Source organism: Bos indicus x Bos taurus, chromosome 10 (genome assembly GCF_003369695.1).
Source record: "Bos indicus x Bos taurus breed Angus x Brahman F1 hybrid chromosome 10, Bos_hybrid_MaternalHap_v2.0, whole genome shotgun sequence".
In the NCBI taxonomy this organism is placed as follows: domain Eukaryota; kingdom Metazoa; phylum Chordata; class Mammalia; order Artiodactyla; family Bovidae; genus Bos; species Bos indicus x Bos taurus.
The window spans coordinates 17976030-18048118 of record NC_040085.1 but is presented as its reverse complement, the minus strand read 5'-3'; the positions used below and the strand labels follow the sequence as shown (position 1 = coordinate 18048118).

Genomic DNA, 72089 nt, shown 5'->3' with positions numbered 1-72089 from the left:
ATCTCCTCCCTCCTCATGCTACCGCCTTACCCTTGTCTCTCCCTTTCTCTCTTTTTGTCCACATCTCTCCTCTCTTGTACAGTGGTCCACACATTTCTAGGTTCCATCTCAATCCCATAATGGGACAGTTTTGGTAAGTCCCTCATGCACTGGTGCCTGGAAGCTGCCTCCATGAAGTAAGCTGGGCAAAGTCAGTGCTCATCTCATCTGTCTTCCTTATCTCTGTGCTACCTGATGTACAAGGTCCAAAATTTGTTTCATATATTTTGTCCAGTTTTCTAGTTGTAAGGTGAACTCTACCTTTAGCTGTGAAAAGAAGTAATTGTAATTTATTTTTTTCGGTATTTTTACAAATGTGTTATTTTATGATGGTAGGGTATTTAGTAATAACCTTATCATTCAACCACACATTATTTGAGATTTGCCGTAGATAAGGTTTCCTCCATGGCATGTTGACTGAGTCTTGGGGATGAACAGAGCTAGTTCAGGTAAAGAACTTTAGGAGAGGAGGGAGCACTTTCCATTCAGGGGGATCCTTCTCTGACTCATGGGAATCGTGGAACACATGGAAGGAAGAAATCTGACTATTCAATCTAGAAATTGTAACTGGGGTTTCTTGCGAAGCTAGAGATACTTGTACCATGCAAAAAATTATGGAAGTAATAATAGAATATTTCCCTAAGCACGCTTATGTTTAGGACTCTCTTCTTAGGGTCCTGTCCCATTCTCCTGTATGTATCCCACAAGCTGTTATCATGAGGAATAGGTCAGACTGCACTGTGGTGCAATTTTCACGATCACCACCAGAGGGCGGGGCTTCCTTCAATGCGGTTCCTCATTGTATCCAGGAGCTGGTTTCACTTGCCTGCTTTGTAGCCACGAGACAGAATATTGCTGCAGTACAGAAAGGGGCTCTCAGTTTCTGAGTGAGCAGCTTCTGTAACATTCAGATGGAGACTAGATTTATTAGATTTGTGTATTCCAGGGAACAAGCATCGTTCTCTTTTGCGAACATGCATTCTGTCACTCACTCAGTTCTTCTGATCATCTTAATATTCAGTAAGTAATATTTTATCCTAAATGTTAATGATTTTTCATTTCCTATGATTATAAGTAAGTTGTATTTTTCTTCTCTGACTGAAAACTCTCCTCCTGTACATTTCCATCATAACAAAGTGATTCTCTTCCAGGAGGGACCAATGGTGACTCAGTGAACCAGACAGAAGGCCCAGTGACTGTCTCAGAGGGGGCTCTCCTGACCCTGAACTGCACTTACCAGACTGCTGATTTTGATCCCTATATTTTCTGGTATATCCAGCATCTCAACAAAGCTCCTCAACTCCTCCTGAAGGGCTCGATGTCAGACCAGAACCCAAAGAGTAAAGGTTTTCAGGCCACTCTTGTTAAGAGTGACAGCTCCTTCCACCTGCAGAAACAAGCAGTGCAAGCATCAGACTCGGCTGTGTACTACTGTGCTCTGAGTGACACAGTGAGAGAGGGCTGCGGGGGAGCTGAGCACAAACCCTGAGTGCAGATGGGGTTCTGGCTGTGGGCAGCCCTGCAGGGGGGTTGCTGTTTCTGTCTTAGGTGTTTTATGCTAGCTGTGTTGTTGTTTATGTACTAAGTCATGTCCGATTCTTTTGTGACCCTATGACTGTAGTGGGCTTTTCTGTCCATGGGATTTCCCAGGCAAGAAGACTGGAGTGGGTTGCCATTTCTTTCTCCTGGGAATTATCCCGACCCAGGAATGGTACCCATGTCTCCTGTTTGGCAGGCAGATTCTTTACCACTGAGCCACCTGGGAAACCCCTGTATTATGCCAGAGGCATCGTCAAAGCCAGCTCTGGAGCTCAGTGCCAAGAGCCCTGAAATTCTTGGATTGGTCTACAGAGAGGAATCTGGGAGGGACAGTGAAGAGAGGAATCTAAAAGGCCTTCTCCAGAAATGCCTGTTTTGAGCCCAGTCACATTTCTCCAGACGGCATAGAATTCCTGGAAGTGACATTAACTCTGTTCAATGACAGTTCAGTTGATAGATGCTGAAATATGTCACAACCTGTTGATGAAAACTCCCAGGGCACCTAGTTCATGGATGAATGTATGATCTTGAAGCTACTGTCTGATTTTTATAATTCAGACCAAAATTTTGTGTCTTGCTGAGTTTCACCTGCAGACACTCCATCTTTAGTGACTGGGACCTTTACACTCTCTTCCCTTGACTTTTCCAATTCTTATGGTTGCTCAAGAAATGCTGCTGTGGTGAGTCCCCTGAAGATGGTTTCCTGAGAAGATATTCCTTCTGTCAAGGGCCCTGTGGATGAGAGCAGTCTAGTCAGTGAACATTTTGTGCATGAGGTGTCTTGCTTCTATGTTGGTAACACAGCTCCACCCTCAGCTTGTCATCATGGCAGCTCTTTACAGAACACTAGGTCATGATCGTGATTCTGGTTTTGAGGATCTGTGCTGTGAGAAATTCTGGACATAAAAATGACCACGTAACCTGACATATTATCTTCATCGCTGTATTGAGGCCTCTGATCCTTTTGAAATGTGTCAAATTCAGTGACCAAGCAAGCACTCAGTCCGTTAGTGAAAAGAGGGCACATGGACTTTTGTTGACTGGGATTCTAAATTCTTAACATATTCACAATGTTCCCACATCAGAGAGGCAGAAAACAGAGAAATGTGTGGCTCTCACTGTAACTTGCAAAAATGAAACTCACTGAGAGAAATTCGTCCTGGCATTCTGGAGGGCTCTGAACCTTACAGTCCTTTATCCCTCTTGGATAATTCTGTGGGACTGCCAGGTACAGATGAAGGTTTTGCAGAGCCTGAGCCTTCTGTGATTTCAGAGGCTCTTCTTAAGAAAAAGAAAATGCAATTGCAGAATCAAGTTTCTTGGGCCTAGGACACTAAGGGATCCTGAAATACAAGCTGAATTTGCTTCATAAATTTTACCCTCTTCTTTAAGATCAAAGCATTATAACCATCTTATTTTGTCCTGATATTGGCAGGTTAGAACCCCCCAGGACTCTTTCTGTCCCAGCACTTGGTCCGTAATTAATATGAGTATTTTCAGCTCTATCATTTGTAAATAACAGCTTTATAAAGATAATTCACTTATCATCAATTTCATGCTTTTAACTGTACAATTGAGTGGTTTTTAGCATGTTCACAGAGCTGTGCAGTCATCAGTACTATCTGATTCCAGAACACCACCCCAGGAAGAAACTTTGTACCTATTAGTAGTCATTCTGGTTCCCCGTTTCCCCCAGACACTGGCTTCCACTCCTCCGTTCTCTGTCTGTATGGATTTGACGGTTCTGGGCATTTCCTAGAGATAGAATCAGATCGCATATGACTGTTAGTACCATCTTCTTTCACCTAGGGGAATCTCTCCATCGCGTGTCTCCATATCAGTTCTTCACTACTCCTTAGGGTCATTTAATAGGCTGCTCTGTGATACCACCTGTTCTCCTTATCCATTCTTCACTTGAAGAATGATTGTTCTGGAAACATTTTGGCTATTTCCACTTTTTAGCTCTTATAAATAATGCTGGTATGAGCACTCATGTGCAGGAGCTCTATTGCTGTAAATGAATGTACTTTCAGCTAGAGGTTTGACTTTTTCTGTTTTCATATTTGTTTCATTTCATTTTGCTTTATTTGGTACCAACATTTCCTTAGGATGTAAACTGAGTAAGTACAAAAGAAAATGCTCTTTAAAATTATGATTTAATGCTTACATGAGATATAATCATTCCAAGCTATCCCTGCATTCATTCGGGACAACTTTTTGAGCACCTGCTCATGTATGTCAGTCACATGAATAAGTATTGAGAATATAGTATACATGATCGAGTCTCCTGCTTTAGGATTGTATTGCTTTAAGACACCACACATGTCTTAAAATAATGTTTCTTTCACAAATCATTTTATTCACTCACTGAGCTCTGTTTGTCCCCAATATGTGACATTGACAGGTTTATGGGCAATGGGCTAAGCTTTTAAATCCCTCTCCACCTCTCAGGTAGATACTAGGAAACTTCCAATTTACATATGACAAAATTGAGGTATAGAGATGTTTAGTAACTTACTCAAGGTTACATAACCAGTGAGGAGCAGAGCTTGGGTAGGACATCAATCATTCTGATGCATGACAAATATTCATAAAAGCTAATGGATAGAACCACCATGAAATCTGTTTCTTTTTTGTTAAATACCATTGCCTTCTTAGAATTTTATACTTTTTGAAATTTTCATTTAATGAAAAATAAGTTAATGCAGTAAAGAAAACTGTGCCTTACTCAATGGGCAATCACAGGAGTCTGTATATATTCCTAAACACTGAAGCCAAAAAATTGCAGTCATCATCTTTTATGTCTTTGAACATAAAGGTGCTCAGATTCTCTGTGATTGAATAACCTGCTTATTCCAGGGCTTATAGCTGAGGCTCAGTAGCCATATTGCAGAGGATATACATTACAGATCTTGGCCATGGCAATGAGGACTATATTTTTCAAAAAAAAAAAAACCCTTCATGTGGCAAATATGTCTCCTCATTGGGACTGTAAGACACAGCATTTTCTGTTCTGCTACAGTGTATATCTTATTAAAGCAAATCCCTTTTTTAGACAGTTAGTAAGTATGGGTCTGGGCTTCCCCGGGGGCACAGTGGTAAAGAATCTGCCTGCCAATGCAGAAGATCTTCTTCAGGATGAGTTCATTCCCTGGGTCAAGCAGATCCCTTGGAGAAGGATATAGCAACCCACCTCTGTATTCTTGTCTTGGAAATCCCATGGACAGAGGAGCCTGGTGGGTTACAGTTCATGGGGTTGCAAAGAGTCGGGCTCAACTTAGTGACAGCAACAAATACGGGTATGATGAGGAAGTTTCATTGATTTTTCTAAGCACATTAGTAATTGGTGCCAAAGTAGAAACTTTCAAAGGCAATTTTCTCTCAATAAAGAAGCCTAAAATCTAGTGTTTGCTTTAGTGGCTTCAAGAATTTCTAGGGTTTTCAAGTGAAAGCTACCTGGTAAAGCTGAGAGGGAGGGTAAAAAGAATGCTGGTCCATCTTCCTCTCTAGCATTAAGCAAACTGATTTATCAAGAATTCTCCAGGTCAGAATACCGGAGTGGGTAGTCATTCCCTTCTCCGGGGGACTTTCTCAACCCAGGGATCAAACCCAGGTCTTCCACATTGCAGGTGGATTCTTTACCAGCTGAGCCACCAGGCAAAGCCCTTATGAAGAACGATAACATTTAAAATGTTGATGACCTTGATCTTACATGTTTTCATGGACCTATGTCTAGAGCAGTGAGACACAACTCCCAGTATTTAAGATGGCAAAGAATTTAAGACTATGATGCAGGGAACAGACATCAGTGGAGATTGAACTGCGCTGGCATTTCTAATAGGATTTCTATTGCTTTTGATAATGTTTTGGCTCTGGATTTGTGTATTTTTAGGGTTTTCCCTATCCCAATTTCCACCACAATTAATGGGATGTGGTTTGGAAGAGTTGGGGGTGATTCAGAAATACATGTATTGAGTTTTAACAGAGGTTCTTATATTTAGGCACTGACTAAAATTTTCTGAATTTACTTTTGTTTACACACATACACACATGTAAATTGTGATCACATATACATGCATTTCTCCCCCTGCTGCTGTTTAACATGGCACACACTTGACAGATTTTGTGACGCAGAGGCAAGATATGAAATCGTTCATAGACAACAAAATATTTCGCAGGTAACTTTTACCAGATTCCATAGGAGGCGGGAACAAAGACTGAAGTGAAAAATTCTGCCTTTCTGTTAGAGTCAAAACCCCAGTGTTACTTTGGATTCTCTGATCCAAAGGAGAATGAACTGAACATGATTCCATTTTACCACTTTTTATTTCTAGTCTGATAGTGTTCTGATTTGACAAACTGATGTGCAGAAGTCTAGCATTTCCCTCCTATGAAGGAAGCGTGTGACACAACACAGATAAACGGCCCTCCAGCTGGTGACTCAGTTTCCTGCCTGGGGCAGAAGCATCACACAGCCCAGGAGCTCTGCCTGGACCTCTTGAGCACAGGGTGCAGAATTCAGATCTGGATCTGAAATGAAGCAGAGGCTGCGTCACTGTAGGGAGAAGCTGCCCATATGCTGGTTGCCAGTGCACTGAGGGCAGGCAGAGCCTCTGTCTGTCTTGGTGAGGGTGGCCACACACAGGACTCATGCCCCTCTCTCAGTGCCAAGGTTGTGGGGAGTGCAGACCACTGTTACCTGATGCATCTTGAAAGGGAGGGGTAATGGGCAATGGAATCGGGGCATTAGGTCCTAAGCCGCTTCATCCCCTATACCATCATGGTTGTAAATAAAGGCTCTTTTCTACAGGATCCAGCATGACCCACAAAGTAACTCAAGCCCAGTCTGCACTTTCTGTGGTGGAGAAGGAGGCTGCAACCTTGGACTGTGTATATGAAGCTAGTAGTTATGGTTATTATTTAAAAATCAGACATCACATTGAAAACTGGATTTCTAGCTTCTCTATAAAAATATCTAAGAGCACAACATCCTCTGGGACAGAGGTCAAAAGTCATGTTTGATTACATAATGCCTTTGATATAGACTCATTTTATCTTTAAAAATCTATGCAGATTTACCATTCACAACATGAATAGCCCAAAAGTAAAATTTTAAATTATTAGTCCTAATATAGAAGCTGATCCACAAAGCTAACAAATCTGAATTAACATCTCATGGAAATATACCTGTTTTTTCCCTGTGATTTTTATCATCACAGCATGGATCCCAGTGTGAGAAATTTCAGTAGAGTTTATTCATTAATTCTTAGTTTTCTGGTAAACATTGGGGAAACATTAGTTGGCAAGACACATGTGATGTCTGCTTTGAGGGAGCTCATGTTCCAGGGGGCTGTAGTGGTATCCAGTACAGGAATGTAGGCATAAAGGACATTTGATATCATCCTTAATAAAATGATGAATTGAAATTAGCTGGATTTAAACCCTGTCATCTGCATCACAGCATGACTTTTGAGGTACTCCTTAGCCTCTCTGTGCATCAGTTTCTTCATATGTAAAATGGCAGTAATAGAACCTACTTCATGGACTTAAGAATCAAAATCATCTATATATCTCTATCTGTTTAAAATCATTATAAAATTAAATTATATAGAAACACACCTGCCTGTGTGTTTTATGGAAATAAAATTTTAAGCACAGGTACATATTATGGCATCTTGATACAGCAGGGATCACTTACTGATGACCATTATTAATATAAAAGGCAGAGTTTGTTCCAGTACCTACATCAGATTTTCATTCATGTCATTTTTTTATAACATAAAGTTTCTCCTTATTTTTCTTTTTATTTTATTTTTTAACTTTACAATATTGTATTGGTTTTGCCATATATCAACATGAATCCGCCACAGGTATACATGTGTTCCCCATCCTGAAACCTTCTCCCTCCTCCCTCCCTGTACTGTCCCTCTGGGTCGTCCGAGTGCAAGAGCTCCCCCAAGCATCCAGTATCAGTGCATCGAACCTGGACTGGTGACTCATTTCATATATGATATTATATATGTTTCAAAGTCATTCTCCCAAATCATCCCACCCTCTCCCTCTCGCACAAAGTCCAAAAGACTGTTCTATACATCAATGTCTCTTTTGCTGTCTCGTATACAGGGTTATTGTTACCATCTTTCTAAATTCCATACATAGGCGTTAGTATACTGTATTGATGTTTTTCTTTCTGGCTTACTTCACTCTGTAATAGGCTCCAGTTTCATCCACCTCATTAGAACTGATTCAGATGTATTCCTTTTAATGGTTGAGTAATATTCCATTGTGTACATGTACCACAGCTTTCTTATCCATTCATCTGCTGATGGACATAAAGGTTCCTTCCATGTCCTGGCTATTATAAATAGTGCTGCGATGAACATTGGGGTACACGTGTCTCTTTCAATTCTGGTTTCCTCAGTGTTTATGCCCAGCAGTGGGACTTCTGGGTCATAAGGCAGTTATATTTCCAGCTTTTTAAGGAATCTCCACACTGTTCTCCATAGTGGCTGTATTAGTTTGCATTCCCACCAACAGTGTTAAGAGGGTTCCCCTTTCTCCACATCCTCTCCAGCATTTATTGCTTGTAGACTTTTGGATTGCAGCCATTCTGATTGGTGTGAAATGGTACCTCATAGTGGTTTTGATTTGCATTTCTCTGATAATGAGTGATGTTGCGCATCTTTTCATGTGTTTGTTAGCCATCTTTGGAGAAATGTCTATTTAGTTCTTTGGCCCATTTTTTGATTGGATCATTTATTTTTCTGTAATTGAGCTGTAGGAGTTGCTTGTATATTTTTGAGATTAGTTACTTGTCAGTTGCTTCATTTGCTATTATTTTCTCCCATTCTGAAGGCTGTCTTATCACCTTGCTTATAGTTTCCTTTGTTGTGCAGAAGCTTTTAAGTTTAATTAGGTCCCATTTGTTTATTTTTGCTTTTATTTCCAATATTCTGGGAGGTGGGTCATAGAGGATCCTGCTGTGATGTATGTCAGAGAATGTTTTGCCTATGTTCTCCTCTAGGAATTTTATAGTTTCTGGTCTTATGTTTAGGTCTTTAATCCATTTTGAGTTTATTTTTGTGTATGGTGTGAGAAAGTGTTCTAGTTTCATTCTTTTACAAGTGGTTGTCCAGTTTTCCCAGCACCAGTTGTTAAAGAGATTGTCTTTAATCCATTGTATATTCTTGCCTCGTTTGTCAAAGATAAGGTGTCCATAGGTGTGAGGGTTTATCTCTGGGCTTTCTATTTTGTTCCATTGGTCTATATTTCTGTCTTTGTGCCAGTACCATACTGTCTTGATAACTGTGGCTTTGTAGTAGAGCCTGAAGTCAGGCAGGTTGATTCCTTCAGTTCCATTCTTCTTTCTCAAGATTGCTTTGGCTATTCGAGGTTTTTTGTATTTCAATACAAATTGTGAAATTATTTGTTCTAGCTCTGAAAAGAATACCGTTGGTAGCTTGATACGGATTGCATTGAATCTATAGATTGCTTTGGGTAGTATACTCATTTTCACTATATTGATTCTTCTGATCCATGAACACAGTGTATTTCTCCATCTATTAGTGTCCTCTTTGATTTCTTTCACCAGTGTTTTATAGTTTTCTATATATAGGTCTTTAGTTTCTTTAGGTAGATATATTCCTAAGTATTTCATTCTTTTCGTTGCAATGGTGAATGGAATTGTTTCATCAATTTCTCTTTCTATTTTCTCATTATTTGTATATAGGAATGCAAGGGATTTCTGTGTGTTTCTGTGTGCAACTTTACTATATTCTTTGATTAGCTCTTGTAATTTTCTGGTGGAATCTTTAGGGTTTTCTATGTAGAGGATCATGTCATTTGCAAACAGTGAGAGTTTTACTTCTTCTTTTCCAATTTGGATTCCTTTTATTTCTTTTTCTGCTCTGATTGCTGTGGCCAAAACTTCCAAAACTATGTTGAATAGTAATGGTGAAAGTGGGCACCCTTGTCGTGTTCCTGCCTTTAGGGGAAATTCTTTCAATTTTTCACCACTGAGGATAATGTTTTCTGTGGGTTTGTCATATATAACTTTTATTATGTTGAAGTATGTTCCTTCTATTCCTGCTTTCTGGAGAGTTTTTTTTTTTATCATAAATGGATGTTGAATTTTGTCAAAGGCTTTCTCTGCATCTATCTAGATAATCATATGGTTTTTATTTTTCAATTTGTTAATGTGGTGTATTACATTGATTGATTCGTGGATATTGAAGAATCCTTGCATCCCTGGGATAAAGCCCACTTGGTCATGGTGTATGATCTTATTAATGTGTTTTTGGATTCTGATTGCTAGAATTTTATTAAGGATTTTTGCATCTATCTTCATCAGTGATATTGGCCTGTAGTTTTGGTTTTTTGTGGCATCTTTGTCAGGTTTTGGTATTAGGGTGATGGTGGCCTCATAGAATGAGTTTGGAAGTTTACCTTCCTCTGCAATTTTCTGGAGGAGTTTGAGTAAGATAGGTATTAGCTCTTCCCTAAATTTTTGGTAGAATTCAGCTGTGAAGCCGTCTGGACCGGGGCTTTTGTTTGCTGGAAGATTTTTGATTACAGTTTCAATTTCCGTGCTTGTGATGGGTCTGTTAAGATTTTCCTGATCCAGTTTTGGAAAGTTGTACTTTTCTAAGAATTTGTCCATTTCTTCCATGTTGTCCATTTTATTGGCATATAAGTGCTGATAGTAGTCTCTTATGATCCTTTGTATTTCTGTGTTGTCTGTTGTGATCTCTCCATTTTCATTTCTAATTTTATTGATTTGATTTTTCTCCCTTTGTTTCTTGATGAGTCTGGCTAATGGTTTGTCAATTTTATTTATCCTTTCAAAGAACCAGCTTTTGGCTTTGTTGATTTTTGCTATGGTCTCTTTTGTTTCCTTTGCATTTATTTCTGCCCCAATTTTTAAGATTTCTTTCCTTCTACTAACCCTGGGGTTCTTCATTTCTTCCTTTTCTAGTTGCTTTAGGTGTAGGGTTAGGTTATTTATTTGACTTTTTTCTTGTTTCTTGAGGTATGCCTGTATTGCTATGAACTTTCCCTTTAAGACTGCTTTTACAGTGTCCCACAGGTTTTGGGTTGTTGTGTTTTCATTTTCATTCATATCTATGCAAATTTTGATTTCTTTTTTGATTTCTTCTGTGATTTGTTGGTTATTCAGCAACATGTTGTTCAGTCTCCATATGTTGGAATTTTTAATAGTTTTTCTCTTGTAATTGAGATCTACTCTTAGTGCATTGTGGTCAGAAAAGATGCTTGGAATGATTTCAACTTTTTTTAAAATTTACCAAGGCTAGATTTATGGCCCAGGATGTGATCTATCCTGGAGAAGTTGCTATGTGCGCTTGAGAAAAAGGTCAAATTCATTATTTTTGAGTGAAATGTCCTACAGATATCAATTAGGTCTAACCAGTCTATTGTATCATTTAAAGTTTGTGTTTCCTTGTTAATTTTCTGTTTAGTTGATCTATCCATAGGTGTGAGTGGGGTATTAAAGTCTCCCACTATTATTGTGTTATTGTTAATTTCTCCTTTCATATTTGTTACCATTTGTCTTACATATTGTGGTGCTCCTATATTGGGTGTGTATATATTTACAATTGTTATATCTTCTTCTTGGATTGATCCTTTGATCATTATGTAGTGACCGTCTTTGTCTCTTTTCACAGCCTTTGTTTTAAAGTCTATTTTACCTGATATGAGTATTGCTACTCCTGCTTTCTTTTGGTCTCTATTTGCATGGAAAATCTTTTTCCAGCCCTTCACTTTCAGTCTGTATGTGTCCCTTGTTTGAAGGTGGGTCTCTTGTAGACAATATATGTAAGGGTCTTGTTTTTTTATCCATTCAGCCAGTCTTTGTCTTTTGGTTGGGGCATTCAACCCATTTACGTTTAAGGTAATTATTGATAAGTATGATCCCGTTGCCATTTACTTTATTGTTTTGGGTTCGAGTTTATACACCCTTTTGGTGTTTCCTGTCTAGAGAATATCCTTTAGTATTTGTTGGGGAGCTGGTTTGGTGGTGCTGAATTCTCTCAGCTTTTGCTTGTCTGTAAAGCATTTGATTTCTCCTTCATATTGGAATGAGATCCTTGCTGGGTACAGTAATCTGGGCTGTAGGTTATTTTCTTTCATCACTTTAAGTATGTCTTGCCATTCCCTCCTGGCTTGAAGAGTTTCTATTGAAAGATCAGCTGTTATCCTTAAGGGTATTCTCTTGTGTGATATTTGTTGCTTTTCCCTTGCTGCTTTTAATATTTGTTCTTTGTGTTTGATCTTTGTTAATTTGATTAAACATGTATCTTGGGGTGTTTCACCTTGGGTTTATCCTGTTTGGGACTCTCTAGGTTTCTTGGACTTGGGTGATTATTTCCTTCCCCATTTTAGGGAAGTTTCCAACTATTATCTCCTCAAGTATTTTCTCATGGTCTTTCTGTCTTCTTCTTCTGGAACTCCTATGATTCGAATGTTGTAGTGTTTAATATTGTCCTGGAGGTTTCTGAGATTGTCCTCATTTCTTTTAATTTGTTTTTCTTTTTTCCTCTCTGATTCATTTATTTCTACCATTCTAGCTTCTAATTCACTAATCCCCTCTTCTGCCTCTGTTATTCTACTATTTGTTGCCTCCAGAGTGTTTTTGATCTCATTTATTGCATTATTCATTATATATTGACTCTTTTTTATTTCTTCTAGGTACTTATTAAACTTTTTTTGCATCTTCTCAATCCTTGTCTCCAGGCTATTTATCTGTGATTCCATTTTGATTTCAAGATTTTGGATCATTTTCACTATCATTATTCGGAATTCTTTATCAGGTAGATTCCCTATCTCTTCCTCTTTTGTTTGGTTTGGTGGGCATTTATCCTGTTCCTTTACCTGCTGGGTATTCCTCTGTCTCTTCATCTTGTTTATGTTGCTGAGTTTGGGGTGTCCTTTCTGTATTCTGGCAGTTTGTGGAGTTCTCTTTATTGTGGATTTTCCTCACTGTGTGTAGGTTTGTACAGGTGACTTGTCAAGGTTTCTTGGTTAGGGAAGCTTATGTCGGTGTTCTGGTGGATGGAGCTGGATTTCTTCTCTCTGGAGTGCAATAAAGTGTCCAGTAATGAGTTATGAGATGTCTATGGTTTTGTAGTAACTTTGGGCAGCCTGTATATTGGAGCTCAGGGCTGTGTTCCTGTGTTGCTGGAGAATTTGTATGGTATGTCTTGCTCTGGAGCTTGTTGGCCCTTATGTGGTGCTTGGTTTCAGTGTAGGTATGGAGGCGTTTGATGAGCTCCTGTCAGCTAACGTTGCCTGGAGTCAGAAGTTCCCTGGAATCAGGGTTTGGACTCAAGCCTCCTCCTTCCGGTTTTCAGTCTTATCTTTACAGTGGTCTCAAAACTTCTCCTTCTATACAGTGCCATTGATAAAACATCTAGGTTAAAGATGAAAAGTTTCTCCACAGTGAGGGACACCCAGAGAGGTTCACAGAGTTACATGGAGAAGAGAAGAGGGAGGAGGGAGATAGAGGTGACCCGAATGAGGTGGGGTGGGATCAATAGAGGAGAGATCAGGCTAGCCAGTAATCATTTCCTTATGTTCACTCCACAACTGGACCACTCAGAGATGTTCACGGAGTTATACAGAGAAGAGTGGAGGGAGGAAGGAGACAGAGGTGGCCAGGAGGATAAAAGGGGGGAATGAAAAGGAGAGAGACAGATCCAGCCAGTAATCAGTTCCCTAAGTGTTCTCCACCGTCTGGAACACATAGAAATTCACAGAGTTGGGTAGAGCAGAGAGGGGTTAGGGAGGAGATACAGGCGACCTGGTCGAGAAAAAGGAGAGTCCTAAGGGGGAGAGAGTAGTCAAGCCAGTAATCTCGCTCCCAAGTAGAAATGGGTACCAAAGATTGGGTTCTTAAAGGTACAAAATTGATAACAAATACCAAAAAGCAAAACTTAAAAATCTAGAGTAGAGTGTAGAGTTTGGAATTTCAAAAATACAATGTTAAAGAAAAGAAGAAGAAAAAAAAAGAGAAGAAAAAAAAGTCACAAAAATCATTAAAAAAATATAGGTACAAAATTGATAACAAATACCAAAAAGCAAAAATTAAAAACCTAGAGTAGAGTTTCAAATTTCAGAAATACAATGTTAAAGAAAAGAAGAAGAAAATGAAAGAGAAAAAAAAGTCACAAAAATTATTTTAAAAAATATAGGTACAAAATTAATAACAAATACCAAAAAGCAAAAATTAAAAAACCTAGCCTAGAGTTTGGAATTTCAAAAATACAATGTTAAAGAAAAGAAGAAAAAAAAAAAACTGAAAAAGAAAAAAAAAAGTCAGAAAAATTATAAAATATATATATATGAATTTGCTTTTAAAAAAAATATAGGGTTTTTTTTTTTTGCAAAGTAATAGTAGGTTATAAAAGTGAAAATTAAAGGAGTAATAGAGGACTTAAAATTAAAAAAAAAAAAAAAAGAAAGAATGATCGTAAAAATAGTAAAAATATATCTAGGACTTTCTCTGGTGTTGTTGTGGGTAATGTGGGATCAGTTCATTTTCGGCTAGTTCCTTGGTCTGGCTTATACTTCTCAAGATCTATAGGTCCCTTCCTTCGTAGTTGCTACTAACAACAGGGTTTTAATCTATTGCACCTGTTGCTTCCAAGGCGGTTCCCTCTGTTTTAGCTTCCTCTGTTTGCTGGTCTCTTCTGTCTCTGATTTCCACCCTGACACAAAGGGGGCGGTGGTGGACACTTTTTTTTTTCTTTAGGCTCACTTGTTCAGTCGCCCTGTGGGGAGGGAGAGACACTGCAAACAAATAACACTGGCGTGTGCTCGCAGTGCCTCAGCCACACTGGCCCTGCCCCCGCTCATGGCGCGTATACCCTCCCTGCCAACACTACTCAGGCTCTAGGTTGCTCCACTGGGAACCATACGAGGCCGGCCCTGGGCTGCATGTGCCTCCCAGGTCTAAGCCGCTCAGGTTCAGGCACTCAGGTAGTCCTCAGAGGCGCAGACTCCATTGAGCCTGCGTTTTGTGCCCTTCCCAGGTCCGAGCAGCTCAGGTGATGAGGTGTTTGGCGAGCGCGGTCACTGCGACTTATCGCCTCCCCGCCGCTCGGTTTTCTGGGTGTACAACTGGCACACCTTCTCAGGCGGATGTTGCCCGTCCAGAACCCCAAGAAGTCTTAGTCAGCAAAGAAGCCTGCTTACAGTTTTATAGATAATGTCTCTCTGGGGCTGCGATTGCCCCCTTCTGGCTCTGGCTGCCTGTCACCGGAGGGGGATGGTCTGCACTCCGCTATCTGTTCAGTCCTTTGTTCTGTGCGGGGGCCTGGCGGTGTCTCAGGTTAGGGCTGGCTTTTCGCGTGGTAGTATCCCACAGTCTGGTTTGCTAGCCCAAGTTAGTTTGCTCAGATAGCGCTTGGGGCATTCAGGCCAGATCCTTACTCTAAGCGATGCTGCCGGTGCCTCCCTGCCCAGCTCCCGCTTGCTAGTGATGTGTGCAGGCTTCTGCGCTGCTTCTCCGCTGGGGGAGTTACTGCTGGGCTCATAATCTGTGGGTCTTAATTATTTATTTTTCCTCCCTGTTATTTTTCCCTCTGTGCTTCCCAGGCTCGGCACAGACTCGGCAGTGAGAGTGTTTCCTGGTGTTTGGAAACTTCTCTCTTTTTAAGACTCCCTTCCTGGGATGGAGCTCTGTTCCTCCTTCTTTTGTCTCTTTTTTTGTCTTTTATATTTTTTGCTACCTCCTTTCAAACAATGGGATGCTTTTCTGGTCCTGATGTCCTCTGCCAGCATTCAGAAGTTGTTTTGTAGAATTTACTCGGCGTTTAAATGTTCTTTTGATGAATTTGTGGGGGAGAAAGTGGTCTCCCCGTCCTATTCCTCCACCATCTTAGCTCCTCCTTCTCCTTATTTTTCAAGAAAGGAACCAAAGCTCAGTGAAAAGCCAGGGCCATGTTGGAATTGCTAGAAATGCCACCTACAAGGTTTGGTAGCCCTGTGGTCAGTGTTCCCATTCTCAGCATCCCGTCCAGACAAGCCCCCGGTCCTGACAGAGAAGAGCAGGTGACTTATGCTCAACATAAAGTGCGCTTCTCAGTGCCAGGCAGGGCCACTTTAATTCCCCTGACTATATAACTGAAAGTGTATTTTCCCATATTTGTTGACAGATCAATGGGAAAGTGCTCTAAGACATGATCAATATTCACTGCCACCTTCAAACAGATTTGGTTTCAGCCTTGCACACAGTTAATGAACATTCAGCAAAGTTCCACATATCAAGATAAAAGATAATGAAGAAATGGCATTTTTCACCTAAAAAAAAAATATAATGCTATTGGATAACTTTTGAGATACAAAATCTCTGTGTAAGTTAAGGAGATATTTTTTTCCTGTTATTGTTTTAAGAGTATATAAACACTTTTTCAATATATCTGAAACATGATTTGCTGGATGAATTAATTTCCCCTGAGATGATGTGATCACTGGCAAAGCGGATATTCTCATCCTGTACCCAGTTTGAAGGCAGACTGCCATTGGAGTGGAGTGAGTTTTTCACATGCTCCAAGAAACTAGGAGAAAGTATCACCCCCTCCCAAAGCAGAAACATCTCCCCACTCCTCTGCTCCTGAGCAGGAATGTGGAGCCACTTGGGTCAGTGCTCTGCATCTCTGCTACAACTGGGCCCATTGCACAAAGTTTACCCTCTGCACCTCTGCAGGCTGAACTCTTGTCTACAAATTCGGGACCAGACTTTCTGTAAGGACAGTGGGCCGCAAAGAAGGAGAAAAGAGATATATGCTTTGTTTCTGGGCAGTCTAGCAGATGTGACATAAACACTGAATCATTGTCATTTTAAAATTTATATGCATAACTATAAAAATGCAGAATTTAATAGTTATAATGGTTTTAATATTCCTGGAGGATGTAGTCCCCATTCTTATTTAACAGGGGGGATGTCTGAAGACTCCCCTGAAGGTAAACACACATTTCCTCCAAACAACCTAGAGTCCTGCACACTGGGTGTTGGACACCTGAGCACTGGGGCTTCGACAAACAGGGCATAGGAAGGGAGAGGGAGATGAAAAAACAAAACTAAATCTGAACAGTGAAAGGGTGAAAGGAAAGTATCCAAGCAGGTTTTGTTCCCCTGGATATAACTGTTTCAGCCCTCTACTTCCTGTCTGATCCCTCATTCCACATCTCTGGGTCCAGGCTAGTGGGACAACAGACAGGGCAGAGGATTTTTTTTTTTTATCCTGCTCCTCAGTCAACTGAAAGCAGTTTGAGATAGGAATCATGTCTGGTTTTGGTTTCCATGTTGTAGGCAACTCTGTAAGTTTCCAGAATGAATGTTGGAGCCTAGGGATTCCTGAACATGCACAACAGTTTAAGAGAACCTCGGTGATGCACTGAGCCAGAGAGTCCTATCAGCATGATAACTTGATTCAAGACCTTAATTTTAGGGGTAACTTTGGTCCAGGGGATAGGACTCTGCGCTCCCAATGCCAGGGGCCTGAGTTTGATCCTTGATCAGGGAACTAGATCTCACAAGCCAAAATTAAGACCCAGCACAGCCAAAAACAACAACAAAACATAACAACTCAGCAAACAGTAGTGCATGAAAAAAATACCCTAATTTTAGCAAAACAGGTCATTTTGACTGTTGAGAAATTCTATGTCCATTAACAGGTATCATTTGAAGAAGATTTCTCTTGTGTTCAACTGACTTGGTCATTGCCATTTAGAAACATTTGTTTTTAATTGGAAGATAATTGGAAAGCTACAGGTAAAAGGATGACACTAGAACTCTTCCCAACACCGAACACAAAATAAACTCAAAATGGATTAATGACTTAAATGAAGGCCAGAATCCATAAAATTCTTAGAGGAAAACATAGGCAGTACACTCTTTGACATACATCACAGCAGGATCCTCTTTGACCCACCTCCTAGACTATTGGAAATAAAAACAAAAATAAACAAATCCGACTTAATTCCACTAAATTCACAGTATCATTCCTGGGTTGACAGCACTGCCCAGAGAGCCCGTTTCAGTCAACCTCCCAGCTGGCTGCAGCCGCAGCGTTGCCAAGCCTTAGAATGTTTTATGTCAGCAAAGAACAATGTTTTGACTTCTCACCATAATACAGTCTTACTTTGCATAAGGTAAACCCAACCCTAGAGAAAACAAGCTACGAAATGACCGCTTAAATCTTCTTCTGGGTTCACTTCACTGGCCCAGATAATTGCACAGGAAACCAGACCAATGGGCTGACAGACACTGAGCAAACAGTTCTTTCCACAGAGATTCCTGAATCTTTAATAAAACAAACAAACAGAAGACAGAGGAACACCACACACATGAGCCTCTGGAATGAAGAGTGCCTGGCTAACATAGTAAGCATCTAAACTTGACATTCTAAAAAAAATGCTTAGTTGAGTTAAAACCACTATGAGACAAGAAGTGAAAGGATAGTGATTGTGTTTCAAGAACCAAGGTCCCTAAATAAACTCACCTGTCCCTCATGAGGCTAAAGGAGTAAGGTTGCCGTCATCCAACGATGGTCCAACTCCCCCCCCCCACTCTCCCTCCCCTCAACCCCTGCCTTGCGCTTATCTCTCTCTCTCTCTCTTTTTTCAACATTCCTCCTCTCTGGTACAGCGGTCCACAATTTTTAGGTATTTCAGGATCTCCATTCTCCTATTCTGTCTCAATCCCACAATGAGACAGCTGCACTATTTTTGGTAAATCCCTCATGCACTGGTGCCTAGAAGCTGCCTCCATGAATTAAGCTGGGCAATGTCAGTGCTCATCTCATCTGTTTTCCTTATCTCTGTGCTACCTGATGTTCAAGGTCCAAAAATAGTTTTCCAATTGGAAGATCAACTCTACCATAATCAGTGAAACAGAAGTCACATATTTTACTTTTATTGTATTTTACAAAGCTGTCATTCCATGATAAATCAGGATAATAACCTTATCACTTAACTACATATTATTTGACATCTGCCTTAGATAAAATTTTCTCCACGGCATGTTGACAGAGTCAACATGAATATAACTACTTCAGAGAAATGACTTGGGTTGAGTAAGCACTTTCCATTCAGGGGGATCCTTCTCTGACCCATGGGAATCTTGGAGACACATGCAAGGAAGAAACCTCTGACTATTCCATCTAGAAATTGTAACTGGGTTTTCTTGCGAAGCTAGAAATACCTGTACCATGCAAAAAATTATGGAAGTAAGAACAGAATATTTCCCTCAGCACGCTTATGTTTAGGACTCTCTTCTTAGGGTCCTGTCCCCTTCTCCTGTATGTACCCCACAAGCTATTATCATGAGGAATAGGTCAGACCGCACTGTGGTGCAATTTTCACGATCACCACCAGAGGGCGGGGCTTCCTTCAGATGTGGTTGCTCATTGTATTCAGGAGCTGGTTTCACTTGCCTGCTTTGTAGCCACAAGAGAGAATATTGCTGCAGTACAGAAAGGGGCTCTCAGTTTCTGAGCGAGGAGCTTCTGTAACATCCAGATGAAGACTAGATTTGTTAGACTGCTGTATTCTAGGGAACAAGGATCGTTTTCCTTTGCGAACATGCATTCTGTCACTCACTCAGTTCTTCTGATCATCTTAATATTCAGTAAGTAACATTTTATTCCAAATGTTAATGATTTTTCACTTTCTTATAATTGTGGGTAAGTTTTATTTTTCTTCTCTGTCTGAAAACTCTCCTCCTGTACATTTCTATGATAACAAAGTGATTCTCTTCCAGGAAGGACCAATGGTGACTCAGTGAACCAGACAGAAGGCCCAGTGACTGTCTCAGAGGGGGCTCTCCTGACCCTGAACTGCACTTACCAGACTGCTAGTTTGGCTCCCTATCTTTTCTGGTACGTCCAGCATCTCAACAAAGCTTCTCAACTCCTCCTGAAGGGCTTAACAGCAGACAGGAAGGTAGAGCATGAAGGTTTTCAGGCCACTCATGTTAAGCATGACAGCTCCTTCCACCTGCAGAAACAGGCAGTGCAAGCATCAGACTCAGCTGTGTACTACTGTGCTCTGAGTGGCACAGTGAGAGAGGGTTGCAGGGAGCTGAGCACAAACCCAGAGTGCAGATTGGGCTCTGGCTGTGGGCAGCCCTGGAAGGGGTGTTGTTTCTCTCTCCAGAGGTACTGTCAAAGCACTTCCAGATCTGATTCTCAGAGCCAAGGACCTTGGAATTCTTGGATTGTCCTACAGAGGAATCTGGGGCAGGACAGTGTAAAGAGGAACCTAAGCGCTTTTCTCAAAAAATGCCTGTTTCAACCCATCCACATCCCCCCAGATGGCATAGAATCCCTTAAAGTGACATTAACTCTTCAGTGACAATTCAGATTATATATGCTGAAATATTCCACAATGTGTTAAGGAAAATTCCAGGGCACATTGTTGATGGATGACTGTGTGACCTGGAAGCTAGTCTCTGGTTTTTAAAATTCAGGCCAAGATTGTGTATCCTGCTGAGTTTCACCTGCAGACACTCCATCTTCAGTGACTGGAGCTTTATTCTCTCTTTCCTTGACTTTTCCATCCCTTCAGGTTGCTCCAGAAATCCTGCTGCCTAAGTAAGTTCCAGGAGGAGAGTTTCTGAGAAGATATTCCTTCTGTCAAGGGCCCTGTGGATGAGAGCAGCCCACTCTGTAAATATCGCAGGTGTTGTGTGTATTGTTTGTATTCAAACTGGGTACAGGGTATTCCCTTTGCTAGTAACCTCATCCCCGGAGAAGGCAATGGCAAGCCACTCCAGTACTCTTGCCTAAAAATCCCATGGATGGAGGAGCCTGGTAGGCTGCGGTCCATGGGGTCGCTATGAGTCAGACGAGACTGAGCGACTTCACTTTCACTTTTCACTTTCACACAATGGAGAAGGCAATGGCAACACTCCAGTGTTCTTGCCTGGAGATTCCCAGGGACCGCAGAGCCTGGTGGGCTGCCGTCTATGGGGTCGCACAGAGTCAGACACGACTGAAGCGACTTAGCAGCAGCAGCAGTAACCTCATCTCAGAGAAATGAATGCCAAAGAATGTTCAAATTACCATACAATTGCACTCATTTCACATGTTAGCAAGATTATGCTCAAAATCCTTCAAGCTATGCTTCAGCAGTACATGAACCAAGAATTTCAGATGTAGAAGCTGGGTTTAGAAAAGGCAGAGGAACCACAGCAGATCCAATATCCGCTGGAAACAGAAAAAGCAAGGCAATTTAAAAAATAATCTATTTCTGCTTCACTGACTACACAGCCTTTGACTGTGTGGATCACAACCAACTGTGGAAAATTCTTAAAGAGATGGGGATACCCAAGAAACCTCTATGCAGGACAAGAAGCAATAGTTAGTACTGGGCATGGAACAATGACTGGTTCAAAATTGGGAAAGGAGTACGTCAAGGCTATATATTGTTTCCCTGCTTATTTAACTTATACATGGAGTACATCATGTGAAATGCAGGGCTGGATGACTCATAAGCTGGAATGAAGATTGCCAGGAGAAATATCAACAACCTCAGATATGCGGATGATACCACTCTGATGGCAGAAAGTGAAAAGAAGCTAAAGAACCTCTTGATACTGGTGAAAGAGGAGAGTGAAAAAGCTAGATTAAAGCTCAACATTAAAAAATCTAAGATTATGGCATCTGGTCCCATCACTTTATGGCAAATAGATGGGGAAAATGTGGAAACAGTAACAGATTTAATTTTCTTGGGCTTCAAAATCATGCAAATGGTGACTGCAGCCATGAAATTAAAAGATTCTTACTCCTTGGAAGAAAAGCTATGACCAACCTAGACAGCATATTAAAAAGCAGGGACATTACTTTACTCACAAAGGTCCATATAGTCAGAGCTATGGTTTTCCCAGTAATCATGTATGGATGTGAGAGTTGGACCATAAAGAAGGCTGAGTGCCAAATAATTGATGCTTTCTAGCTGTGGTGTTGGGGAAGACTCTTGAGAGTCCCTTACTGCAAGGAGATCAAATCAGTCAATCCTAAAGGAGATCAATCCTGAATATTCATTGGAAGGACTGATGCTGAAGTTGAAGTTCCAATATTTTGGCCACCTGATGTGAAGAACCGATTCACTGGAGAAGACCCTGATGCTGGGAAAGATTGAGGGCAAGAGGATAAGGAGGTGACAGAGGATGATGGTTTGATGGCATCGCTGACTCAATGAACATGAGTTTAGCAAACTCTGGGAGATAGTAAAGGACAGGGAAGGACATACAACTCCTGCAATATTTACAAAGTGAGCTGCTCTGATCCACAGGGCCCTTCAGAAGGAATATCTTGTCAGAAAACTCTCCTCTTTGAACTTACTTAGGCAGAGCATTTCTGGAGCAACCAGAAGGGATGGAAAAGTCAAGGAAAGAGAATAAAGCTCCTGGCGTGCAGCAGTTCATGGGGTCATAAGGAGTCAGACATGACCTAGGGACCGAACAGCAACAAAAACAGGGGAAACTAATTCATCAGTCATATTTCAGACACATGGAAAAAGTGTTTATGTACTCTTACAATAAGCTATCTTGGCAGCAGAGTGAGCTTTTTCACCTGCTCAAGAAACTAGGAGAAAGTATCACCCCCTCCCAAAGCAGGAACATCTCCCCACTCCTCTGCTCATGAGCAGGATGTGGAGCCATTTGGGTCAGTGCTCTGCATCCCTGATACAATCATGCCCATTGCACAGAGAGTCCCCTCTGCATCTCTGCAGGCTGAATTACTGTCTGCAGCTTTGAGGACCAGACTTTCTGGAAGGACAGTGGTGGGCACAGCAGGTGGGAAGAGATGTCTGTTTTACTGCTGGGCAGTCTGTGAGATGTGGCCAGGATACTGAATCATTGTCATTTCATAATTTATAGGCATGCGTGAGTTGCTCAGTGGTGTCTGACTCTTTGCGACCCCGTGGACTGTAGCCCACCAGGCTCCTCTGTTCGTGGAATTTTCCAGGCAAGAATACTGGAGTGGGTTGCTATTCCCTTCTCTAGGGGATCTTTCTGACCCAGGGTTTGAACCTTCATCTCCTCAATTGGAAGGCAGATTCTCTATCACTTAGCACCTGGGAAGCCCAATTTATTGGCACAACTACTTACATGCAGAATTTAATAGTTATAGTAGTTTTATGGTCTTGGCAGATGTAGTCACCATCATCACTTAGGGTGAATCTGGACACCCACCTGAAGGTAAGCACTGCCTTCCTCCCTGACATCCTAGAGTCCTGCACACTGGGTGCTGGCCATCTGAGCACTGGGGGCTCAACAGCTTAATAAAGAGGCCACAGAAATGGAGAGGGAGATGAAGGAACAAAAATAAATCTTAATGGTTGGGAAATAAAGTATTCTAGCAGGTTTTATTCCCCTGGTGGTAACTGCATCATCTCTCTACTTCCAGTCTGATCCCTCATTTCACATATTGGGGTCCAGGCTAGTTGGAGTACATACAGGACATAGGTTATATATATATATATATATATATTTTTTTTTCTCACCTGTTCCTCAGTCAACTGAAAGCAATTTAAGGTAGGAATTGTGTCTGATTTTTGTTTCCACATTGTAGACAACCCTGTAAATTTCCAGAATGAATGCTGGAGACTAAGGATTCCTGAAAATGCACAAGAGTTTAAGAGAATCTAGGTGATCTGCTGAGCCAGAGAGTCCTGCCAGCATGATAACTTGAACTCAAGATTCTAATTTTAGGGGGAGCATTGGTTCAGTGACTGGGGCTCTGCACTCACATTACAGGAGGCCCAGGTTCGATCCCTGGTCAGGGAACTAGATCCCACAAGCCTAAACTAAGACATGGCGCAGACAAAAAACAAACAAATAGAACAGCTCAACAACCAGATGTACATTTAAATGATCCCAGTTTTGGTAAGAAATAACAAAGGTCATTTTAACTGGTGAGAACATCTCAGTAGGTGAAAAGGGCACATTTGAAGAAAACTGTTCTTTTCAACTGACTTAGTCACAGCCACTGTTACTGGATTGACAACACTGAGTGCCTGTGTAAGGCAACCTCACAGCTGTCTGCAGCCACAAAGTCACCAAGCCTTAAAATGGCTTATGTCACCAAAGAACAATGTTTTGACTTCTTACCATATTATAGTTAGACTTTGCATAAAGTAAACCCAATTCTAGAGAAAAGAACTGGAGAAGGAAATGGTAACCCACTCCAGTGTTCTTGCCTGGAGAATCCCATAGACGGAGAGGCCTGGTAGGCTGCAGTCCATGGGGTCACACAGAGTCAGACAGGACTGAAGCAACTTAGCAGCAGCAGTAGCAGAGAAAAGAACAAGCTATGAGATGACCCCATTAAATCTTCTGCTGGGTTCACTTCACTAGCGCAAATAATTGCACAAGAAACTAGACAAACAGGCTGACAGACACTGAGCAAACAGTTCTTTCCAATGAGATCCCTGAATCCCTAAGAAAACAAACAAACAAACAGAAGACAGACCGATGCCACACACACCTCAGGAATGAAGAGTGCCGGGCTAACATACTAACCATCTAAACCTGACATTCTAAAAAAGATACTTAGTTGAATTAAAGCAAGAATGTGACAAGAGGTAAAAAGACGTTTCAAGAACCAGGTTACCTAAGTAAGGTCTCGTGAGGCTAGAGGTGTAAGGTGGCTTGTCATCCAAGTAGGGTCCAGGCCCCAAAGGAGGCCCATTCAGGGAGGTTTACCAAACTCATGGAGTCTTCTCTCTTTAGTTACAGATCAGTACTCAGTCCAAGATTCACAGTGATGCCTCCCCCCACCTCTTTGCCCTCATCGCTCTCCCTCTCTCTCTTTTGCCCACATCCCTCCTCTCTGGTCCACTGGTCCACAAATTTCTGGGTTCCTCAGGATCCCCCAAATATTATTCCATCTCACAGTGAGACAGTTTGGCCATTTTTGTTAAATCCCTCATGTACTGGTGCCTAGAAGTTGCCTCCATGAAGAGAGCTGGGCAATGTTAGTGCTCATCTCATCTGTTTTCCTTATCTCTGTGCTATGTGATATTCAAGGTCCAAAAATAGTTTTCCAATTGGAAGATCAACTCTACCGTTATCAGTGAAAAAGAAGTCACATATTTTACTTTTACTGTGTTTTACAAATATGTCATCCATGATAAATCAGGATAATAACCTTATCACTTAACTACAAATTGTTTTTTCACCTGCCTTAGATAAAATTTTCTCCACGGCATGTTGACAGAGTCAACATGAATATAACTACTTCACAGAAGTAACGAAATAACTTGAGGAGAGGAGGAAATACTTTCCGTACAGAGGGATCCTTCTCTGTCCCATGGGAATCTTGGAGGCATATGCAAGGAAGAAACCTCTGACTATTCCATCTAGAAATTGTAACTGGGTTTTCTTGTGAAGACAGAGATACCTGTACCATGCAAAGAATTATGGAAGTAAGAATAGGACATTTCCCTAAGCACACTTATGTTTAGGACTCTCTTCTTAGGGTCCTGTCCCATTCTCCTGTATGTACCCCACAAGCTATTATCATGAGGAATAGGTCAGACTGCACTGTGGTGCAATTTTCACGATCACCACCAGAGGGCGGGGCTTCCTTCAGATGTGGTTGCTCATTGTATTCAGGAGCTGGTTTCACTTGCCTGCTTTGTAGCCACAAGAGAGAATATTGCTGCAGTACAGAAAGGGGCTCTCAGTTTCTAAGCGAGGAGCTTCTGTAACATCCAGATGGAGACTAGATTTGTTAGACTGGTGTGTTCCAGGGAACAAGCATCGTTTTCCTTTGCGAACATGCATTCTGTCACTCACTCAGTTCTTCTGATCATCTTAATATTCAGTAAGTAACATTTTATTCCAAATGTTAATGATTTTTCACTTTCTTATAACTATAGGTAAGTTGTATTTTTATTCTCTGACTGAAAACTCCTCCTGTACATTTCTATGATAACAAAGTGATTCTCTTCCAGGAAGGACCAATGGTGACTCAGTGAACCAGACAGAAGGCCCAGTGACTGTCTCAGAGGGGGCTCCCATGACCCTGAACTGCACTTACCAGGCCACATATTCAACTTACTATCTTTTCTGGTACGTCCAGCGTCTCAACAAAGCTCCTCAACGCCTCCTGATGGGCTTAACAGCAGACAAGAAGGTAGAACATGAAGGTTTTCAGGCCACTCTTGTTAAGAGTGACAGCTCCTTCCACCTGCAGAAACAGGCAGTGCAAGCATCAGACTCGGCTGTGTACTACTGTGCTCTGAGTGACACAGTGAAAGAGGGCTGCGGGGGAGCTGAACACAAACCCAGAGTGCAGATGGGGCTCTGGCTGTGGGCAGCTCTACAAGGGGTTGTTGTTTCTCTCTCCAGTGGGCTATGCTAGAGGGATTGTCAAAGCACTTCCAGGTCTGCTCCTCAGAGCCAAGGACCTAGGAATTCTTCTGTTGCCCTGCAGAGAGGAATCTGGAGTGGGACAGTGCAAAAAGGAACCTAAGAAATTTTCTCCAGAAATGCCTGTTTTCAGCCCATCCACATCCCCCCAGATAGAATCCCTTAAAGTGACGTTAACTCTTCAATGACAATTCAGATTATATATGCTGAAATATTCCACAATGTGTTAAGGAAAATTCCAGGGCACATTGTTGATGGATGACTGTGTGACCTGGAAGCTAGTCTCTGGTTTTTAAAATTCAGGCCAAGATTGTGTATCCTGCTGAGTTTCACCTGCAGACACTCCATCTTCAGTGACTGGAGCTTTATTCTCTCTTTCCTTGACTTTTCCATCCCTTCAGGTTGCTCCAGAAATCCTGCTGCCTAAGTAAGTTCCAGGAGGAGAGTTTCTGAGAAGATATTTCTTCTGTCAAGGGCCCTGTGGATCAGAGCAGCCCACTGTGTAAATATCGCAGGTGTTGTGTGTATTGTTTGTATTCAAACTGGGTACAGGATATTCTCTTTGCTAATAACCTCATCTCATGGAAATGAATGCCAAAGAATGTTCAAATTACCATACAATTGCACTCATTTCACATGTTAGCAAGATTATGCTCAAAATCCTTCAAGCTAGGCTTCAGCAGTACGTGAACCGAGAACTTCAGATGTACAAGCTGAGTTTAGAAAAGGCAGAGGAACCAGAGATCAAATTACCAACACTGGCTGGATCACATAAAAAAGCAAGGGAATTAAAAAAAAATCTACTTCTGCTTCATGGACTATCCTAAGGCTTTGATTGTGTGGATCACAACAAACTGTGGAAAATTCTTAAAGAGATGGGAATACCCAAAAAACCTGTATGCAGGACAAGAAGCAAGAGTTAGTACTGCACATGGAACAATGGACTGGTTCAAATTTGGAAAAAGAGTACTTCAAGGCTATATATTGTCACCCTGCTTATTTAACTTATATGCAGAGTACACCATGCGAAATGCTGGGCTGGATGATTCACAATCTGGAATCAAGTTTCCCAGGAGAAATATTAACAATCTCAGATATGCAGATGGTACCACTCTAATGGCAGAAAGCGAAGAGAAACTAAAGAGCCTCTTGATGAGGGTGAAAGAGGAGAATGAAAAAGCTGGATTAAACTCAACATTCAGAAAACTGAGATTATGGCATCTGGTCCCATCACTTTATGGCAAATAGATGAGGAAAAATTGGAAACAATGACAGATTTTATTTTCTTTGGTTCCAAAGTCACTGCAGATGGTGAGTGCAGCCATGAACTTAAAAGACGCTTGATCCTTGGAAGAAAAGACGTGACTAACCTAGGCAGTGTATTAAAAAGCAGAGACATTACTTTACTGACAAAGGTCCCTATGGTCAGAGCTATGGTTTACCCAGTAATCATGTATGGATGTGAGAGTTGGACCATAAAGAAGGCTAAGCAGCAATCTTGAATCTGGAATTCTGATGCAGTTACCACCAGTGGAATAAAACCTGCTAGAATACTGAAACTGAAGCTCCAATTCTTTGGCCACTTGATTGTGAAGAACCGATTCACTGGAGAAGACCCTGATGATGGGAAAGATTGAGGGCGAGAGGAGAAGAAGGTGACAGAGGATAAGATGGTTGGATGGCATCACTGACTCAATGGACATGAGTTTGAGCAAACTCTGGGAGATAGTGAAGGACAGGGAAGCCAGACGTGCTGCAGTTCCTGGGGTCGTAAAGAATCAGACATGATCTAGGGACTGAATAACAGCAAAAGCAGGGAAAATTAATTCATCAGTCAGTCATGTTTCAGACACGTGAGAGAAGTATTTATGTACCCTTACAATAAGCTATCTTGGCAGTGGAGCGGGCTTTTCACCTGCTCAAGAGACTAGGAGAAATTACCACCCACTCACCAAGCAGGAACATCTCCACAGTCCTCTGCTCATGAGCAGGAATGCAGAGCCACTTTGGTCACTCTCTGTGTCTCAGCTACAATTGTGCCCATTGCACAGAGTGTCCCCTCATCTTTTCAGTCTGAACTCCCGTCTTCAACTTCCGGGAGCAGACTTTCTGGAAGGACAGTGGTGGGCACGGCAGGTGGGAAGAGATGTCTGTTTTACTGCTGGGCAGTCTGTGAGATGTGGCCAGGATATGGAATCATTGTCATTTCATAATTTATAGGCATGTGTGTATTGTGTCTGGTGCTCAGTTGCTAAGTGGCATCCAACTCTTTGCAATCCTGTGGACTGTAGCCTGCCAGGCTCCTCTGTCCATGGGATTTTCCAGGCAGAATACTGAAGTGGGTTGCTATTTTCTCCTCCAGGGGATCTTCCTGACCCAGGGATTGAACCCTCATCTCCTCAATTGGCAAGCAGATTCTGAACTACTGCTGAGCTACTGGGAAAACCCAATTTATAGATACAACTACTTAAATGCAGAGTTTAATAGTTATAGTAATTTTATGGTCTTGGCCGATGTACTCACCATCATCACTTAGGGTGAATCTGGACCCCCACCTGAAGGTAAGCACTGCCTTCCTCCCTGACATCCTAGAGTCCTGCACACTAGGTGCTGGCCACCTGAGCACTGGGGGTTCACATCTTAATAAAGAGGTCACAGAAATGGAGAGGGAGATGAAAGAACAAAAATAAATCTTAACGGTGGGGGAAAAATGTTCTAGCAGGTTTTAGGAGAAGGCAATGGCACCCCACTCCAGTACTCTTGCCTGGAAAATCCCATGGATGGAGTAGCCTGGTAGGCTGAAGTCCATGGGGTCACTAGGAGTTGGACACAACTGAGTGACTTCACTTTCACTTTTCCCTTTCATTCATTGGAGAAGGAAATGGAAACCCACTCCAGTGTTCTTGCCTGGACAATCCCAGGGACAGGGGAGCCTGGTGGGTTGCCATCTTGAGTCGGACCCAACTGAAGCGACTTAGCAGCAGCAGCAGGTTTTATTCCCCTGGTGGTAACTGTATCAGCTCTCTGCTCTCAGTCTGATTCCTCATTTCATGTATTGGGGTTCAGGCTAGTGGGAGTGCAGAGGAGGGCATAGGATTTTTATTTATTTATTTATTTATTTATTTATTTTGCTTACCTGCTTCTCAATCAACTGAAAGCAATTTGAGGTAGGAATTGTATCTGATTTTGGTTTCCACATTGCAGACAACCCTGTAAATTTCCATAATGAATGCTGGAAGCTAGGGATTACTGAAAATGCACAAGAGTTTAAGAGAATCTAGGTGATCTGCTGAGCCAGAGAGTCCTGCCAACATGATAACTTCGACTCAAGATTCTGATTTTAGGTGGAGGGTTGGTTCAGTGAGTAGAACTCTGTACTCACATTGCAGGAGGCCCAGGTTCGATCCCTGGTCAGGGAACTAGATCCCACAAGCCTAAACTAAGACCTGGCACAGACAAAAAAAACAAACAAATAGAACAGCTCAGCAAACAGATGTGCATTAAAAATGATCCCAGTTTTGGTAAGAAATAACAAAATTCATTTTAACTGGTGAGATAATCTCTGTTGGTGAAAAAGGCACATTTGAAGAAGACTATTCTTGAGTTCAACTGACTTAGTCACAGCCATTGTTACTGGATTGACAACGCTGCCCTGAGAGCCCGTGTAAGGCAACCTCACAGCTGTCCGCAGCCACACGTTCCCATGCCTTAAAATGGTTTATGTCAGCAAAGAACAATGGCAGCAATTCTTACCATAATATAGTCAGACTTTGCGTAAAATAAACCCTATCCTGGAGAAAAGAACAAGCTATGAAATGACCCCATTAAATCTTCTGCTGGGTTCGCTTCACTAGCGCAAATAATTGCACAAGAAACTAGACAAACAGGCTGACAGACACTGAGCAAACAGTTCTTTCCATTGAAATTCCTGAATCCCTAAGAAAACAAACAAACAAACAGAAGACAGATTGATGCCACACATGCGCCTCAGGAATGAAGAGTGCCTGGCTAATATACTAACCATCTAAACCTGACATTCTAAAAAAGATACTTAGTTGAATTAAAGCAAGAATGTGACAAGAGGTAAAAAGACGTTTCAAGAACCAGGTTACCTAAGTAAGGTCTCATGAGGCTAGAGGTGTAAGATGGCTTGTCATCCAAGTAGGGTCCAGGGCCCCAGAGGAGGCCCCTTCAGGGAGGTTTACCAAACTCATGGAGTCTTCTCTCTTTAGTTACAGATCAGTGCCCAGTCCAAGATTCACAGTGACGCCTCCCCCCGCCTCTTTGCCCTCATCTCTCTCCCTCTCTCTCTTTTGCCCACATCCCTCCTCTCTGGTACACTGGTCCACAAATTTCTGGGTTCCTCAGGATCCCCCAAATATTATTCCATTTCACAGTGAGACGGTTGGGCCATTTTTGTTAAATCCCTCATGCACTGGTGCCTAGAAGCTGCCTCCGTGAAGAGAGCTGGGTGATGTCCTGGCTCATCTCACCTGTTTTTCTTATCTCTGTGCCACCTGATGTCCAAGATCCACAACTTGTTTCATATATTTTGCCCAGTTTTCTAGTTGGAAGGTCAACTCTACCTTTATCAGTAAAAAGAAGTAACAGCAATTTATTTTTTCATTTTACAAATATGTCATTTTATGATGGATAGGGGTAATAATCTGCTCATTCAACCACACATTAGATGAGATCTGCCTTAAATGATCTGGTGGCTCAGATGTGTAAAGAGTTCACCTGCAATGAGGGACATGCAGGAGACTCTGGCTCAATCCCTGTGTTGGGAAGATCCCCTGGAGGAGGGCATGGCAAGCCACTCTAGTATTCTTGCCTGGAAATCCCATGGACAGAAGAGCCTGGCAGGCTATAGTCTCTAGGGCCACAAGAGTCAGACACGACTGAGCAGCTGAGTAGAGCACACGACACAAGGGTAGTTATTGTTCACTCAGCCGCACATTATTTGAGACCTGACTGAGATAATGTTTCCAACATTATGCAACATTCCAACATTTCAGCAGCATGTGGGCTATGTCTTGGGGATGAATAGAGGGAATTCAGGTGAAGGTGTAGGGAGAGAAGGGAGCACTTTCCATGCAGAGGGGGTCTTTCCTGACCTATGGGAATCATGGAGACATATGGAAAGAAGAAACCCTCCGACTATTTCTCCTAAAAATTGTTAACTGGCATTATTTGCAAAGCTAGAGACACCATACCACACAGAAAATGATGGATGTAATAATGGGACGTTTCCCAAAGCATGTTTGTGTTTAGGGCTCTCCTCTTAGAGTCCTGCCCCAGTCTCCTGTGTGTACCCCACAGACTATCATTAGAAGGACTAGGTCAGGAGCAGGTCAGGATGAGGACAGTGAAAAAGCTGGCTTTAAACTAAGCATTCAAAAACTAAGATCATAGCATCCTGTCCCATCACTCCATATCAAATAGGTGGGGAAACAATGGAAACAGTGACAGACTTTATTTTCTAGAGCTCCAAAATGACTGCGAATGGTGACTGCAGATAAGAATGAACTGTGGTCTTCAAAAGAGAGCCCCTTGGCTCTTGAGAGCCCCTTGGACTGCAAGGAGATCAAACCAGTCAGTCCTAAAATAAATCAGTTCTGAATATTCACTGGAAGGACTGATGCTGAGGTTGAAGCTCCAATATTTTGGACACCTGATGCGAAGAGCCAACTCATTGGAAAAGACCCTGATGCTGGGAAAGATTGAAAGCAGGAGGAGAAGGGGACGACAGAAGATGAGATGGTTGGATGGCATCACCGACTCAATGGACATGGCTCTGAGCAAGCTCTGGGAGCTGGTGTTGGACAAGGAAGCCTGGCCTGCTGCTGTCCATGGGGTCGCAAAGAGTTGGACACGACTGAGCAACTGAACTGAACTGAGGTCAGATATGACAGTGGTGTAATCTTTAAGATCACCACCAGAGGGCGAGGCTTCCTTCAGATGCGATTCCTTTTTGTATTCAGGAGCTGGTTTTACTTGCCTACTCTGTAGCCACAAGACAGATGACTGCTGCTGTGCAGAAAGGGGTTCCCAGTTTCTGAGTGAGGAGCTTCTGTAACATCCAGCTGGAGACTAACTTTGTTAGATTTGATGTTTCTAGGGAACAAGGACTGTTGCCAGAATGTTTTCTGCCACTCACTCAGTTCTTGTCATCTTCTTAATACTTGGTAAGTAGCACTTTGTCCTAAAATGATTTTTCATTTTCCTATGATAACAGGTAAGTTGTATTTTTCTTCTCTGGCTGAAAACTCCTCCTGTACATTTCTACTATAACAAAGTGATTCTCTTCCAGGAGGGATCAATGGTGACTCAGTGAACCAGACAGAAGGCCCAGTGACTCTCTCAGAGGGGTCTCTCCTGACCCTGAACTGCACTTACCAGACCACGTATTCAGGTTCCTATCATTTTTGGTATGTCCAGCATCTCAACAAAGCTCCTCAACTCCTCCTGAAGGGCTCAATGACAAATCAGAGGCCAGAGCATGAAGGTTTTCAGGCCACTCTTGTTAACAGTGACAGCTCCTTCCATCTGCAGAAACGGGCAGTGCAAGCATCAGACTCGGCTATGTACTACTGTGCTCTGAGTGACACAGTGAGAAAGGGCTGCAGGGGGAGCTGAGCACAAACCCAAGCGGAGCAGGAGGCTGAAGTCAGGAAGAGGTGTATTCTCTCCTTGATCAGTTTGTTTGTAAACTAAACATTTAGAGTTTTTCAGGAAAACCAATCAAGCTCAGGTCTAATCCTAGAAAGTCAGGAGGTTGGTAATTGCTCTACAGGGATAATAGGGTGGATGTCAGTCTTAAAGAAGACCCAAGCTCCAATCCCCAGAAGCACCCCTGTTCAGCCAGAAAGATTCCTCTCTTCTCTAGACTGACTTAAAAAAAAAAAATCAATTTTTCTCATAATGTAAGATGGATATTAGATGCCACAGAATTAATAATTCATTTACAGAAAAGAAATAGATGATTAAAACCTGCATCACCTGAATCATAATCATGAACCAACACAGAGGTACCAAGCAAATCACATACCAGCCTGCATGTGGCTGAGACGTAACGCTGTTGAGGGGCTGTTTTCAGTGAAAGCCTTTGAACTGGAGCTGGTGCAGCCGTGGGATGAAAAAGCATTTGTGACTTTTGAGTGGCTGTGTTTCTTTTATTATTTATTTGTTTATTTTATTTTTGCTTCCGCTGGGTCTCTGTTCCTGAACTTGGGCTCTCCCCAGTTGCAGTGAGTGGAGGTCACTCTTCACTGCAGTGCATGGGTTTCTCAGTGCGGTGGCTTCTCATTGCAGAGCACAGGTTCCAGGCGCACGGGCTTCAGTAGTGGCAGCGCACGGGCTCAGGAGTTGTGGCACGCAGCCTCTAGAGCTACGTTTCTGATATAAGGAAATAAGAATGTATGGTCTGGTGAGCTTGTCCTCATTTTGACTGTAGGGTGGATATTTAAAAGCAAGATTATTTTAGCACACATTATTGATTACTGTTAGACACATAAAGCTGGACAAATTTTGTCCACCCAGAAACTTGCTATGATTGCATTAAACAGACAAGGAACTTTATTTAGCATAAATTTCCCCATAAACCCATGCCTTGGAGTGTAGGAAGAAAAGTTATGACAATTGAAAGTAAACAGTTGTATCTTCCTGTATGAAAGAAAAGCTTGCGAGCTTATTTCACTGTAGATTTGGGCTTCAGATCCCTCCCCCAAAAAAGGAGCTATACAAAAACGGATGACTATTTGTTCTCAGAGGTCACTATAATCATAATAAATTGTTTTTGTCACAAAACGTATGTCTATCCTAGATGCATTGACTGAATATGCATGCAGCCCTGATGTAACTGTTGTTAATTTAATTACAGCATGGCAACTCACTCCAATATTCTTGCCTGGAGAATCCCATGGACAGAAGAGCCTGGTGGGCTACAGTCCATGGAGTCACAAAGAGTCAGATATGACCATGTGATTTTCAAGTCTAAATAGGCAGGTTACAATCACCAACCACATCCACAAGCCATGGCATGACACAGGCAAACTGATATCAGCCAGTTACATTTCCTGTTCTGATGCAGAAGCATCTCACAGCTCAGTCACTGTGCATGTGCCCTGGCAGGCACAGGTCAGGCATCTCAACCCGAATTTGAGAGAGAACACAGAGCATTTCACTCTGTGTCCATTTGAGGAAGAACGTCCAGCATGGGGCTCCCTGGCCTGCTCAGAGCTGTCATAGCCTCTGTCTGCCTTGGTAAGGCTGGTAAGGATAACTGCAAACAGACTCAGCTCTGCTCAGCTCCCATGTGTAGAGGTAGGGCAGGTTATTATTGTCTGTTGGGGTTTAGGAGAGTTGGTTAACTGGCAGAGGAATTATAACTCTTAATCCTCTGTTTGTTCCTTGAAGCCCTCTGAGTTCCACCAGGAGAATCAGCCTCTTCCTTTCTGTCTCACTTTTTTTTCTTTTTTTTTTATGATTTTTTTTCTTCTCTCTAGGATCCATCATGGCCCAGAAAGTAACTCAAAATCAGTCAGAAATTTCTGTGCTGGAGAAGGAGGATGTAACGTTGAACTGTGCATATGAAGCTAATAGCTATACTTATTATTTATTCTGGTACAAGCAACCACCAAGTGGGGAAATGATTTTCCTTATTCATCAGGAGTCTTACAATGAGATGAATACAACAAAAGGTCAGTATTTTTTGGACTTCCAGAAAGCAACGAGTTCCATCAGCCTCACCATCTCAGACTCATAGCTCGAGGACTCAGCCGTGTATTTCTGTGCTCTGAGAGACCACAGTGATGCTGCCACCTGAGGGAGCCCCACAGAAGCCTCAGATGTCAACATGTGGAGTCCCCCAGCTATGAACACCTTAGTGAGATTCTTGGTAAGGTCAGGAGAAGGTATGGGGGTTAGAAGTGAAAACCTCACTGTAAGGAAAATGCTATCTTTGGCTTAGAGTGCATATCTTAAAGTGTAATTCATCAAAAATACCTTTATCTTCAATTTTTTATCTTGCAGAAGATCGTTTGCCAATTAAAAAAAAACTTTTAAATAGTGATTTTATTAAAGTATGAAATTTGGCTTTAAAAAATTCAATAGTATTTGACTAAATCTACACCTGAGTTGGCAGAGTTTTAGGTTCACTGCACAAATATTTATGCATTGCTAAGTCTGGCCATCATTGTGGATCTGAAATATCTCTGAAAGGACACTTCTTGGACCCTCCCTGTGCCCTGCCTCACCTGTGCCATGAATGACTTGGAATGATGTGCATAGAGTAACTGTTCCCACAAATCTTCACCCCGAGGAGAAATGAAATGCTACAGTTTGCTCAGAACTAACGTCATCACCTGGTCACATTCCCTATGTGTGATTACAAAGTTATATATGTTTAACGTAGAAAATAGAATATGCAAAGAAGGAATGCTAAAAACAAAATAACTTCACCAATTTTACTAGTCAAAAAAAAAAAAAAAAAAAAAACTCCATTAGAGATTCATACCTTATAGGATATTTCTAGTCTGAATTTTTACCTGACAGTATATTGTGAAATAATTATTTCACAACATTATTTACAGGTCAACATCACACATTCTAATGATGATATTCCAATGTGTGATTTTATCATACTTTTGGGCTAATTCCATTTTACTAGCTTTTTAGATTGTTTTACTCACTGTAGTAAACAATACTGGAATAAACACAAAGGTATTTGGTGGTTTTCTTGACGACTCCTAGGAGTTTAATAGGAGTTTACCATTAAATCTTTCTGATGTGGCTCCCTGCTCATTTCTGTGACCCTGGAGAATAGTGCATTTTCACTCTGCAATTACTAAACAGTCATATTTTCCTTGTTTCACAAAATTCTTTTATACAAAGGCTTTGCTTTATACTTTAGTCCCAATTAACTCCAGATGGCTTCAATTTTGGATGTCCGCACCACGTGTGTGCAGAGTAGCTGTCATACAACATCCTAAAGAGTTCAGTCTCTGCACTATTGCTGTGATATTAGGTGGGAATTAACCTAGTGGGTTTGCTTTCGTCTGGAATTCCAAAAAGGAAGATGCTCTTCCTTGTGTAAGGATTTTTTATCCCTATTGTACAAATAACAATGATCCCAATAAAGAGCAACTTTCCAGAAAAGCAAGTATAAGAGTTTGTGTGTGTGTGTGTGTGTGTGTGTGTGTGTGTGACGCGCATGTGTGTGAAGGAGAGAGAGAGATGAGAGAGAGAGACAATAGACTTACATAGCCAATTCATCAAGTCATTAACTAGTTAAAAGAGTTGAATTTTGTAAAACGTATTGGAAAGAAGGAAGTTATCTAGAGATCAACTTTTAATGAAGAAAATAGATGTAAGCAATTTCAAGCAATAAATTAAACACGTGAAAGAAGAAAAATGTATCCTAGAACTAACTCTTTTCAATCCAATGGACTGTAGCCTGCCAGGCTCCTCTGTCCATGGGATTTCCTAGGCAAGAATACTGGAGTGGGTTGCCATTTCCTTCTCCAGGGAATCTTCCTGACCCAGGGATTGAACTCGCATCTCCTGCATTGGCAGTCAGATTCTTTACCACAGTAAAGTGAGAGAAGTTGTCATTGCAACCAAACGTGAGCTTCAAAATCCTCCAGACTCCAGGGGAATATTTCAAACTCTCTGAGTCAATCCTTTAAATCTCCTCTAACTTGAGGAAGATTGGAAAAAACACATACTACCACAGCTTCACTTTTTTCTCTTTTGTTTTTAATATTTTTAAAATTTATTTGGCTGTGCCAGCTCTTAGTTGCAGCACATGGGATCTAATTTTCTGTCTGGGGTCAAACCCAGGTCCCGAGCATTGGGAGTTCTGCGTCTTAGCCACTGTACCACCTGTGAAGTCCCTATTTATTCTACCTCTTTAGTGAATTATCAGTTTTCTCATATATCATTATTGTGCAGAATAGGCTAAGCAAAGTTAAAAAGTGGGCTTATAAATGTTTTGCAAGTGTCTTCAAGCATGTATTATTGTCTCTCTCCATGTGTTCTCATGTATTGCAGGCTGTCTTCAAAGCCCAAGACAAAAGGGATGTTGCAATTAATATGCTTTTATGTATCTACATCTATGTCTATAACTATGTATTGTATTTTTCAGTTGCTCAGTCATGTCCAACTCTTTGTGACCCAGTGGATTGCAGAACACCAGGCTTCCCTGTCCTTCACTATCTCCCAGAGCTTGCTCAAACTCACGTCCATTGAGTCAGTGATGCCACCCAACCATCATCCTCTGTCATCCCCTCCTCCTTCAATCTTTCCCAGCATCAGGGTCTTTTCCAATGAGTCGGTTCTTTGCATCAAGTGGCCAGAGTATTGGAGCTTCAGCTTCAGCTTCAGCATCAATCCTTCCAATGAATATTCAGGACTGATTTCCTTCAGGATGGAATGGTTTGATCTCCTTGCAGTCCAAGGTACTCTCAAGAGTCTTCTCTAACACCACACTTCAAAAGCATCAGTCCTTTGGCACTCAGCCTTCTTTATGGTCCAACTCTCACATCCATACATGACTACTGGAGAAATCATAGCTTTGACTACATGGGCCTTTGTTGGCAAAGTAATGTCTCTGTTATGACTATAACTGTGAGCTCCACGGGGTCAGGAAATGTGAATGCATTGTACATTACACAGTACAGAGCACATAGTGGTTACACATTAAATATTGGTTGACTGAAGAATAATTAATTCATAAAATCAACAGATATAGAGCTTCTACCCTTTGGATGCTGTTAGGTAATTGCAGATCTATTATTTCTTGTAGTTCATTTCTCATCACCTTAAGAATACTTCTGTTTATATGTGTCATAAGTTCTCTTTCTGTTTGAACAGATTTTCTGCATATGGTACTGTTTTCAGGCTTGCAATTAAATTAAATGGTCTCCCTCCTGTTGGCATAGAGCCATCTTAATCACGTGAGTGAGTCTATAGTAAGGTATATAGACTTATTCTCTTGTAAACTTGGAAGTCCCTCTTATCAGTGATTCTTCTAGGTTTCAGCCAATGTTAATGTACCCCTGTATTATCTCCTTTCTGCTTTCATCTCTAGACTTTTTAATCTGCAAATTTTAGCCTCAAATATTTACTTGCTGTGGCTAAAGATATGGATCCTATTAAGCTATGGATGGTAGTGGGCAAGGAAGGAGCAGTGGTCCAGACTGAAAGAAAGTCATAGCTACCTTAGTTCCCTTTGAGTCCCAATACTTTCCCTTTCCATCCTAGTTTCTAGGGTTCAAAGGAAATGACCCTTGTATAACAGATGTTCTCCATACACTAGATATTGCTCATCAGTACAGCTGGATGGTGTCAAACTATCTGTTTCTATTTACCTTTACCTTTGCCATGACTTTTGCTACCTCTTTGTATATTTTTTCTTTCAAATCTAAAGACCTAGTTTAGGGATCAATACTCCTGCCATTGGGAGTCCTAGCCTAAGACAAGAAAAATGCCTTGTCTGTTTTTCTAGTTTCTGTTTTCAAGGGCTGACTTATTTTGATCAAGAACGATTTTAAGTTCCTGGATTCACAACCCTTAAGAACATTTTTAGAAAGTGTTATCCTCAATTGTAATATTTGTATTAAAAGAATTGGTATTTAAAAGACTCTGCCCCTGAGACAGTAGAAAGAAGAATCACTACATCCTTGGAGAAATGAGCTGTTTGACCTTGGAATGCTGTCTGTGAAAACAAGGTCCATGGAAGCCTGTAATTTTCTCAAAAAGTAATAACAGTAAGAGGGAATTTTCATTCTTGAGACAATTTGTAAAGAGTAGTCTCTTCTTCAAGAAACACATGCTCAATTATAGGATAGAAGTTATAGACAATAAAAGAGATTCTGACTTTTAGCTCAGTTTGATGACTTAAAGATTGATAGGCATTTTTCTCAGAGAACTTTGAAATGTGAATGTTAGAAGAGATTACAGTTATCTTCAATCATAAGACAGATGTAACCATTTTCTGAATCTATCCTAGAAAGCATTGCCCTATAATACATGATAGAGGATTTCAGAGGTGATGAATTGAGAAGGGCTTGGCTTTTTACTACAGTTTTAACTTTACTCTTTAGGTAGATAAATCACAGTAAGTATAACAAGGGAAATTCACAGGCTCAAAGAACAAAAATTTTTTTTTCACTCCCCTATGAGAAATCTTCAATCCACATTTTGGTTATGTTGCTTTGAACTAGTTACTTGATAACAACAAATAGGTAAAGGCTGAAACAAAGATGATGACACAGCCCTTTTAAAAAATATTAAAAAATATATACATTATAAAAGTTAACTCAAAATGGATCATGGGCTTAAATTTAAAATATAAAACTGCAACTCTTAAAAAAAAACATAAGATAAAAACTTCAGGCTTGCAGCTAAGTAAATCTTAGATTTGACACTGAAGCATGATACACTCACACACACATGCACACACCAAACTGAATCAAAATTTAAAACCTTTCCTCTGTAAAAGACCCTGTTAAATATGAAAAGATAAGTTACAGAACTGGGGGTGAAAGTGAAACTTGCTCAGTCGTGTCCGACTTTTTGCGACCCCTTGGACTATACAGTCCATGGAATTCTCCAGGCCAGAATACTGGAGTGGGTAGCCTTTCCCTTCTCCAGTAGATCTTCCCAACCCAGGGATCGAACCTAGGTCTCCCGCATTGCAGGTGGATTCTTTACCAATAGAGCTATGAGGGAAGAAAACGGGGAACAGATTAGAACACGTGTTTCACCAAAGAGGGGATATGCAGATTGCAGATCAGCACCTGAAAGATGGTCAACAATATTATCCGTCAGAGAAATGCAAATTAAAGCCACAATGAAATAGCACTACACAAATCTCAGTGGGGCTAAAATAAAAATAGTGATAACACTAAATTCTGGCAACCATGTGGGAAAAACTCAATCATTCACAAATTGCTGATGAAGATATAAAATGGTATGGGCATTCTGGAAAATAGCTTGGCAGTTTCTCATGAAACTAAACATGCAGTCACACATTTGGAAACTTATTCTAAAAAAATAAAAGATTTTATTCACATAAAAACTCGTGCCTGAATATTCATAACAGCTTTATTCACAGCAGCCGAAATGTGGAATCAATCCAGTGTCCCTCAGGGGTTATTGGCTAAGCAAACTGTGGCGCATCTATACCATGGAATACTATTCAGAAATAAGAAGACCAACAAGTTGGACACATACAGTAACTTGGATAGATCTCATGATTTTACTACTTATGCTAAGTGAAAAAAATCTCATTGGTTACTTCTATATAATTCCATTTCTAGGACATTGTTGTTTAGTCGATAAGTCATGCCTGACTCTTTGCAATCCCATGGACTCCCGCCAGGCTCCTCTCTCCAAAAAATTTCCCAGGCAAGAATACTGGAGTGGATTGCCATTTCCTTCTCCAGAGGATCTTCCTGACCCAAGGATTAAATATGCATTTCCCGCCTTGGCAGGCAGATTCTTTTACCGTTGAGCCACCAAGGAAGCCACTCTATGACATTACTAAACAACAAAATTGTATGGATGAAGAACAGATTAGTGATTGTCTGGGGTTAATGATTAGGGAAGGGGGTCAGTGTGGCTACAAAGGTGTGCATGGCCTAGGGAAACCTTGTTATGATGAAACAGTTGTGCATCTTGATTGTGGTGATGAACCTATACATGTGATATACATGAATACAGGAATCTGTACGTGTGTAACATTGAATAGAGTGACACACAAGCACACACACACACACACACACACACACACACATGACTACATGTAAAACTGGGGAAATCTAAAATTGAAACCTGTGGATTTTACTAATGTTAATCTCCTGGTGTAGACACCATGGAGGAGACCAGGTAAAGAGTACACAGAGCCTTCTTGTACATTTTTGGAAACTTCCATGAATCTATAGTGATTTCAAATTAAAAGTATTTTAAAAATGACATGCAATTTTCATAAAGTTCGCAACTGTAAATCATCTCTTGAGCTTCGTTACACATCCCTCATCCAGCTCCTGGATTCATTTAGTGTCTATTCTACAAAGAGCTCCTGCATTTATCTTGCAGTTATCTTTCTCATCTTCTTTCTGAGATACACATTCAGGAGCAAAGAAAAGCTGCCTTCTAAATATGATTGTAAGAGAGCTTGCTAAGTGTGGTTAAAATGAATTAAATCAAAGGATGCTACAATGGATATAAGTTAGTTCAGTGACTTTTAAATCACTGAGAAATTACCAAATTTTCAAATAAAAAGTCTAAGAACAACAAACTCCAAACACTGTTAGTGTAAGAACTTCTGTGCTGCTTATTCTTTCTTGTCACTGAGTGGGTAAAGGATAAGGTGACATCAAAACAGTGCAGCTGAGAGCTGATGCTCTTTTTCCACATTGAAGCTAATGGGGTTAGGGCAGAATGTGCCATTCAGACAAGTCTTAAGAAACTTCCTAAAAATGGTGGTCAACTCCACAACAGAGACACACGTTCAGTGACAAAATCCAATGGGGTGTCATAGAACCAGGCACATTGAGCAATGCTAGTTTTGCTGTACTTATCTTCTGCTACCCACTCTGCCCTGTGACTTTCTGACCTGTCTGATGTCTATATTGGAGAGCTCTTCTTTCCTTCTGCATGGTAGCCTGTTCTGTCCTCCTAAGATCTATTGAGTTCTTGACCCTGAGTTTTAGTTATGCTTGGTCCCTGAAGCCAGGCATAAAATTATTTGAAGAAATGGATTTCTTAATTTATATTCCCAATTCTCTGTCAAAGAGGTTTCCAGTCAGATGCACAACTATTCTATCCCTCTGCTTCTCTCAGCACTCTAGTCTTTTTAAGGTCTCACCTGCTGAGATTCTTGTGTACCGTAGAGGGAAACACAATCCATTACACCAATGCCACTGCTACTGAGTCCCTTCAGTCGTGTCCAACTCTGTGCGACCCCGTGGACTGTAGCCTGCCAAGCTCCTCTGTCCATGGGATTCCCCAGGCAGGAATATGGGAGACTGCCATGCCCTCCTCCAGGGGACCTTCCCGATCCAGGGACTGAACCCATGTCTCTGGCACCTCTTGCACTGGCAGATGGGTTCTTTACCAGTAGTGCCACCTGGTAAGCCCCATTACAGTGATGCTTGGGCTCAACTCCTATAACCCTTGGTAGCAGTTTAGCTTTAAAGTACATTCAAGGAACAATGACATGATTAAAATTGCAGGCAGAGAAGGCTTTTCTGATTACTGTGTTAGACCTCCTATGTACTATGGCCACCAACATAAAAGATGTCCTTCCCTGAATATTTGTCTTTGTAGGTGGCATAGTTGGTCCTGTGAGATGTTTGTGTTTGTGACCACCACGTGGCAGTGATTCCATTCTTTTCATTTTTCCAGTGCCTTAAAAGTCAAAAGCATGACAGCTACTAGAGGATTTGCTCGTGACTGGCTGAGCCTGGAACAGCAAGGCTCTCCTGTGCATTAGAGAAGAACTAAGACACAGGAACAGCTCTTCAGGGGAGAAGACTTGGAATCATTAAGATTTCATCAAGAGTGAGATGGCAGGATGGAGAACATGCTGGAATGTGCATTCATAGTCTTGTGGCTTCAGCTTGGATGTAAGTTGCAGGTTAAGAGATGAGGCCCTATGAGCACATTTTCCCAAAGATGGGGAGGAGAGAGAGAGGAGTTTAGACACTGCTTATCCCAAGCTTTGTGTTGGAATTTTTAAGTACTGCTGAACTGAAAGCTTTGTATTGTTTCTGATTTTGTTTTCCTGAAGAGGGTTGAGTGGTGAAGACCAAGTGGAGCAGAGTCCTCAGACCCTGAGAATCCAGGAGGGGGACAGTCTCAGTCTCAACTGCAGCTACAGCAGTTTTAGAGGGCTACAGTGGTACAGACAAGATCCCGGGAAGGGCCCTGAACTCCTCTTCCTTCTTTACTCAGTTGGGGATGAAAAGCAGAAAGAAAGACTGAGAGCCACCTTGTTAAAGAAAGGAAGTTCTCTGCACATCGAAGCCCCAAAACCTGAAGACTCAGCCACTTATCTCTGCGCTGTGCAGACACAATGCTCCCCAGGCACCTGCAGACTGTACCCAAACCCTGAAGCTGGGGCTCTAGAATAAGGGCGTCTTTGCTGTTTTCCTTCCTCCTGAGCACCCAGAGTCTCTTCCCAAGTGGTCCTATGGAGAACGAACTCTTGTGATGCAGCCAGACAGCAGAGATTACTGGGCATTCTGTCCAGGATCCTAGACAGTGCCCCCTGTGTGTCCATGGATCAGTCTGCTCTTTTAAACAGCCCAGAGCTTCCCTCGTATAGAGTCAAAAGGGATAGTGGTTGTATGGAGTCTTGGTTTCCAGTCTTGGGCCCCTTGAAAAGACGCCACAGGAATGTACCTTCTTCCCTGAAATAATTTTGTTTGCATTCTCTTATGATAATCTGGCCACATGTGTGTAAGAGAATCTTTCCCATTTTAATACATTCTTGAAGGTCATATCTCCACCAGCCCTATTACTACATTTCTCTTTTCCTTAATAATCAAATTAGTTGACTGTATAGACTTACTGTCTCCATTTCTTCAAGTCCAGTCCTCCCCTCCTTGAACCTGACTTCTGTGAGCATTACTCTGAGAGATGCTGTCACTTAAACCAGTGGCTTTGGTGGTGATAAAGCCAATGATTATTTTTCAACCTTGTCTCATCTGAGATTCTCACTTTCTCATCCTTTTTAAAAATAAAATTTCTTTTTTTAATCAAAATAATACTCTCATTTATTTACAAAATCGAATAGCACTCTCTTTTTCTTCCCACTGTTCTACATAGTTTATTTTTGCCTCCCCAGAGGAACCACTTTTTATTCTCAGGTGATGACACTGACATTTATCTCAACATCCAAAATGATTCTTGGCTTTCTCTTCTCTCTCTCTCTGTAACTGAAGTTCAGTTCAGTTCAGTTCAGTCACTCAGTTTTGTCCAACTCTTTGCAACCCTGTGAATCACAGCACACCAGGCCTCCCTGTCCATCACCAACTCCTGGAGTTCACTCAAACTCATGTCTATTGAGCTGGTGATGCCATCAGGCCATCTCATCCTCTGTCGTCCCCTTTTCCTCCTGCCCCCAACCCCTCCCAGCATCAGAGTGTTTTCCAATGAGTCAACTCTTCGCATGGGGTGGCCAAACTACTGGAGTTTCAGCTTTAGCATCATTCCTTCCAAAGAACACCCAGGGCTGATCTCCTTTAGAATGGACTGGTTGGACGTCCTTGCAGTCCAAGGGACTCTCAAGAGTCTTCTCCAACACCACAGTTCAAAAGCGTCAATTCTTTGGCACTCAGCTTTCTTCACAATCCAAGTCTTACAATACATATAATAAAGTGTACAAAACTGAAGCTTAGAACTCAATGAAATTTTACACTTGTTAATATCTACATGCATAGTATATATTATATCTGGTTTTCCTCACTCAAAATAATATCTTTGCAATTCATTGGTGTCACTTTGCTTATGTCTTATTTGTTCTTTTTTTTAATTGATGTGTAGAGTTCCTCTATATGAATATCTAACAATTTAATTATCCATCCTCCCAAAAGTAGATATTTGGGTTGTTTGGATTGATTACAGTTTTGTGCTATTGTGAAAAAAGCTGTGTGTGAGGGGAAAAAAAACAAAACAAAACATTTTTTTTCCTTCTTGTGTAAGGAAAAATCCAGTTCTGCCCTATTATGTCCTTCTTTCCTATGAGTCTCCTTTACTACTTGCACAAAACATTTCTGGTCAACAGATGTGTATTTTCCCACACCAAGCAATTCTCTGCAATCCCACCCGAGTATCCTATCATTCTAGTCAGTTCTGACACTTTCTACTTGCAAAAAGCATGACAGTCACAAGCCCAAGGGATCAACTGTGCTTCTGAACAAAAGACTATAGATAGAAGATTCCCAAATCAAGATAAGACAAAACAAAACAAAACCCTGGGCTCAATTCATTCACTAGAGTGACTCACAGAACTAGGAGAAGTATTCTACTTATTTTCACCTGTTTGTTATAAAAGGCTATGATAAAGGATACAGGTGAATATTCAGATGGCAGAGGCGTGTAGGGTCAGGTTTGTGAGTGGAACTGTAGAGCTTCCATGTCCTCTCCAGGGAGCACTCACCCAGCACCTCTGTGTGTTCACCGACCGAAAGCTCTTCAGTAGGTCTGGGGTTGGGCAGTGGTCCAACGAGATGACTCCCCAGCCCACTTGGCTTTCTGCATTTTCATTTTAACTGCACCCCACAAATGGTGTAGCAAGTCCTACTTAACTGGCTAAGATCACCTATAAAATGTTGAATAGAATTCTTATTACCAAACTCAGAGGCAAAGCATTCACTATTTCACTGTGACTATTAATTATAGTGTTTTTGATAAATATTTTTTATTTATTTAAATTGATTTTTAAATGTGAAACCAACTTTCACTTCTAGAGTTAAGTGCTCTTAGGAATGTTGTTTTGTCCATTTTACATAATGAAACATTGATTTGCTATTATTTTATTGAGCACTTCCCCCCATTTTCCTGAATGATACTAGTATTCAACTTTTTCTTTTCCATGTTAATGTCAGATTTTGGTATCAAGATTATAATGATTCATTAGGTAACTTGCAATTTAAAGCTTCTTTTCTACCTATAGAAGAATTTGTGTAGGGTTTTTAATTTAGAATTAATTTAGAAACAATTTTCAGAAAGTTCACTATAGTGAGGTCATGTAAGCATAGCCTTATGGGAGAAACTTCATAATCCTTATTATGGATTCAGTTAGTCTAACAGATAAAGGGTTATTTATATATTTATTTTTCTCTTATGATGGTTGATAAACTGTGTTTTTTTCTGCTCATGTTTTATTATTTGCTACCATTACTTTCTTTTATTTTAACTTGCTACTTTTTCTAGTTCTTTTATTTGCAACTTTGACTGTTAATTCTCATCATTTCTTCTTTCCTGACAAATATAATTTAAATTCACAAATTTGTCTCTAATTACAAATATTCCTTGACTTACAATGGTGTTATGTGCTAAAAACTGATCATAAGCTGATAATATCTTTAGTCAAAAGTTCGTTTAATACACCTGAACTCTGAACATCATAACTCAGCCTAGCCTACCTTAAACATCTTCAGAACACTTATATTAGCCAACAGTTGGGCAAAATTATCTAATAGAGAGCCTATCTTAGAACTTGATGCTGGCTACCATGTGTAATTTATTTGGCACTGTGCTGAAGATGAAAAGCTGAGTGGCTGTCTAGGTTCAGAATGGTGGTGTGTTGGTTGTTTACCTTTGCGACTGAGTCACTGACTGGGAGCTGCAAGTTGCTGCTGATGTTCAGCATAAAAAGACAGCATCGTACTAGCCCATGAAAAGATCAAAATTCAAAACTAGAAGTGCAGTTTCTACTGAATCCATATTATTTTTGTACCATTGTAAAGTTGGAAAACCATAAGTCAGCTTTTGCTGCATCTTGCATGTTTTGATATGTCATATATTCATTATTATTCAACTAAAATATTTCCATTTGAAGTGGGGATTTAATATACTATGGGGTATTGTCAGGGACCTAAGAATGGCCAAACCCTGCCCTGCTCAACACTGGGAAGATTCCTGAAGATGCTGTATATATAGGCTTAATACAAACAGAAAGTGAAGAAGGACTTTTAGCTGACCCCTGGACCTAATTTCCTCCAGGACCTAATATCACTGGTCCTCTGATTACCTCTAGGAAAGGTGGGTTTGAGGTTCATGCCTAAGTAGAGTTTCTTACTTTCTTCTGAATCCAGAATAGCAAGCTCAGAATTCCTATAAGGATGAGGTGGAAAGATAGGACACACCTCAAATTGGCCAAGAGTTGATTTACTTTTCAGGCATCTGAGCTGAAAGAGAAAGAAGAGGCAGCCATTCCCAGGGCACTAAATTAGCCCTCTATAGAAATGCATTATCACAGGTAGGCAAAGACTTCAAAATGCAGGAGCTATTAGCAGAATAAGTGGACTCTGGAGTCCTATGTTTTAAGTTAGACTGAGAACTGATCTCCTGGGCTTCTCTGGTAGCTCAGATGGTAAAGAATCTTCCTGCAGTGCAGGAGACACGGGTTCAATCCCTGGGTCAAGAAAATCCCCTGGAGAAGGGATTGGCTACTCACTCTAGTATGCTTGCTTGGAGAATTCCATAGACAGAGGAACCTGGCAGGATGCCGGCCATGGGGTCGCAAAGAGTTGACATGAATGAGCGACTAGCATTTTCACTTTTTTTTCAATATCCTACTCATAAATGGACTCTGAATGACAGAATCAGCCCTCCTCACTCCTCCTTTGTGGGTAGAAGAAGAGAGGAGGTTTACAAAGAAGGGAAGAAGAAGAGGAAGCTTCCTGATTCATGGAGAGAGACACAGGTATTCTTATCCATACCATCTGGTTTTGTTCAGTTTTAATCTTTTGGGTTTATAGCTTTATAGTCTGCCCAATGTCTTCAGTGGAATAGATCAGAGAATTATCATGAGATTCTTATTTCTACCTGTCTTTTTGTCATTCTCATCTTCAACATCAGAGTCTTTATTATCATTTATTGAACCACTACCATATGCCAAGTCCATTGCTCAGCACTTTAGATACTCCTTCTGTAATCTAAAACCCACAAAGTAATATTAATCTATCCTCAGGTAAGGAAACTGAGCCTTAAACATGTTTAAAGACGAAGGGGTTTCTGAGATAAATGTGGCAGGCAACATAAAATGAGAATTAAAAAAAATAAAAACTCCAGAATTAAACAGTTTGAAAGTATTTCTGCTATACAGCAGAAAGTAACATAACATTGTAAATCAGCTATACTCCAACAAGAATTAATTTAAAATGTAAATAACCAGTTTGGATAAGTCCCTAAAATCTTTGCAAGTCAGAAATAAGTCTACTTACTCTTTTGACAACTATACAGTATCTTGCCCCCACTAGACCTGGAGCACCACCACAAAGCAATGAATCCCCAGTTCATAACCCTGCCCAGAGGGCAGTCCTGAACACCAGTCTCTTGTACCTTCCTAACTGCCTCCCTCACACTCCATGTGGACTCTCACGGGCCCCTCTCCCTTGGCATTGCCCAAACCCAGCCTCTGACTGGCCCCAAGCCTTTTCTGCCTCTGCCTGCCCCATGTCAGCCAATGGCAGCTCTGTCCCTGGGCAGTGCCTTCTTGTTCTCAGACCCACAGCTGCCAAAAGTTTGGTCCCTCTGTTGGAATCCATCCCTTCCTCCTCTGTGTCCTCAGCCCCACCACTGCCCACCGGGGCCAGTCTATTACAATGTATTGAATATTTGTATAGAAGGATATTTAAATATCCTTGCTGCATACAATATGCAATTTCATAATGTATTTATTAGGCTATTTCTTTAAAAATTCTCAGACAAGTGAAATTTCTGGCCAATGATATGTAAATAACACCTATGAATCTTATTGAGCTTATACTTCAGTTCAGTTCAGTTCAGTTGCTCAGTCATGTCCAACTCTTTGCGACCCCATGAACCGCAGTACGCCAGGGCTCCCTGTCCATCACCAACTCCCAGAGTCCATCCAAACACATGTCCATTGTGTCGGTGATGCCATCCAACCATCTCATCCTCTGTTGTCCCCTTCTCCTCCTGCCCTCAATCTTTCCCAGCATCAGGGTCTTTTCAAATGAGTCAGCTCTTTGCATCAGGTGGCCAAAGTATTGGAGTTTCAGCTTCAACATCAGTCCCTCCAATGAACATCCAGGAATGATCTCCCTTAGGATGGACTGGTTGGATCTCCTCATAGTCCAAGGGACTCTCAAGAGTCTTCACCAACACCACAGTTCAAAAGCATCAATTCTTCTGCGTTCAAGCTTTCTTTATAGTCCAACATTCACATCCATACATGACCACAGGAAAAACCATAGCCTTGACTAGATGGACCTTTGTTGGCAAAGTAATGTCTCTGCTTTTTAATATGCTGTCTATGTTGGTCATAACTTTCCTTCTAAGGAGCAAGCGTCTTTTAATTTCATGGCTGAAATCACCATCTGCAGTGATTTTGGAGCCCCTCAAAATAAAGTCTGACACTGTTTCCACTGTTTGCCCATCTATTTCCCATGAAATGATGGGATAGGATGACATGATCTCAGTTTTCTGAATGTTGTTTTAAGCCAACTTTTTCAGTCTCCACTTTCACTTTCATCAAGAGGCTCTTTAGTTCTTCTCCACTTTCTGCCATAAGGGTGGTGTCATCTGCATATCTGAGGTTATTGATATTTCTCCCGGCAACCTTGATTCCAGCTGTGTTTCCTCTAGCCCAGCGTATCTCATGATATACTCTGTATATAAGTTAAATAAGCAGGGTGACAATATGCAGCCTTGATTTACTCCTTTTCCTATTTGGAACTAGTCTGCTGTTCCATGTCCAGTTCTAACTGTTGCTTCCTGACCTGTATAGAGGTTTCTCAAGAGGCAGGTCAGGTGGTCTGGTATTTCCATCTCTTTCAGAATTTTCCACAGTTTATTGTGCTTCAGTTATAGAATGTGAAAGTGTCCATTTCCTGATTTATCACACACATTGAATGTGAATATTATGATTCTTAACTCTTTTTGCAACTTGATGGCTGAGAAATGATAGAAAGGGATTTTCAAGAAAGTGTGAATTAAAGAAAATAATTCTTAAGAACTGAAGTGGCAAGAGGAGGGAGCAGTTACAGGAATCTGAAGAGGTTCAGCTACAGCTGTGCAGTAAAACCTATGATTTCTTCTTTTCTTTTTTTTTAACTTCAAATTGCAAATTTATTATTTTTTTATTGTGTAATTTTTTTCTTTTTTTTAAAAAATATAAATTTATTTATTTTAATTGGAGGTTAATTACTTTACAATGTTGTATTGGTTTTGCCATACATCAACATGAATCTGCCACAGGTATACACATATTCCCCATCCCAAACCCCCCTCTCTCCTCCCTCCCTGTACCTACGCTTACATTTCTCTCTAGGTACTTGTGTGTATTAGTTACTCATTAGTGTCTGAGTCTTTGCCACCCCATGGACTGTAGCCCACCAGGCTCCTCTGTCCATGGAATTTTCCAGGCAAGAATACTGGAGTGGGTTGTCATTCCTATCTCCAGGGGATCTTCCCCACACAGAGATTGAACTTCAGTCTCCTGAATCGCAGGCAGATTCTTTACTGTTTGAGCCATCGGAGAAGCCCCTCTATGTACATACTTAACCACATTCTGCAAATCTGATGTGTTAAAAATTGTTTTCCCTAGGAGGAGGGAAAGAGGTAAGCATTTGTCAGGCAAGGCTGGGCTTGGTCCTGAGATGATGGTGTTTCCATTGCAACCTCCCACTCTTGGCAGATGGGCTTCTGGTGCTGGCCTCCTCCATGTCTATGTGACTTGCTCTGATTGGCTGGGCTGACGCTGTGTTTCCTGTAGAAAGTTTTGAAAACAAGAGGCAGCAAAGTAGATCTTTTATCCTGTGAGTCCTTGAACATTTTACAGACACAAGAACTCAGTTCTCAGTGAGTCTACATAACAGAAGGAATGGACAAATCCCTAAGCCTGCTCATCCTTTGGTTACAACTAGACTGTGAGTTAAAGGGATTTGGAAATTGGCAAAGAATGGGCAACTCCCAGATATTCCTCCCCAGGGAAGAGAGGAAGTCTGGGAGTTGTACCTGCATGGTTTCTGGGAGTTCCTGTAGATAGCAAAAAAGTAAACTTAAAATTAGTTTCCAAAGAATAATCAGCCACTAACCAGCCTGTCTGTTCTCTCTTTCTGAACAGGGGTGAGCACTAAACAGGACGTGAGTCAGAGTCCTGAAGCTCTGAACGTGAGAGAGGGAGACAGCGTGGTTCTTAACTGCAGTTACACTGACAGCGCACTGTACTTCCTTCAGTGGTTCTGGCAGGATCCCGGGAAAGGGCTCACATCTCTACTGTCAATTCAGGCGAATCAGAAAGAGCAAGCAAGTGGAAGAATTACAGTCTCGTTGGATAAATCATCAAGACACAGTGCTTTATACATTGCAACTTCTCAGCACAGTGACTCGACCACCTACCTCTGTGCTGTGAGGCACAGTACACAGAGGGAACCTATTCCTAGTACTCAAACTGCAGATGGGGCTCCAACCACGTCCTGTCTTGGCGCTGAGGAAACTGTTTCCATTAAGGGGTTTTCTACATTGACTTTCCTTCCAGATAGAGGCAATTAGCAAGGGTAGGATGATTTGAGAGAATAGCACTGAAACATGTACATTACCATAGGTAACATAGATGACCAGTGCAAGTTCCATGCATGAAGCAGGGCCCCCAAAGCCCATGCTCTGGGACAACCCAGAGGGACAGGGTGGCAGGGGAGGTGGGAGGGGTGTTCAGGATGGTGGGGACCCAGGTATACCTGTGGCTGATTCATGTTGATGTATGGCAAAAACCATCACAATATTGTAAAATAATTATCCTCCAATTAAAATAAATAAATTAGTTTTTTAAAAATCTGATAAAATGATCTAAAATTATACTATGAATACTTTGATCATTAGATTTTCATCAACTTCAATTTAAATAATAGTTTTACAATCTAAATGGGAAAAGAATTTGAAAAAGAATAGACACATGTACACAGGTCAGGAAGCAACAGTTAGAACTGGACATGGAACAACAGACTGGTTCCAAATAGGAAAAGGAGTACGTCAAGGCTGTATATTGTTACCCTGTTTATTTAACTTATATGCATAGTACATCATGAGAAACGCTGGACTGGAAGAAACACAAGCTGGAACCAAGATTGCTGGGAGAAATCTCTATAACCTCAGATATGCAGATGACACCACCCTTATGGCAGAAAGTGAAGAGGAACTCAAAAGCCTCTTGATGAAAGTGAAAGTGGAGAGTGAAAAAATTGGCTTAAAGCTCAACATTCAGAAAACAAAGATCATGGCATCCGGTCCCACAACTTCATGGGAAATAGATGGGGAAACAGTGGAAACAGTGTCAGACTTTATTTTTCTGGGCTCCAAAATCACTGCAGATGGTGACTGCAGCCATGAAATTAAAAGACGCTTACTCCTTGGAAGGAAAGTTATGACCAACCTAGATTGCATATTGAAAAGCAGAGACATTACTTTGCCAACAAAGGTCCGTCTAGTCATGGCTATGGTTTTTTCTGTGGTCATGTATGGATGTGAGAGTTGGACTGTGAAGAAGGCTGAACACCAAAGAATTGATGCTTTTGAACTGTGGTGTTGGTGAAGACTCTTGAGAGTCCCTTGGACTGCAAGGAGATCCAACCAGGCCATTCTGAAGGAGATCAGCCCTGGGATTTCTTTGGAAGGAATGATGCTAAAGCTGAAACTCCAGTTCTTTGGCCACCTCATGCAAAGAGTTGACTCATTGGAAAAGACTCTGATGCTGGGAGGGATTGGGGGCTGGAGGAGAAGGGGACGACAGAGGATGAGATGGCTGGATGGCATCACTGACTCGATGGACATGAGTCTGAGTGAACTCCGGGAGTTGGTAATGGACAGGGAGGCCTGGCTAGCTGCGATTCATGGGGTTGCAAAGAGTCAGACATGACTGAGCAACTGATCTGATCTGATCTGATATGTATAGCAGAATCACTTTGATGTACACCTGAAACTAATACAACATTGTTAACCTGCTTTTTTCTAATGTAAAATGAAAAGTTAAAAAACAGTAGTTTTGTTGAGATTAAGTAACATTTCACACAGTTCACTCTTTTAAATGAACAACTAAGTGTGCATCTAGTATATTCACAACATGCACAATCACTACCTCTACCTAGATTTGAAACCTTTTCATCACCCCAAAAGGAAACCACATACCCACAAAACAGTCACTCCCCATGCTCCCCATGCACATGTCCCTGGAAGCCACCAACCTGCTTTCTGACCATGGATTTCCGTATTTTATGTATTTCATGCGAACAGAATCACACAATCCATGGCATTTTTGCATTGTTTATTTTACTTAGCATAATACTTCGGAAGTTCATTCAACTCAGGACCAACTGTTAGTGTTAGTTAGTGAAAGTCTCTTAGTTGTGTCCAACTCTTTGTGATCCCATGGACTATACAGTCCATGGAATTCTCCAGGCCAGAATACTGGAGTGGGTAGCCTTTCAATTCTCCAGGGGATCTTTCCAACCCAGGGATCAAACCCAGGTCTCCTGCATTGCAGGGGGATTCTTTACCAGCTGAGCCACAAGGGAAGCCCAAGAATACTGGGTAGCCTATTCCTTCTCCAGTGGATCTTTCCTACCCAGGAATTGAACTGGGGTCTCCTGCATTGCAGGTGGATTCTTTACCAACTGAGCGATGAAGTGCTGGGAGCAAGCATGCGAGTTCCCACCCATGACAAGGTCATGCGGGAGAGCCCTGATGGGCAAGGTGAGTCAGGGCTCAAGGCGCCTCCCCACCCCCACCCCCACCCCCCACCCCCCCCGCCCTGGATCTGCCTGAGCGTCTACCCTCAAATCAGAATCTGTCTGTTTTTACTGTTTTATGACTTTCACCAACTCTTCTGGCATTAAGGGGGGGGCTATCCCGGACCACCTGTCTCTGAAGAAAATCAACTTAAAACTCTAGTTAGTAAGTCTCCTGGGCATAATAGGAGTATTTCAATTCAAACCCCTCTGATGACTTTCTAGCTTGCCTGACAGGTTTGTTCAGATTCACAGCCTCCCAACCACGAGAGGCACGGGAAGCTTAAGATATTCTAACAATGCAGAGCTTCTCAGAGAGTTAAAATTGTTAGGATAGGACTAGTAGAGATTTCTTTGTTGAGCTAATGCTTGCTGCCAAGTTTCCATATCCCTTACCTACTGTGTCCCTGGGAGTGTATTGATTAATATCGTTGGTGTATAGAAATCTAAGTGGTAGCTTTAATGCTTGTAATCTTGGACCCTTGAGTTAATTCTTTTCTTGTTATATCCCACCACACTTTTGCTCTATAGGAATGCAATGTTATCTAATGCTTTCGGAGGGTGGCGCCTGACTTTAGAATAATCACCTTTAGAGAAAAAAAAAGTTTTCTGAAGACAGGGTCATAAAATGTTAACAGGCCTCCTGGCCAGAAGATGATGTAAATCACCTAAAGCTTTTGCATATGATAAGTTTGCAGAAAGAAAGCCTGGCTTCGATAAGGATCAAGGACTGCTGACCTTGCATGACTCTACCCCTCCCCCCATTATCCTCTATGCACAACTTAGGGTATAAAAACTACTTTGGAAAATGAAAGCGTGGGCCTTGCTCACCGAAGCTTGGTCTCCCCATGTTGTTCTTTCTCTTTCCTTTTCCTTTTCAGGCTGATCCCCTGGAGCACAGGCGCCCTCTGTGTTCACTTTCCTACCTGGGCTTCTAAGACCCACTCGAGAAGGTGCCTAAGGTGGGGCACCTTCAGCTATTCGAGAGGGCGCCTGCAGCCTATGTGAACAGAGCAAGTCCCGTGCTGGGGCTTTATTGGCTTTCTGCGTAAACCAAGGAATATCAGCCTCTTTTCTTTCCTCTATTTTCTTAACTGCAAAATTCTTTCCTTATCTCTCTCTCCTTTTATCTATTGTTTATCTTTTAATCGCCAACGCCGTCCTCCCGAGGGAATCCCTGGACCCAATCGGGGCTGGACCCGGTAATGAAGGAAGCCCAGGACCAACTGGAGAAAGACAAATGTTCATCCTTAACCAATTACATAGGATGCCATACTGCTAATTAGCCGGCTGACATTGTCCCTGTTCTTCACACCCTCCTCCACCCGTCTGTTTTGCTAGAAGTTTGTCAGTTTTACTGATTCTCTTAAAGAACCAACTCTTTGTTTCATTGATTTTCTCTATTGTTTATCTCTTTTAAATTTCATTTATTTCTCCTTTAATCCTTATTATTTTCTTATGCTTGTTTTGGATTAATTTATATTTTCCTTGTATAGATTCTTCAGGTAGAAGCTTAGATTTATTCTTTTTTAATATTTGCATGTAGTGCTAAAATTTCACTCTCAATACTTCTTTGCTCTGTCTCCCCAATTTTGGTATGTGTATTTTCATTTTTACTCAATTAATGAGAAATTCAATGATTTCCCTTGAGACAGTCTCTATGACCTATAGATTATTAAGAAGTGTGTTGTTTGGTTGCCAAATGTTTGGGAATTTTCCTGTATCTTTCTGTTATTTATTTATACTATTATTTCATTGTGGTTGGAGAACATACTCTTTCTATTTCAGCTTTTTACATTAGATTTATTGAGTTTTTTTAGGTCCCAAGATTTGGACTTCAGTTCAGTTCAGTTCATTTCAGTCGCTCAATCATGTCCGACTCTTTGTGACCCCATGAATCGCAGCATGCCAGGCCTTCCTGTCCATCACCAACTCCCAGAGTTCACTCAGACTCACATCCATCGAGCCAGTGATGCCATCCAGCCATTTTATCCTCTGTCGTCCCCTTCTCCTCCTGCGCCCAATCCCTCCCAGCATCAGAGTCTTTTCCAGTGAGTCAACTCTTCACATGAGGTGGCCAAAGTACCTGGTATATATTCCATGGACACTTGAAAAGAAGTATATTCTGCTCTGGTTGGGTGGAGTGTTGTATAGCTGACTATTAAATCCTACTGGTTAATGGTGTTATTGAGTTCTTCTATACATCTGCTGATTTTCTGGCAAGTTATTCTACCAGTTGTTGAGAGAGGAATATTGAAGTATTTAACTATATTTCTAGATTTGTCTCTTCTTTTTAGTTCTAATTTTTGTTCCACTTATTTTTCAGCTCTGTTAATTGGTACATATACATTTAGGATTGCTATGTCTTCTTGGTAAATTATCCTCTTCATCAGTAGATAATATTTCTCTGTCTCTGGTAATTTTCTTTGTTCAGCAGCCTGTCTAATTTATTTGATATTAATATAGCCATTATACTTCCTTCTTTTTTTTTTTTTTGGCTTTGTCCACCTCACAAAGCCTCCAAAAAATGTGAGCAGCACAGCCTATATTTCTTCTGAGGCTTTGATTAATGTTTGCATAATACGTCTTTTTCCATCCTTTTACTTTCCAGTTGACTATGTCTTATTTGAAATGAATTTCTTTCAGACAGTTATAGTTGGGTCATGATTCTTAATCCACTTTTTGTCTGAACTATTTTGTCACTGGTGTGTTCAGATCAACTTCTGTGTCTTAGTTTTTGTGTGTAGATCATTTGCTTTTAATGTCTTGATATTTTAGGTCTTAACCTTCCATTTGATTTTTTGTTTGCGCTTTTTTTTTTGGTCCCGTATGTTTTTCCCTCTAACCTCCTGTGAGTTATTCAACATTTTCTAGGATTATACTTCAATTTATCTGCAGTGTTGTGTGTGTGTATGTGTGTGTGTGTGTGTGTGTGTTAGTTGTTCAGTTGTGTCTGACTCTTTGTGACCTCATGGTCTGTAGCCTACCATGGAATTCTCTCAGCAAGAATATTGGAGTGGGTAGCCATTCTCTTCTCCAGAGCATCTTGTCTGCCCAGGGACTGAACCGAGGTCTCCCGCATTGTAGGAAGATTCTTTTATGGTCTGTCACAAGGGAAGCTCCTATAACATTTAGCTGTGTCTTGTTGTATAACTGTTTTTATATGGTTGCTTCAGTTATTGAATTTACATAACACAGTCTATTGGTAATATTATTTTACCTATTTGAATGAAATGTATAAATATTGCCTCCCATTACACCTATTTATTCTCCCCTATATGTGAACCGGGAACTTCCTGATGTTCAAGTTGGTTTTAGAAAAGGCAGAGGAACCAGAGATCAAATTGCCAACATCTGCTGGATCATGGAAAAAGCAAGAGAGTTCCAGAAAAACATCTATTTTTGCTTTATTGACTATGCCAAAGCCTTTGACTGTGTGTATCACAATAAACTGTGGAAAATTCTGAAAGAGATGGGAATACCAGACCACCTGACCTGCCTCTTGAGAAATCTGTATGCAGGTCAGGAGGCAACAATTAGAAGTGGACATGGAACAACAGACTGGTTCCAAATAGGAAAAGGAGTACATCAAGGCTGTATATTGTCACCCTGTGTATTTAACTTCTATGCAGAGTACATCATGAGAAACGCTGGACTGGAAGAAGCACAAGCTGGAATCAAGATTCCCGGGAGAAATATCAATAACCTCAGATATGCAGATGACACCACCCTTATGGCAGAAAGTGAAGAGGAACTCAAAAGCCTCTTGATGAAAGTGAAAGAGGACAGTGAAAAAGTTGGCTTAAAGCTCAACATTCAGAAAACGAAGATCATGGCATCCGGTCCCACCACTTCATGGGAAATAGATGGGGTAACAGTGGAAACAGTGTCAGACTTTATTTTTCTGGGCTCCAAAATTACTGCAGATGGTGACTGCAGCCATGAAATTAAAAGACACTTACTCCTTGGAAGGAAAGTGATGACCAACCTAGATAGCATATTCACAAGCAGAGACATTACTTTGCCAACAAAGGTTCGTCTAGTCAAGGCTATGGTTTTTCCTGTGGTCATGTATGGATGTGAGAGTTGGACTGTGAAGAAGGCTGAGCGCCGAAGAATTGGTGCTTTTGACCTGTGGTGTTGGAGAAGACTCTTGAGAGTCCCTTGGACTGCAAGGAGATCCAACCAGTCTATTCTGAAGGAGATCAGCCCTGGGATTTCTTTGGAAGGAATGATGCTAAAACTGAAACTCCAGTACTTTGGCCACCTCCTGCGAAGAGTTGACTCACTGGAAAAGACTCTGATGCTGGGAGGGATTGGGGACAGGAGGAGAAGGGGACGACAGAGGATGAGATGGCTGGATGGCATCACTGACTCGATGGACGTGAGTCCGAGTGAACTCCAGGAGTTGGTGATGGACAGGGAGGACTGGTGTGCTGTGATTCATGGGGTCACCAAGAGTTGGACACGACTGAGCGACTGATCTGATCTGATCTGATTCTAAAATAATTTTCTTTATTATTTCCTCCATGTATGTTTAGAGCCTCATTAGACAGTGTTATAATTTATACCAGATATATAATTATATTATTATATATATATAATATGCTGTATTTTCACCAAATATAATTGAGGAAATTCAAGAGGAAAAGTCTATTGTATTTATTCATAATTTTGCATATTGTATTCTTTATTCTTTCTTGTTGTTTCAAGACTCCTTCTTTTATAATTTTATTTCTGTTTATAGAGCTTCCTTTAGACATTATTAGGATAGGTCTTCTGGTGACCACTTTTCTTAGTTTTCCTTCATCTGAGTATGTCTCAATTTCACCTTTATTAGTGAAGGCTTCTGGATTAATGGTATTTTTGACTCATAGTTAAATCTGGAAACTAAAAAAATTATAACATTGTGATTTTATGTTTCATTCTAAAAATTATTTTGTATCCAACACTTAAAAGTTGAAGTATAGCTGATTGACAATGTTATGCTAATTTCTTCTGTAGAGCAAAGTGACTCAGTTATACATATATAGACTTTCTTTTTTATTTTCTTTTCCATTATGGTTTACCCCTGGATATTGAATATAGTTCCCTGTGCTATCCAGTAACACAAGGAATTTTAAAATCACAATTCTGTGTTTTTTAAAAAAGCCAAATTTAATACAGTTCAAGGCTGACAACATATAAATCCTCTTCTGTACATAATCATAGTGCTTTGGAATTCAACCACAGAAGGAAAATAAAAAGGTGGGGCGTGTTAATGAAAACGGTGAACTTCTCCGTAGTTCTCTATTTGGCCTCTGGAGGGCACTGCTGCTTAAATTGGAAATTGCTTTTCTGTAAAAGATCATAAGAACGTCACAAAACCCCTATGGTTTAAAGAGATATTCTGATCATTTTTTACACAGTGAGAGGTAAAGCATCTCAGACACCAGAGTTAGGCATTTTGTTAAGACAGCTTCTCTTCCTAACAACCTCCATCAGAAGAAATATAAGTCCTTTGTCATTCTTATTCAGAGAAACCTGGGTTCAAGTCAGCCAGTCTTCAGACTTACTTGTGGGGAACCTGTTAGAAAGAAGCTCACTGCCGCTTCACTGCTCTACTATGTCCTTGGTGTTCACCTTGATGCTTGAGATGCTCCTGTTTCTGAGTGAGTACTACTTCATTTTACTCCTTTGTCCACACGTGGAATATTGCTCCGTGTTGAATAGAGACTTTTTGTTTTAGCTGAGTTCACTGATTCAGCATTGATGTTTCAGCAGGAGCTGGAGCCCAGTCAGTGACCCAGCCTGATGACCACATTGCTGTCTCTGAAGGAGCCCGTCTGGAGCTGAAGTGCAACTACTCATCTTCTGTTTCACCGTATCTCTTCTGGTACATACAGTACCCCAACCAAGGACTCCAGCTTCTCCTGAAGTACGTGTCTGGAGACAATCTTGTTTCAGGCATCAAAGGTTTTGAGGCTGAATTTAGGAACAGTGAGACGTCTTTCCACCTGAGGAAAATACCAGCTCATTGGAAAGACTCGGCCAAGTACTTCTGTGCTCTGAGTGACACAGTGCCTGGGACTGCAGGAGGAGCTGAACACAAACCTCCTGGGACACTGTAGCTCAGTCTTTGTTATATGTAGGAAGTTGGCATGCTCTGTGAAGGCAAACAGTACAGACAATACAGAATCCTGGAAGTGTTTGGTTCCCATGGGCATCTTAGATTTTTCTTTTCTTCATTTTTTCTTGTTTTTTTTTTTTTTCTTTTTTCCCCTATTCTTTTTTCTTTATCATTTTACAAAGGAATGACTCCTATTTTCTGAAATTTGGAATTTTTGTCCTCCAGAATCAGAATTCTAAGGAAAACAAAGCCATAGAATTTTCAACAAGCTGGAGAAAGTTACTTACTCTGGTGTCATTTGGAATAGTGATGGGCTGAGTTATAATAGTTTGAGATTGGCCATGTGAGTTGATATAACACAAGTCAGAAAATTTGCTTTACAATATTGATCTCATCTCTCAAGCAAACAAAAAACCCAGGACAATGACTTATTTCTAACTGCATTATCTCCAGACTATTTTTCTAGTATCCTTAGAGGCTTCTTTCCTTAAAGGACTTCAACTCTTTGACTAAGCACTTGGGACTGGTGCAGCTAATTACTGCTGGCACTAAAGAATGTATATCGGTGGCTTTTCCCAAAACAGTATAGTGTGAACCAATAAAAGGCTTCCTTTATTTATCAGTCCCCAAAATAAGCTTCCCAGGTGGTGCAGTGGTAAAGAATCTGCCTGCCAATGCAGGAGACACAAGGGCATCCTCCCTAATGAGGAGGAAGATGAGGAGTGCAGTGAAGAGGTGGTTAAATCATCTTTATGGGGCAGTTCTTCTGGGTCTGTGTTTATCTTTGGCCAGATATCTCTCTCCTTTTCCCACATCAGACCTGTTTTAGGACACTCTGAAAAGATGCATGGGCATCTTTTGCATCTTGTGCTGGATCCCAGCACAGTGCTTTGTGGGATGCTTGGCATTGTTTGTTATGAGGTGGTGCCACCTCCTTTTTGAGCACCATGGAGTATTTCTGTGCCTGTTCAGTTTTCCTTGACCTCTTGACTGCAGAAGTTGTCAGTTTTTTACTCTAGCAGAGCTCAGGTCTTGCTGTTAATTGTCATAGTTCAGTTCAGTTCAGTTACTAAGTCGTGTCTGACTCTTTGTGACCCCATGAACCGCAGCACACCAGGCCTCCTTGTCCATCACCAACTCCCAGAGTTCACTCAGACTCGTGTCCATCGAGTCGGTGATGCCATCCAGCCATTTCATCCTCTGTCGTCCCCTTCTCCTCCTGCTCCCAATCAGTCCCAGCATCAGAGTCTTTTCCAATGAGTCAACTCTTTGCATGAGGTGGCCAAAGTACTGGAGTTTCAGCTTTAGCATCATTCCTTCCAAAGAACACCCCAACTGATCTCCTTTCAGTCCAAGGGACTCTCAAGAGTCTTCTCCAACACAGCAGTTTAAAAGCATCATTCTTGGGCGCTTAGCTTTTTTCACAGTCCAACTCTCACATCCATACATGACTACTGGAAAGACCATAGCCTTGACTAGACAGACCTTTGTTGGCAAAGTAATGTCTCTGCTTTTGAATATGCTATCTAGGTTGGTCATAACTTTCCTTCCAAGGAGTAAGCATATTTTAATTTCATGGCTGAAATCACCATCTGCTGTGATTTTGGAGCCCCCCAAAATAAAGTCCAAGGTAAGAGAAACCCAAGTAAGATGGTAGGTGTTGCGAGAGGGTATCAGAGGGCAGACGCACTGAAACCATAATCACAGAAAACTAGTCAATCTAATCACATGGAGAACAGCCTTGTCTAACTCAATGAAATTAAGCCATGCTGTGTGGGGCCACCCAAGACAGGCGGGTCATGCTGGAGAGGTCTGACAGAATGTGGTCCACTGGAGAAGGGAATGGCAAACCACTTCAGTATTCTTGCCTTGAGAACCCCATGAACAGTATGAAAAAGCAAAATGATAGGATACTGAAAGAGGAACTCCCCAGGTCGGTAGGTGCCCAATATGCTGCTGGAGATCAGTGGAGAAATAACTCCAGAAAGAATGAAGGGATGGAGCCAAAGCAAAAACAATATGCAATTGTGGATGTGACTGGTGATAGGAGCAAGGTCTGATGCTGTAAAGAGCAATACTGCATAGGAACCTGGAATGTTATGTCCATGAATCAAGGCAAATTGGAAGTGGTCAAACAGGAGATGGCAAGGGTGAATGTCGACATTCTAGGAATCAGCAAACTAAAATGGACTGGAATGGGTGAATTTAACTCAGATGGCCATTATATCTACTACTGTGGGCAAGAATGCCTTAGAAGAAATGAAGTAGCCATCATGGTCAACAAAAGAGTCCGAAATGCAGTACTTGGATGCAATCTCAAAAACTACAGAATGATATCTGTTCATTTCCAAGGCAAACTATTCAATATCACAGTAATTCAAGTCTATTCCCCAACCAGTAATGCTGAAGAAGCTAAAGTGGAACGGTTCTATGAAGACCTACAGGACTTTTAGAACTAACACCCAACTGTCTTCATTACTGAGTCTAATTAGCATGACAGGTTAATGAATCTGAGAGACGAGGTGTTGGGGCAAGGACTTTATTTGGAAAGCTGGCTGACCAAGAAGATGGCAGACTAATGTCTCAAAATAATCATCTTGTCTGGGTCTGAATGCCAGGTTCTTTTACAGAACAGGGAAGGGGAAGGTGAGGAAACAAAAAGGCAAAATTAATCTGGCAAACATCTCCTAGAATGGCAAGCCTCAGGCAGGGGATGTATTAATTTCTTCTTTCCTACCATCCACAGGTGGACAGGCCATGAACAAAAGCACTTTAGCAGTCAGGCAGAGGGGTTGATTCTCTGAGGCAGCCCATTATGTATGATTATAATAACAAAAGCAATGAAAAGCAAGTCAAAGGAACAGTTCCAACAGGTAGAATTGGTTCTCCCCTCAGTGCTTGGAGTGTGTAGGAAAAACAAAGCTTGAATTTTACTCTGCTTGACACATACCAGCTGTCTAGCCCAGGGGCCCATCTACCTCCTGCCTCGGAAACTCATCCTGAGTTTTCAAGTGCTCAGTCGCTCAGTCAGGTCTTATTCTTTGCCATCCTGTGGACTATAGCCCACCAGGCTCCTCGGCCATGGGATTTTCCAAGCAAGAATACTGGAGCTGGTTGCCATTTCCCAGGGGATCTTCCAGACTCAGGGATTGAACCCCCATCTGTTTCATCCCCTGCATTGGCAAATATATTCTTTACCACTCCATCCCCTGGAAAACTCTTTCAAATGGGGGTTAGTAATAATAGAGAATAATTTTGTGTGAAGGAAAGCTAAATCATTATCGGCATATAAGAAGCGTGCTTTTTGATGAATATTCCTTTCAGTTAATAGCTCTGCCTTATTCCTGATTCAAGCACTAGACATTTATGACCACAATGCAAAATATCTATATTTGTATTGATTGTTATTATCTTTATCTATGTCATTATCTTTATCCATAGCTCTCAGGAAAGTCCCTGGATCAAACTGGGACTCATAAACAAAAGATTAGATGGAAAATTTTGAAGTATAGATATCAGCTTTTTCTGACTTTTTTCCACTTTTATTGCCTAAGGTTTATTTATTAATATATATCAGGAGAAAATATGAACGTCCATTTCACAAGTTAAAAATTATGTATAAAACATTGAATGTCACATTTTTCCTCCACTCTCACCCCTCTTTAATCTGTTTTTAGTTCAGTTGAGACCAAAGGGTGGGGCTTCCTGTCACAGAGTGTCAGCCGAGCAGGGTTTGTTGGCTGAGCTGATTGGCTGCAGGAGGTGAAACATCCAGACAAGTCATGACACTCACCACCCTGGGTTTGCTATGTATTTTGTGAATATTTTCCAGCAACAAGGCAAAGAGTCATGAAAAGGCTAGTGGACACTGTACTGGGGCTTTTGTTTGCCCACGTTTGCTGTGAGTTGGGGCTGCCCCACAGGGGAATCTGAAGGAATGAGCAGCTTCTCTTTTGTTGAAGGAGGGAGAGGAGCTGACAAGTCCTGCAGACTTTCTATCCTTATCATTTATGGGGTTGGGGGTGTACTTTCCGGGTTTTGCAGGAGCTCTGTGACCCTCACCTGTGACTGTTTCTCTCCTTCTCATCAGGTGTGAGAGGGATGGATGTGGCGCAGAGTCCCCCAGCCCTGAGTCTCCAGGAGGGAGCCAGCTCTATTCTGCAGTGTAACTTCTCCACCTTTGCAGACAGTGTGCAGTGGTATCTTCAGAACCCCCGGGGCCGCCTCATCCACCTGTTTTACGTTCCTTCAGGGACAAAGCGAGATGGCAGATTAAACGCCACGACAGTCCCCACAGAACGCCGCAGCTCACTGCACATTTCCTCTTCGCCGACCACAGATTCAGGCACCTACTTCTGTGCTGTGCAGCACAGTGCTCCCCAGGCACCTGCAGCCTCTACACAAACCCTCCGAGGGCTCAGCCCCTCCTCCAGCCACAGTCACACCGTGAGGCCACCACAGGGCATTTGCAGTGCTTAATGTTACTCACCTACATCAGTACAGTTTAAATAAACCACAGATACTTTTTGGCCCTACAGATTACGGACTTTAGTCTTTATCTTCCCTTCTCAATCTGTGTCTCCTTCTGCACTAGAAACTTCTAACTGGGAACCATTAGAGTAGTTGATAAGAGGATAGAATTAAAATAAATATTTAACCACATCTTCCCAGGTGGCTCAGTGATAAAGAATCTACTTACCGATGCAGGAGACGCAGGAGACATGGGTTTGATCCCTGGGTGGGGAAGATCCTCTGGAGGAGGAATTGGTAACCCATTCCAGTATTCTTGGGAAATACTGGGAAATCTCATGAACAGAAGAGCCTGGCAGGCTAACAGTCCATGGGGTCTCAAAGAGTTGAACATGACTGAGTGACAGAGCATGCTTGCTGAACTCAAAAATGTTAAAAAGTGAAAGGAATTAAATGAAATCACTCCAATAAAGATATTATCTAGCTTAGTTGCCTTCTCCAGAATGTTCACATCTGCTTCACCATGAAGTGTTCCAACAGACAACTGCAAATATTTACATGCCATCCTACTACTGTGGAAAGCAAAGAAAAAATGTTTGCTCAATGTTTAATATGAACTTGATAAGTTAAAACAAATGAGTTCTCTTATAATTCTGGGTTGAAGAAGTATGAAATCAATTTTACTGATTACAGTCATGATCTTGGCTGGTTGGTTCCTTCAGAGTCGGACCCGACTGAAGTGACTTAGCAGCAGCAGTAGCAGAGGCTTTAAGGAAGAATCCATTTCCTTGCATTTTTCTAGCTTCTGGAGGTCACTAGGATTCCTTGGGTCATAGCCCTTCCTTGAATCACTGCAACCTCTTACTTCTACCACCTCAGCTCCTTTCTCTTCTGGAGTCAAATACTCTTGCTTCTAAGGTGTAGGAAATTAGTAAATAAACAGAAACTCATTTAAATAGAGTTGGGAAACAGGGGGAGCTCTCATACTCTGTGAAGATAACAGGATTAAAGGGCTGAAGAAATATGCCACCTTTTTTCCAGGCAAACACTGGGCCAGTGAAAAACCATGGACTCTGTTCACTTTGTGTGTGTGTGTGTGTGTATGTGTGTGCAGGGGCGTCTCTTGTTGCAGAGCACTGTCTCTAGAGTGCGTGGGCTCAGTAGTTGCAGCACATGGGCTCTCTAGTTATGGCACATGGGCTTAGTTGCCTGGTGGCCTGTGGGATCTTAGGTCCCTACCAGGGACTGAACCGCATCCCCTGCATTGGAAGGCAGATTCTTAAGCCCTGGACCACCATGGACATCCCAAAGTAAACAAATGTAAACATCTGTTTACAGTAGCCCTCCCAACTTCCTTTTCTTTTCTCTTGTCCTGTGGGGACTTGCATGAGGCTTGCCATGGTTGCAGACCCCAAATTGCAATCCTTTGCTGATCCCAAATAAACTCATCTTTCTAGAGAAATATCTGATAGTCTTTTTTTCTTTTTTTCATGTCAGCAAAGGATGCATGGTTATGTATAGGACCTATCCAGATAATCCAGAATAATTCATATCAAGATCCTTCAACTAATCCCACACCCAAAGTCTACTTTGCCACATTTTAATCTAATTAAAACTATTAAAATTGAAACATGGTTGACTTACAATACTATATTAGTTTCAGATGTATAGCATAGTCATTTGCTATTTTTGATAAATTACATACCATACAAAATTACTTTAAAATATTGATCATATTTCCTTGGTGTACATTACAAACTTGCAATTTGTTTATTTTATAACAGAGTGTGTGCCTCTTGATTCCTCTCACCTGGTTCACGCCTACACTCCTCTCCCATCAGTGACCACTAGTTGTTTCATTATGTCTGTGAGTCTGTTTCTGTTTGTTTGTTTTGTTTTTCAGATTCCACATATATGTATTAAAACATACAGTTTACTTGTCTCACTCTGACTTATTTCAATAAGTATAATACCCTCTGGGTCTATCCATTTGTCCCAAATGGCAAGATTTTACTTTTTTATGGTAATATTTCACTATTTATATCTATATTTTTTAAATTTTATTTTATTTAACTTTACAATATTGTGTTGGTTTTGCCATATATCAAAGTGAATCTGCCACTATATTGATCTATCTATCATTTAGATCTTCTTTATCCATTCGTCTATGATACGAATGAACACTGAGGTGTCTTCAAGATCTTGACTATTGTAAATAATGTTTCTGTGAGCATTGGGATGCCTATCTAGTTTTAAAGTAGCTCTTCTGTTCTCTTTGGATAAATACCCAGGAGTGGAAGTTCTGGATCATGTAGTAGTTCTAGTTTTAATTTTTATAAAAAAATTGTCAGTCAGTTTGCTGTTATCTTTCCCACCACAGCCACCAAAACTAGATAGGATCCCAGTGGCTATCTCTCCCCACCCCGCAGAGGTGCTGCCTCCTTTCTAAGCACCTGAGGAAGGATAAGACTCCAGGTCGCAGGCATCATTCCACTTTTAATCTAGGGAGGGCAGAGCGGGAGAATCTCCATACTGCTTTCCACAGAGGCTGCCAACTTATATTACTACCAGCAGTGCACAAAGATTCCCTGTTCTCCACATCCTCACCAACCCTTATTATTTCTTGCCTTTTTGATGACAGCCCTAGTAAGGTGATTCGCTCATTTGTTGTTCTGATTTGCACTTTACTGATGACTAAAGACATTGAGCATCTTTTCATGTGCCTGTTGGCCATCTGTATACCTTTTTTGGTAAAATGCCTATACAGGTCCTCTGCCTAATTTAAAATAAGATTATGTATTTCATATTAAATGAACAAGTTCTTTATATATTTTGGATATTAAATCCTTGTTGACATGTTGTTTGCAAATATCTTTTCCCTTTCAGATTTCCTTTTCTTTGTGTTAATGGTTTTCTTCTCTGTGCAAGAGTTTAGTTTGATTAGAAAAAAATATTATAAAGATGAATGTCACAGAGCATACTGTCTGTATTTTCTTTTAGGAGTTTTATGATTTCAGCTGTTACATTTTAGTCTTTAAAACATTTTGAGTTATTTTTATTCATGGTGTGAGAAAATTCCTAGTTTCATTCTTTTACATGTAGCTGTTCAGTTTGCTCAAAACCTACTTATTGAAGAATCTGTCTTTGCCCCCACTGTACATTCTTGCCTCTTTTGTCATAGATTGATTGATCATAGGTGCATGGGTTTATTTTGGTTCTATTTTGTCCCATTTATCTATGTCTGTTTTTGTGCCAGTACCATACAATTTTGGATTACTATGACTGTGTAGCATATTTTCATATCAGAGAGTGTAGTATTTTCAACTTTGCTCTTTTTTCTCAAAATTGCTTCGGTTGTTGAGGTCTTCTATGGTTCCATACAAATTTTAGGATTATTTTTTCTAGTTCTATGAAAAATGCCATGGGTAATTTGATGAGGATTGCATTGAATCTGTAGATTGCTTTGGGTGTATGGATATTTTAGCAATATTAACTCTTCCAGTCCATGAACACAAGATATCTTTCTATTTATTTGTATTGTCTTAAATCATTTTTACCAATTCTTACAGTTCTCAAAGTAAGGTGTTTCAATTTCTTTGTTGAAATTATTGCTAATATTTTATTCTCTTAGATTCAATTGTAAATTGGATGTTTTCTTAAATTCTTTTTCTTATAATTCATTATTAGTATATAGAAATGCAAAAGATTTCTATATATTAATTTCATACTCTGCAACTTTACTGAGCTTTACTTTCATTTATTTATCCTAATAGCTTTTTGGTGGTACCTTACAATTTTCTATACACAACATCATGTCATTTGCAAATAGTGGCAGTTTCTTTCTTCAAATTTGGATGCCTTCTCTTTCTTTTTCATATCTGATTGCTATGGCTAGGACTTCCAGTACTATGTTAAATAGAAGTGGTGAGATTTGCAGACTTGTCTTGTTTAAGGTCTTAGAGAAAAAGCTTTCATTTTTTAAAAACAATTGATTGTGATGTTAACTGTTGGTTTGTCATAAATAACCTTCATTATTTTGAAGTACATTTCCCCATATCAAGTTTATTGAGAGCTTTTATCATGAGTGGATATTGAATTTTGTCAGATGCTTTTTCTGCATCTACTGAAGTAACTATGGGGTTTTTATCTTTCATTCTGTTGTTGCGGTGTATCACATTGATTGATCTGAGGATACTGAATCATCCTTGCATGCCTGGAATAAATCCTAGATGATCGTGATGTATGATTACAAAGGGTCTTTTTAGAATAGTTCTAGTTCACTTGCTTATTGTTTCATTCTGTTGGGGTCTTAAATATTTCTGTACAGTTGCTGTCTCAATAATAGATTCAATACATAATGCAAAAACAAAAACAAGCTAAACTCAAGTCACCAGTGTGCAGACAAAAAATTAAAAGACAGCAGTATTAAGTGTGTATTAAACAGTATTAAGCAGTATTAATTTAGAATCTATTTAAAGACATGATTTCTTCAGTATAAAGGGCTCTTCTTGATTTGATGCTGCCATTACAGGAAGAAAGACAGCTCCTTACACTGACTCAGTCTGAGGGTCAATATTTCAACAAGGCAAAATCTTCTGTCTCAAGAAATCACTGGTTCAAGATGAAGACTTGGTTACTTATTTCAGTGCTCTGATTGATGTTCATAGGTGATGAACATGAATTTTTAAGAAGCTATATACATTTTTTCTGGGTAACTTCTTTCTATGGCCACAAAGGGGCAATGCTGCTTCGGAGATTACTGTAATGCTTGTCCCACAAACACATATTCTTCAAGTAGCCATAAAGGATCCCTTAAAAATCTACTAAATTATTATCTCCTATTATGGTTCCATTTACATCTATCAATCATGTATGAATGTATGTATGTTTCTATCTATTCATCCCTCTACCTAGGTAGTATCTACGTATATTGTAGTCTAATAGTTTGAAATATGGGTTTGAAAATCAACACTTCTCTTAATGATACATGTTGTCCTCCAGGATATGGCCACATTTAGTTTCTCTAATATAAATATATACCACACTTAGTTAATCTGTGCCTAGAGTTCATGTCTTCCATCTTTATGGGAAATGTAGTAGTGGTCTAAGTTCCAGTTCAAGTATCGCCTCCATTAAAACTGTTATCCGGGTGAGTTGAGAAGCAGAGTTTATTACTTTTTTTCTTTGTCATATCTTAGAGATACACATTTCTCCTTAGTAGCTTTTATCTTATTGTACTTGAGTATTGGGCCTCAGTTGACTGAAGATCGGAACTGTCTCTTTCCTTCTTGAGATCCAAGTATTGAATATTAAGTAGTCACTTAGCTGCGGCTGCTGCTAAGTCATTTCAGTCGGGTCCGACTCTGTGTGACCCCATAGACGGCAGCCCACCAGGCTCCCCCATTTCTGGGATTCTCCAGGCAAGAACACTGGAATGGGTTGCCATTTCCTTCTCCAATGCATGAAAGTGAAAAGTGAAAGTAAAGTTGCTCAGTCGTCCGACTCTTCGTGACACCATGGACAGCAGCCTCCAGGCTCCTCCGCCCATGGGATTTTCCAGGCAAGGGTACTGGAGTGGGGTGCCATTGCCTTCTCCGAGTCACTTAGCAGCACTCATTAAATGTATATTGAGATGCATTCATGAATGAGTAAATGAAAAAGAAAACATATCAGAAGTCCAACAAACAATAAAAGTTCCCCTTAGAATGATGGGGTAGATGGAATTAGACTGAGGAATGAGAACTTTTATTATTTCTCCTGTTGGACTGTAATGATGTTTACTTTGACTGCATTTGAGATGACATCAAATACAGAGACAAAATTCTGGGCTTCAAAAACATGTGCTCCTTATTTATTTCAACTTTCCGAATAGATGGGAAAACAGTGGAAACAGTGGCAGACTTTATTTTTTGGGGCTCCAAAATTACTGCAGATGGTGACTGCAGCCACGAAATTAAAAGATGCTCACTCCTTGGAAGAAAAGTTATGACCAACCTAGACAGAATTTTAAAAATCAGAGACATTACTTCGCCAACAAAGGTCCGTCTTGTCAAGGCTATGGTTTTCCCAGTAGTTATGTATGGATGTGAGAGTTGGACTATAAAGAAAGCTGAGTGCCCAAGAATTGATGCTTTTGAACTGTGGTGTTGGTGAAGACTCTTGAGAGTCCCTCGGACTTCAAGGAGATCCAACCAGTCCATTCTAAAGGAAATCAGTCCTGAATATTCACTGGAAGGACTGATGTTGAAGCTGAACCTCCAATACTTTGGCCACCTGATACAAAGAACTGACTCATTTGAAAAGACCCTGATGCTGGGAAAGATTGAAGGCAGAAGGAGGAGACAACAGAGGATGAGGTGGTTGGATGGTATCACCGACTCAATGGACATGAGTTTGAGTGAACTCCAGAAGTTGGTGATGGACAGGGAGGCCTGGTGTGCTGCAGTCCATGGGGTCGCAATGAGTTGGACATGACTGAGTGACTGAACTGATATCTTCAATAGACTTTAATTTGTATTTGTAATTAAAAAAAGAGAAATGCTCATCCTGTTATTTCATGGGAGTCCCTCTCTTCTCCATTGTAAAATAATGCAATCCCTGTTAAGATATCAAGTTGTCCTGCTACATGATTTTTAACCTTGGAAATGTGAAGGAAAAGAAGATGAGGAATAGAGGAGAGAAATTCTAAACTAATCATACTCTGTGTGTAAGGAGGGGATTTCTGCTTTTCAATGAAAGTAATTTTGAGCAAGTCTAAGATAGAGAAAATTGAGACGTGCTTGCCTTGAAAAAAAACAGTTTTAGTTGAAAGTACTTTTGAGAAGGTGGGGCCTCTTGCAAGAATTAAAGCTCATGTGACTCTTAAGTCAGAGTTCTAGCTGGCTGAGGAGACCAGAAGAACCTGAGCTGTCACTGAACTTTGGTGCCAGGAAGAATGGACAAGATATTGGAAGCATCATTCTTAATTCTGTGTCTTCAAGTAGACTGTGAGTTATGATGGAGAAACCCTAGGATATCTCATAATTTGGGGGAATGAGAAAATTGGAGTATGGACAAATTCATACAGATAGAAACTTTAAGAAGGAAATATCAGTTTGTGGACCTAATGACTTTTTATCTCTTTAAGCAGGGGTGAGTGGACAACAGAAGGAAAAAAGTGACCAAGAGCAGGTGAAATAGAGCCCTCAACCTTTGACAGTCCAGAAAGGAGAGATTTCCATTCTGAACTGTAGTTATGAGAAGAGTGCATTTGACTACTTCCCATGGTACCGGCAATATCCTGGTAAAGGCCCTGCATTCTTGATAGCTATACGTTCAGTTGTGAATGAAATGAAGGATGGAAGACTCACAGTTTTTCTCAATAAGAGTGCCAAACGGCTCTCATCGCACATCGCAACTTCCCAGCCTGGAGACTCAGCCACCTACTTCTGTGCAGCAAGTGCACAGTGCTCCCCAGGCACCTGCAGCCTGTACACAAACCAGCACCAAGGATCCAGACACATCCTGAAATGCAGGTGAAATATACACACAGACACACCCAGTTTGTTTGTGCATAATAAGTCTTAATATAAGAAAATTGAAATTATATAGAATTTATTCTTTCACCAAAATGGAGAATCATATAGAAAATCAACTGTGAAAAGATATCTCTAAAAACTCCCAAACATTTGGAATTTTGGCACTAAATTTAAAACAACTCATATGTATGTTTAATAAGCAATTACAATGACTATTAAAAAGTATTTGAAAGAAAATAGAGAGAGAACACAAACATATACATATGTATGAGGCACAGCTAAAATAATACATAGGAGGAAATTTATCCTTTTTAATACTTTGTAAAGTGCTGCACTCAATATGTCAGCAAATTTGGAAAACTCAGCAGTGGCCACAGAACTGGAAAAGGTCAGTTTTCATTCCAATCCCAAAGAAAGGCAATGCCAAAGAATGCTCAAACTACCCCACAATTGCATGCTAGTAAAGTAAAGCTTAAAATTCTCCAAGCCAGGCTTTAGCAAATACATGAAACGTGAACTTCCTAATG

General features: G+C 41.0%; 1 pseudogene and 5 gene segments (V, D, J or C); all 6 read left to right on the top strand.

Annotated features, from left to right (window-relative positions):
- The first annotated feature begins 804 nt into the window (after positions 1–804).
- Positions 805–1602, top strand: LOC113899369. The segment is given in 2 exon segments: positions 805–1059; positions 1191–1602. Coding segments are annotated over 2 exon segments (447 nt in total).
- A 17335-nt stretch (positions 1603–18937) lies between these two features.
- On the top strand, positions 18938–19784 carry LOC113899427 (annotated as a pseudogene).
- Positions 19785–25306: 5522 nt separating this feature from the next.
- Positions 25307–26001, top strand: LOC113899368. The segment is given in 2 exon segments: positions 25307–25433; positions 25564–26001. Coding segments are annotated over 2 exon segments (519 nt in total).
- A 24514-nt stretch (positions 26002–50515) lies between these two features.
- Positions 50516–51272, top strand: LOC113899366. The segment is given in 2 exon segments: positions 50516–50613; positions 50811–51272. Coding segments are annotated over 2 exon segments (474 nt in total).
- Positions 51273–53379: 2107 nt separating this feature from the next.
- LOC113899415 lies at positions 53380–59576 on the top strand. The segment is given in 2 exon segments: positions 53380–53431; positions 59227–59576. Coding segments are annotated over 2 exon segments (402 nt in total).
- Positions 59577–63359: 3783 nt separating this feature from the next.
- On the top strand, positions 63360–64054 carry LOC113899412. The segment is given in 2 exon segments: positions 63360–63476; positions 63666–64054. Coding segments are annotated over 2 exon segments (441 nt in total).
- Positions 64055–72089: the final 8035 nt, after the last annotated feature.